At 35.0% G+C, this 71,371-nt stretch overlaps 9 protein-coding genes across 12 annotated transcripts in view; 4 read left to right on the forward strand and 5 right to left on the reverse strand.

The window, feature by feature from the left end:
* Nucleotides 1-383, reverse strand: part of LOC125213949 — a 3,485-nt gene extending 3,102 nt beyond the window's left edge. The window contains exon 1 of the mRNA XM_048114763.1: nt 235-383. The gene's annotated coding sequence lies outside the window, so the exon portion shown is untranslated. The remainder of the gene's footprint in view (nt 1-234) is intronic.
* A 13,220-nt stretch (nt 384-13,603) lies between these two features.
* Nucleotides 13,604-19,754, reverse strand: LOC125216620 (ABC transporter C family member 10). Of its 2 annotated transcripts, XM_048118374.1 has the most exons (13): nt 19,602-19,738; nt 19,309-19,473; nt 16,986-19,061; nt 16,589-16,909; nt 16,427-16,513; nt 15,759-16,346; nt 15,514-15,678; nt 15,126-15,420; nt 14,829-15,043; nt 14,451-14,756; nt 14,307-14,370; nt 13,987-14,226; nt 13,604-13,911 (listed from the first exon to the last, which is right to left on the reverse strand). In XM_048118374.1, exons 3-13 carry the CDS (start codon nt 19,047-19,049, stop codon nt 13,796-13,798), a joined length of 4,461 nt encoding a protein of 1,486 aa, XP_047974331.1. In that variant the 5' UTR covers nt 19,050-19,061; nt 19,309-19,473; nt 19,602-19,738; the 3' UTR covers nt 13,604-13,795. The 2 variants fall into 2 exon arrangements, with proteins under 2 accessions (XP_047974331.1, XP_047974329.1); XM_048118372.1 differs by lacking the exon at nt 19,309-19,473 and having other exon boundaries at nt 19,602-19,754.
* Nucleotides 19,755-28,676: 8,922 nt separating this feature from the next.
* LOC125213793 lies at nt 28,677-30,421 on the forward strand. The gene is made up of 5 exons (XM_048114532.1): nt 28,677-29,024; nt 29,108-29,160; nt 29,264-29,428; nt 29,884-29,985; nt 30,134-30,421. The coding sequence occupies exons 1-5, from the start codon at nt 28,799-28,801 to the stop codon at nt 30,266-30,268; spliced, it is 681 nt and encodes a 226-aa protein (XP_047970489.1). The 5' UTR covers nt 28,677-28,798; the 3' UTR covers nt 30,269-30,421.
* A 1,711-nt stretch (nt 30,422-32,132) lies between these two features.
* On the forward strand, nt 32,133-35,488 carry LOC125213792 (probable inactive receptor kinase At4g23740). Of its 3 annotated transcripts, none has more exons than XM_048114529.1 (4): nt 32,133-32,406; nt 32,518-32,571; nt 32,919-34,190; nt 34,443-35,488. In XM_048114529.1, exons 3-4 carry the CDS (start codon nt 32,984-32,986, stop codon nt 35,129-35,131), a joined length of 1,896 nt encoding a protein of 631 aa, XP_047970486.1. In that variant the 5' UTR covers nt 32,133-32,406; nt 32,518-32,571; nt 32,919-32,983; the 3' UTR covers nt 35,132-35,488. The 3 variants fall into 3 exon arrangements, with proteins under 3 accessions (XP_047970486.1, XP_047970487.1, XP_047970488.1); XM_048114530.1 differs by having other exon boundaries at nt 32,133-32,400; XM_048114531.1 differs by lacking the exons at nt 32,133-32,406; nt 32,518-32,571 and adding an exon at nt 32,636-32,734.
* Nucleotides 35,489-36,316: 828 nt separating this feature from the next.
* LOC125214230 (ABC transporter F family member 4-like) lies at nt 36,317-39,236 on the forward strand. Its single transcript, XM_048115165.1, has 2 exons — nt 36,317-36,489; nt 36,885-39,236. The coding sequence occupies exon 2, from the start codon at nt 36,896-36,898 to the stop codon at nt 39,050-39,052; it is 2,157 nt and encodes a 718-aa protein (XP_047971122.1). The 5' UTR covers nt 36,317-36,489; nt 36,885-36,895; the 3' UTR covers nt 39,053-39,236.
* A 5,076-nt stretch (nt 39,237-44,312) lies between these two features.
* Nucleotides 44,313-46,459, forward strand: LOC125214231 (ubiquitin-conjugating enzyme E2-17 kDa-like). Its single transcript, XM_048115166.1, has 5 exons — nt 44,313-44,465; nt 44,563-44,641; nt 45,671-45,798; nt 45,941-46,045; nt 46,133-46,459. The coding sequence occupies exons 2-5, from the start codon at nt 44,572-44,574 to the stop codon at nt 46,274-46,276; spliced, it is 447 nt and encodes a 148-aa protein (XP_047971123.1). The 5' UTR covers nt 44,313-44,465; nt 44,563-44,571; the 3' UTR covers nt 46,277-46,459.
* Nucleotides 46,460-46,572: 113 nt separating this feature from the next.
* Nucleotides 46,573-50,274, reverse strand: LOC125210084 (potassium transporter 26-like). Its single transcript, XM_048109662.1, has 7 exons — nt 50,164-50,274; nt 49,652-50,093; nt 49,169-49,219; nt 47,967-48,227; nt 47,838-47,890; nt 46,817-47,766; nt 46,573-46,777 (listed from the first exon to the last, which is right to left on the reverse strand). The coding sequence occupies exons 1-7, from the start codon at nt 50,272-50,274 to the stop codon at nt 46,573-46,575; spliced, it is 2,073 nt and encodes a 690-aa protein (XP_047965619.1).
* Nucleotides 50,275-53,253: 2,979 nt separating this feature from the next.
* LOC125210085 (potassium transporter 26-like) lies at nt 53,254-58,274 on the reverse strand. The gene is made up of 6 exons (XM_048109663.1): nt 58,152-58,274; nt 57,379-57,820; nt 55,254-55,304; nt 54,891-55,151; nt 54,738-54,790; nt 53,254-54,444 (listed from the first exon to the last, which is right to left on the reverse strand). The coding sequence occupies exons 1-6, from the start codon at nt 58,272-58,274 to the stop codon at nt 53,254-53,256; spliced, it is 2,121 nt and encodes a 706-aa protein (XP_047965620.1).
* Nucleotides 58,275-69,550: 11,276 nt separating this feature from the next.
* On the reverse strand, nt 69,551-70,889 carry LOC125212203 (ethylene-responsive transcription factor CRF4-like). The gene has a single exon (XM_048112297.1). The coding sequence runs from the start codon at nt 70,772-70,774 to the stop codon at nt 69,749-69,751; it is 1,026 nt and encodes a 341-aa protein (XP_047968254.1). The 5' UTR covers nt 70,775-70,889; the 3' UTR covers nt 69,551-69,748.
* Nucleotides 70,890-71,371: the final 482 nt, after the last annotated feature.

Raw genomic sequence — 71,371 nt, forward strand, 5'->3', positions numbered from 1 at the left:
AAAAAACCACCACTTCTTATATAAGCATCATTTCCTTTCCAATCCAGATAGGAAAAGGAACAGCATATCAAATAATCGGTTTCAAAAGGTCTTTCTCCCCTATCATTCAATAATTCCAGAATAAATTTCTCCTATAAACAGCGACAACAACACTCGAATCAGTGACCGAGTAACAGAAAATCGAAATCAAATTTAATCAACGGTGTAAAATTCACAACAGAAATGAGAAATTACCCAAGGAAATTAGGCAGAATTGGAGCGGCGATTTGCAGGGGCGCAGGAGAGTAGGGTTTATGGAGATGCCAGCGAAATCTGAGAGCAATTGAGAAGAGACAAAAACGATAGAAGCAAATTAGTAGTGAAGGAGCTGGAAAATTAATAGTGGAACAGGGTGCGCATGTTAAGAGATAAGCGCACGTTAGGTGGGGCATCTTCGATCCTCCGCGGGCATCCTCACGTTAAATCCAATGTTCCGCCGGGAAAAACGATGATGTCAATCACTCATGAAATCATATGTAAATAAATTAAATTATAACTTACTAATTACTTACATTCAAAAAGAGTCAAAACACATAGTAGTTACCATAATTTGCCTACCACAAATACTAAGTACTAATAATTATCATTTAAGGTATTGACACACACCATGTGGCATGAGTTATTAGAGGAAAGATAGAATACTCTCTTCGGCCCCCAAAATATAATTATTAGAGACGAGAATTAAAGCATAATTGATAAAGTAAGAAAGATAGAAGAAAAATTAATTATAGTATTATTACTGGAGAATGATGCGCACGAGAAAATATTAAGTGGTCTAGACACACCATGTGGCATGACTTATTAGAGGAAAAGAAGTTACCAAAAATGAAAGAAGATATTTTTAGGGGACTTCTCAAAATAAAAAATATTCTTAATTTTATGTGATGGATCGAGTATTTTGTTAATAATTATCATTTAAGGTCTTTGAATTTATGATAATTTAAACATATAATCACTACTTACCACCCTGCGTTGTTAAATCACAATTGATCATGATAGTTCAATCGAAAGCACTCCATCCGTCCACGAAAATAGACCACATTTGCCATTTTTGGTTCTCCACAAAAAATAGACCAAGTTTGAAAAATGACCTCATATTTGCTACCTAACACAATTAAACACTACTAATAATATGGACCCCAGATTCCACTAACACTACTTCTCTCTTACTTTTTTCCCTTCTCTCTTATTTTACCAATTCTACATTAAAACCGGTGTCATTCACAATGTGGTCTATTTTTCGTGGATGGAGGGAATATTTGTTTGTTCAAATATAAGTCAAATGGTATGCACTTACTTGAATAATTTTCGTTTAAAATGTATTACTAATACCCTATTAAGATAGCTGTACCCAATTATAGATGAATCTAACTGTATAGTTTTTTGTGAACGTTTTGCTAATTGGATAGTTTTGGTGAAAAGTTAAAAAAGTTGTTTGTTCAAATATAAGTCAAATGGTATGCACTTGCTTGAATAAAAATGTACCAATGTAATCAAATTAATTAACATTGAGTAATTTTAGTTTAAAATTCATTAATACCCTATTAAGATAGCGCGCTGTACACAATTATAGACGAATCTAATTTTATATTTTTATGTGAACGTTTGCTAATTGTATAGTTTTGGTGAAAAGTTAAAAGTTGTTAGATAAAGATGAGTTAGTATAATGCTCCCTCCTTCTTAAAACCCGTGCCGCCCATGGATGGGACTTCTAATGGCAGAAAGAGGGAGTAATTTGTAATCATTTGATTCGGTATGAATTTTAAGAAATGTATTACATTCGTTCCACAATAAGAGTTACATTTTGTCATTTCGGTTTGTCTCACAATAATAGTCACACTTATATCATAATTGGTAAGTAGGTCCCACATTCCACTAACTCACTTCAATCACATTCTATTATAAAACCAATATAAAAAAGTGGACTCATATTCCACTAACTTTTCTCAACTCGTTATTCTTTATATTTTTTAAAACTCGTACCCACATCAAATGTGACTCCATATTGTGGGACAGGGGGTAACAAGAAGTATCATCAAAAAGTTAGTGGCATGTGGATCCTACTTTAAAATATGAGTGAGAATGAATTAGCGAAATATGAGGTTCATTGGTAAAAATGAAAGGTGGCAAATTTGTAGAGATAACGTAAATGGAAATATGTGACAATTTTTCAGGGATAAAGGGAGTATAATTTATCGAAATGGTCAAATGACTCGTAACAAGTACTTTATTAAAGATTGTCAATATGAGTAAATATCACTTTGTCAAATTATCAAATTTTATGATATACTGGATTTCAGTACGACACCGAAACACTGTTATATCAAAATCTTGTTTCATACTACAGAAAAGTCAATGGGACTGCTAAAGTGGGATGGAGGGAGTACTATTATATATATTCAGAATAGTACAAAAATTCATTATATACCAACTGTATACTGATCTCATGGTATGCCAAAAAGTATGACTTACGAGATTTTTGGTAGACAATAATATACACAACTATATACTATTGTCATTATCTAATACTCCCACCGTCATAGTTGAGTCAATTTTCCATTTCAGAAAGTTTCTTCATAGTTGAGTCATTTCTATATGGTACTCCCTCCGTTCCCTCATAGTTGAGGCGGAAGTTTTCGGCACGAAGTTTAAGAAATGAATGTTGGGTGTGTTAAATAAATAGATAAAAAAAGTAAGAAAGAGAAAAAAGGTAGAGAGAATAAAGTAAAAGGTGAATAAAGTAGAGAGAATAAAGTATGAGAGAGTAAAGTAAGAAAGAGGAAAAATTTACTATATATGGAAATAACTCAACTATGAGGAAACTTCCCGAAATAGAAAAATGACTCAACTATGAAGGAACGGAGGGAGTAACTTTTTTTAGCTTTCTTACTTTATTCTCTCTTACTTTATTCTCTCTACTTTATTCACTTTATACTTTCTTCTCTCTACCTTTTCTTCTCTCTTACTTTTTTATCTATTTATTTAACACACTCAATATTCATTTCTAAAACTCCGTGCCGAAAAGTTTCGCTTCAACTATGGCGAAACGAAGGGAGTACTTCAACAGTTAAATTAAAAATGAAACGTTTCTTAAAATGAAAATGCATTATTTTTACTTTTTTTCCTCTATTTTACTTTATTCACTTTTTGTTAACTTACAAAATAACACTATATAAAATCTCATATAAAGAAAATAAATATTCCATATTTAATAAGAGGAGAGAAGGGATGTTATATCATTTCATATCGAAAATCACTGTGTTATCGTTACTTATGTGTACTCAAGCGAGAGAAAAAAGCTTAGGCGGCGGTTTGGTAATTGCACGTGTAGTTTGAAGTAGCACGTGGTAGAACTGATTGAATGAATGTTTGCACACGTGCAAACACAGACAAATAAATATGACCTGTAAATGACGCAATTGGTGACGTAATATAGTGTGTCACGAATACGTATAACTAAATTCTAAATACAGAACAACAGTGAATTGTTCATACGTGTAATATAGATACTACTTCTATTTCTATTTCTATTTTATTGTACGCTATCGATCTAATTAATTTAATAGAGTCTGAATTTAATCTATTGAAAATACATTTGATTTGCAAACACTGTCTTTTGACAAGAGGCATTGCAATTTGTGTATATAAAAGTTCGAAATTATCAAATGTGCTATGTATTCATCTACAGAAAAGTGCAAATTATTGGTATTTCATAATAGCATAATAATTACTAGTAAATAATGAGACTGCCTATATACGTGTGAATTGTCAATTGTGATACATCATCATCGTGTATCAATAATTTATAAAAATATAAAGATGCGAAAACCGACACAGTACTGACCACAGCGATAGTGGAATCCTACAATTAGTTGGACCCAATCAAAATATTTTAGTTATAGGTTGACAAATATTTCCCACTTATTAAGTTGCATTATTGGGATTAGACACAGCGGTTGCCTATTAAATACCACCTAATTACCAGCTAATAAAAAATTAGAGACAAAATCTCAAAACAATATATTCATTGCACTGCATGCGTGCCTTAACAATTCAATTTTTTAAAAACCGGACCGGTTAACAAACCGGAAAAGCTACTGGTTCACGGTTCAGTCAATCCAACCTTTATACTATTTCAAATACATATAATTAAATATAAAATATAGAAAATATATTAAATTTACATATAATTAATTGTATATCAAAAACAATAACCTTATATATAATTAGTTGTAAGTAAAAATATTAAAATTTCATAAATAATAAAATTTCATAATATTTTTGTAGATAAATAAATGATTAGTTACACAATATTAAAAACTATTAAACTCCTATATTGTAAAGTATTAGTGATTGTAAAAGCATAATTAAAATATAAAAAATATAAAATAAAAATGAATTATTAGTTTGGTAGAAAAAAATATGCAGATTTAATGTATAACAATAATTAATGTTTCAAAATGACCATGTGGTGGCATGGTAAAGGAGTTGGTGTTTAGAGATGAGGTCATGTGTTCAAGCCCAAGCAATAATAAATTTTGAAAAAATATTTTGAAAAGTGAAAAAAATTCAAAAACCAGTTTCCGTTCACAGTTGGATCGGTCTTACCGGCCTGTTCCACCGGTTCACGGCGGTTCAACATGCTAGTGGTTTTTAGGGGTGAATCGGACTGGAGTGCCTACCGATTCGTGGTGAACCGGTCGAACGGGCCGGTCCGGTCCGGTTTTCAAAACACTGCTTAACATCCACATAAATTAATTCCTAATTACATAACCATAATTTTGTTTTGGTCCATAAATTGTCTAGCTAGTATACGTATAATGAATTATATAGGATTTATTATTGTGGATCTTCTTTTTATTCGTGAGTCCGCGAATCTCATTTTTATTATTATAGAAGTATGATTTATATTATAATTAAATTTACTGAATTTCCTGTATAATTTATTTAAATCAAACTTGAATGTACAGTGAAGTCATGAGAAGTATCAAAAGTTCACTTTTCCCTTAAAATCAGTTCATGAGAGAGAACCGTTGATTTAATTTGTTGGCAAATAAAGAGGGAATATTACAAGTAATATTCTCCTCCACATTCCTATATATATTCTAACTTACTTATAATTAAATTATTCTTTTTGTCACCTTCTCTACACTTTATTGCGTGGTGGAGTTTATGTGGCAAAAATTAGTTGCTTCTTCGGCTAATGAATCTAAAGGTTTGAACTGTTTTGTTTGACACTGAGACTCAAAATTATTCTAATGACCACTAATTAAATTATTGACCAAGGAATACATTGAAGTTGATGTTTCTTTGTTTTGTGCTTCCATTATGTGTGAATTTGTAATTGTGCATAAGTGTCATGACATATCGAGGAAACAGAATCCGTGGGGTCAGATATAGTGAAGGTCGTTGCTTATTTGTTGCCATCTTAATTAATCAAGTAGAAGTAAGTTATAAAAGGTCGTCATTGACTCGTCGGCATGCTTGTGCCATCTGGCCTAGGTTTGGCAATTGGATTTTTTTTTCTTTTCACTTGTGTTTTTCATCAATTGAGAGATTTCAGAGTCGCACATGTTAAAATGGAGTAGAAAATAAAACTTGTTTTATGAGTAGCGCGTTAAATCAACAATAACTCGTATTATGTGAAAATGACTAATATAACCAAAACTTGTCATTTCTCTTCTTTGTGCGCAAGAATTTAATTTCTTTCAAGTGTAGATACAAACTTTTTATATATTGTAGCTATTGATATTTTTCTACTGTTTTTATAAAGAAAGCATGTAGGTATGAGAGGAAATGAGGAAGTTTGATGTATAGAATTAGCTCAATATTTACTCTCTTTTTCTTATCCAAGAAAATAAAAAGAATAGAATTCAGTATATTTTATTTTTAAAATTTCGATATAATTATGTTAGGGTTCATACATACAGCAAAAATTAATTTGATTAAGAGTACAAACATAAGGAACAGTTGATCTTACCGTGGAGTATATAAATATGGATGTTGGGTGAAATCTTGAAATATCAATTATTAGTAGTAAAAGATAACGAGATATTCAAATGAACCATTCCATATTTCCAATTTACGTTATATATTCTGTGACAAATGAACCATTCCATTCCAAATAACATGCACAAGATTTGTTGGATTGTCAAAAAGGATATATTGGATGTGACGGTGACAAAAACATAGATGACCATCCAATATGTACATAATTGATATGCGAGATCGAACTCATATTTAATTCCGTCAGGAAAGAAAAAATGGGTAAAGAGTTATGTTTCAAGATCAAAACAATAAATGAAGATATTTTGTATGTAGTTGAAATCATATGTCAACTAGTGAAGATTTTAATTAAAAAAATACAGCATAAGCAAGACAATTTGTAGGTCTTGTTGTTACATCTCATGACCATTAATATCTTTGAACACCCCAACTAAATATACTAATGAGTCAACCTAATTTCATTTTAGTAATTTTTCTATAAAAAATTTTAGAATTATGATTGCTTTATATACGAGCATCCACACAGGTGCTTTGAATATTTTTGAGACCTCTTGTAATTTTACTTTTTCAACATTTCCACATCGAGCCATATTCAACATCTGAACTAAGGCTAAATATCAAATCGTGAGATTAATATATACTAGAATGGGTATAGAATTTAATATCACATCATCACAGTCGAAATTGATTAATTCTAACCGTCAACCCCAATCATGTTAATCAATGGAGTACAACAATTAGTTATGATAATCTCGTTATTCTCGCAAGATTTGGCATATAACAATGTTCTACGTTATTAAAAAAACAATTTTATTGTTATAATTAAGGATGTAGCTGCAACCTGCAATATTTGTTATGAAGTAGTAGTATATTCAAATTTATATATAATGTTGTATGTTTTTAAAATTTGTAACAAAAGTGGGGTATATTATTATTTTATTAGTAATGAAGAGATTACAATATTTATGTGTTCAGGAAGTTTCATAGGTCAAGATTTCAGAAAAAAACTTACAAAATCTGGGATTGCAATGCACAGATTTGTCTTCTCAAGAACTCATTTTGAATGGGTATAAATTATCGCGATAGGTTGAATTTGGGCATGTATGTAAACACCAATACTCTTAACACTTTGAAAGAATTTGCCAATTCTCAGAAGAAATGGGCCAATTCTTGTGTTCACTTTCCACTAATTAATTGTTGGGGGCCTTACAATTGAGGTGAGGTCCGCACTGTTCATGCTAATTGAAGAAGAATTGAATCTTACAAAATTGGTAAGATTTGTATAAGCATTGAAAAGTGCACCGAGAAATGAACTTGATTTTACACATTTGTCCCACCTTTTCACTTTTTCACCTTTCCATATTTCCACTTGGAGGGATAAATTTGTTAATCTATAATTCTATTAAGTCAAAGTTTTTATTTTATACTCCATCCGTCCCAATAAATATGCAACATTTGGTTTTCGACATAAGATTTTATGCAGTGTTGTTTTGTGAGTTAATGAAGAGAGAATAAAGTAAGAGAGAAGAAAAAGTAGAGATGGTGTTGTTTCCATTTTAGGAAACGTTTCATTTTTTATTGGGACATTCCAAAAAGGAAAATGTTTCAATTCTAACGGGACAGAAGGAGTATAATATTTGGATCAATTCTTGGGCCAATTCTAGTATACTCCCTCCGTCCCACAAAAGATGTCACACTTTTCTTTTTAGTTTGTCCCACAAAAGATGTCACATTTCCCTTTTTAGAAAAAGTTCTCTCTCACATGAATATTAAAATTATACTTTCTCTCTCCATTTAACACACAAAACAAAACCTCCTAAAATCTCGTGTTGTCCCACAAGTGTGACATCTTTTGTGAGACGGAGGGATTACTAAACAAGAGGGAATATATGAGATATGTGGCCAATTATGCCTCAAATCTTGACGGCCCCAAATTAGTAGAAATGAAATATGAGAAAGTGAAGCCCCCTTGTAGGAGTATATAAATAAGGGTCATTTTCAAGCTATTGTATACTAGTATTATCCAATTAGTTTTTACTGTAGTATTTTTAAGTTGAACATGCTATTCATAAAAGCTTAATGTGAAGTGAATAGCTGTGATCATAGTCACAAGAGATTTTCGTAAGTAGAGGTAATTATTCTAAAATATAACTAAATATATGTAATAAACCTATATGTATTAGATAAAATGAGCTATGTGAATACAATATAGAATCAATATAACCATTTTCAATCATACTTATAGATGAAGAATTAAGACTGTGGTACAACAATAAATATAAAGTCAAAGAAGACATTAAAAAAAAGTAGACAGTATTAATAGAAAGGAAGATCAAGAGATCAATATGTCATGTTTCATTAGTAGTTAAAGTTGTGATACTTAGAGAATTCACCCGGGTCATATCATATCGTATGAGCTGCACGAGGTGCCGCAAACCCACCGTTTCTAATTCATAGTCTGTCAACGAACCGCGACTATTTCTGCGAGATTAGCCCGGCCTACGTGACTAAGTGGGACAGCGTGACCCGCTCCCACAAACGCGCACTGGGCGCATATAATTTGGGTCTCGAGGCCTCTTTTCGCCAAGACCACCCACAAGCGGTGGTGGGAGCATAGATCATGTTGCCTGCTAATGGGCCGAATAAGGCTAAGATCATATTTGCTAATTAATCATCACTGCTAGTATTGATACTCCATCCATCTTATTAGAAATTTGCGCGTGTTTTGATAAATTAATATTTCCTCCGTCCCAACTAAGTTGATACAAAACTTTTAGATACGAAGATTAAGAAATTGTGTTGAAAAGTAGGAGGGAGATAGAGTAAAGTAGGTGATGTAATAAAGTAAGAGTGATTGAATGTTTTATTTTTTGTCAAAAAAAAAAATGACCCAACTTAGTTGTGACATCTCAAAAAGGAATACGACCCAACTTAGTTCGGACGGAAGGAACAATTAATAGTTAAATAGAAAACATGTAAAGTAAGAGAGAAAATAATGTAGTAGGAAACTCTCTCTGCTGCATTAGAAATTTGCACGTGCAAATTTCTAATATTTCATTGTTAAAACTATTAAATCTTGTCCCACATCTTGCCTACCTACGTGATGGAAGTCCGATATATCATACTCCACCAATTTCCCTGTTTTATCATTTAAAGAAGACAATTATTTTGCTCTTCTTTCTACTTGTTGCTCAATGTATTTGAGATGTACGATGTGGACAAGGGCCTTTAATTTCTTCTAATAATCCTTTTTTATTTTCTAATTCTTGTCTTACATGAATTTCGTGGGTGGGTGACTGAACAAATTAAAAGCCGCATGCTTTGTATGTTTTTTAATCTTACACTTGAGAATTCTAATTTTATTAGTAGTTTTTTTACCAACAATGTCTCACATACATGTTTCCATTTTAAGTATTACTTTATATTGTGACAGCCATTAATCTCAATGTGTTGCTTGTTGTCTTGTATAAGAATCTACAGCTTCAATTACTCCTTCAATAATTATAGACGATTAATTATCTAACTACAAACTTGAATTCTCATGAAATTTCGATATTAATTACTCCTATTTTTTTTTTTATAAATACGATTATATAGGAAAAGAAAAATGTACTATATTTCTAGTATGTAAGTTTTGTGTTTTTGTATTCTTTATACGAAAAAATACATGAGACCAGTATACTGTATTTTTATGTGATCAATTTTTAAAAATGGTACTGAAATTACAATATGGATCATGGATGGTGATTTATTGACATTTTTGTGGAAAAAACTACTAAATCAAATAAAAGAGTCCACACTCTCTACATGTGTGTGTGTGTGAATATCGTCACCCAGCTATAACAAAAATAATTAAAAGTAAGAGTAGTTAAAATGGTACCACGCCTTATTCAATTTTAGAGTCACATGGAGTACTAAAATAGAATATAACACTTGTTTTATAGCACATTAAATCAACAATTCGTATTAAGTATTAACATAACAAAAACCTTTCATTTCTCTTCTTTGTGCGCATGATTAATATTCAACTAGAAGGAATTTAAATTATTTGTGTGTGGATACAAATCTTTTATACTCCGTATATTGTATCTATTGATATTTTCTAGTGTTTTTATAAGGAAAGCATGTAGATATAAGAGGAAATGAGGATGTTTAATGTATAGATACTCTCTTTTTTATCCGAAAAAAAAGAATAGAATTCAGTATCTTTTATTTTTATAATTTTGACATAATTACGTTAGGTTCATATATACAACAAAAATTAATTTTATTAAGAGTACAAATTAACATAACTAGTTGATGTTACCATGTATGTAAATATAGATATGTTGGGTAAAATCTTGAAATATCAATTATTAGTAAAAATAACGAGATAATAATAAGTTGAAACATTATAATCTTAACTTGAATGTGAAATAAACGAAAAAACAACTTAATATAAGTGTAACATAAAAATACAAAGAACTTAACAACGTCTAAATTAATGACTTAACTTAACATTGTAAATTCCCATGGTTTTGAGCGAAAGAAAGCTTGGGATATAGACTTCGAAATTGGGCAAATTACACTAGTGTATACGTGGAAAAGAACCATATGCCGTCACGTTTTTGGAACAGATAAACAATTGTTTTGCAACATAGACCACCAAATCACCATTTGAAACTTTGACAGGGAAAACTAGATCATAGTATATTTCTTCAGCTGAAATAGGATTTTCTGGTATTGGCAAATAGTAAGTATATTCCATTAGCCAAGACTTTGAATCCCCATAGCTCTTCATACTCCAAATTACATGCTCAAGATTTGTTGGATTGTTATAAGGATATTCTGGACGGTGACAAAAACATAGATGACCATCCAATATACATAGTTGATATGCGAGATCAAACCCATATTTAATTACACCATGAAGGGAAAATTGGGTAAAAAGCTCTGTTTCAAGATCAAAACAACAAATGGAGATATTTTTTATGTAGATGAAATCAGATGTCAACCAGTGAAGGTTTCCATTAAAAAAAAACAGCGTAATCAAGACAAAATTTGTAGGTCCTGTTGTTTCATCCCATGAATACTCTCTTAAGTTAGGCAGTGAAGTTGCGGGTTGGAATACTTCTCCACAACCCTTCTCCTCTACCACTTAGAGTGTATACATGACAAGTCATTGATAAATTGCCACAAAAATTTTTATATTCACCACTTATTTTGCTTACTCCAAACCCAAATACGCTCCTACATTTAGGCCGAGAGGGAAGCTCAATATATTCACGAGTAATTGGATTGAGTACGAAAAGATTAATACCATGATTGTAAATCCATTCCACACCAAAATTAAAACATTAACTGTATCAATTACAGCACGAGGATGAGCAAAACTTGGATATTGATTGTGCGGGGGAGGCAAGCTGAATCGGAACAGTGTCTGAAAGGCCTCATCGTAGACTGCATACCCCGTGCCTTGATCCTGAACAAAAGCTAGGCCTAGTTTTGGAGTATACGATAACGTAAATTCACCCCATTTCCCTTGTATCAGATCGTACCATGATTTACATACGCATTGGTATCTTATGATGCTAATGACCGGGAGTCTTCTTAGGATCTCTCTCCATAGCTCTAGGGGTAGATACAAATTTTCCTTCATATTCATTCCTCGTTGGCAAATTAAGTCACCAACTAACAAATTCAACAAAAACGGTGTTTAGTAGGAAAAGTAGGAATTATAGATTAAGAATTAGAGTTACAAAGTTAAAACTATCTTTAGCTCATAGACAGGAACATAATTATACCACTAAGATTTGTGTTAGAATGATAATACCCACCATAAATATTGAGATATCCCAAATTCCCAACAAAATCGACCAGATTTCGTGATTTGATGAATAGTCACCAAAGACTTCATGGACCATGATTGACATTTTTTAATAATTATTGATACACGTCTGAAATCAATTAGCATAATTTGTAAGTAACTTATATTCTAGTCAAGAAACAAAATCACTTCAAAAGAAAGTAAATGAACAGAACATGTATATTTTTATATATGTGCATACGTCAAAACACACAAACAGGCCATAGGCATACGACTCTGCACACAAACAAAAATTGTAGAAAAATCTTAATTGCAATTTAAGAATTAGACAAAAGTTGGATGAACTGCATTTCAAAAGTGAAAGTGTGGAGTATAGAACAGAACCGTGAATAAATAGAGAATAGAAGAGAGAAAATTTTTGCGTATATTTTTTTTCCATATGTTTTATAATCCTCAGATTTGGAAAAAGAAAAACTTTCCTCTCTAATTAATTTCCTTGTTTTATTAAAATTCAAACAAACATTACTTTCCATGTCAAAATCCTGCCAAACAAACATGGTATAAGATTTGTGTTAAGAGTGATAATATCCACCATAAATAATGAGATATTCCAACAAAATCGACCATATTTTGTGATTTAAATAGTCACTTAAACCCACCATAAATAATGAGATATTCCGAAATTGACCATACTACGTGATTTTGAATTGGAAATTATTATGAACCATTAAAATAAAATATTCACCATATCCACCATATAATGAAATACTATATCCCGAAATCAAGCATATTACATGATTTGAAATTGGACATTAAATTCAATAATTTGCAAATGCAAAATTTAACTATTATTGAGCTAGAAAAAGATAATTCAGTTGATGAAAAGGGAATTTTGACATCTCGAAATAAACTTTAACTTTGGCCTTTTTTCTGTCCGAAAGTTTATTACTCTCTCTGTCGCACAATAGAAGTCACGTTTAGTGTGGGTAAGAGTTTTAATAAATGTAAAGAATAGTGAGTTAGATAAGTTAGTAGAATATGAGGTCCACTTTTTTATCTCGATTTTATAAATGTGAGTGAAATGAGTTAGTGGAATGTGAGACATATTTACGGAGGGGGTTAGCCGGAACACCAAATCCTCTATACAAATTGAAATACTAGTCATATAATATCTTAGTATTATTTTATATATGAAACATAACACCAAGTATAGTTTAATGCTAAAATCTATCAAGAATACTAAGATCTTCGGCAACGTGTCCCGAGAGCCGAGTACCTTGGATCTTGGCGATTGTTCTTCGGTGGTACTTGGGCATAGTCCGGGACTCTAGGAGCCATATGGCATAGAAAAACAGATAAAAATGCCCACAGTTTCTGCCTTCAAATTTTCAAACATCTCACATCCACCAGTCTTTATAATTGACGACAAAACACTCCAGGAACGTTGCACAATATAAGATAGAAACTGGAAAAATAATCTTCTTCTTTGAGGTAGACTCTCGAAGAACCATAGGCAATAACGTAAAATGAGTCCTTACGACACAACGAGCAATGAGCTACCCGAACTTCAAAACAACTCATATTTTCTTCAAATTTTTACCATATTGCATGCAGATCTTCTCCAATGCACCATTCTTAACCTCAAAGTTTATAAATAAATCCATGCAATGTATCTTAGAAATTGTTTGCTCGAGCTTTTTGTGATCGGTCCAACAAGCACTTTGATTAACTATTCAAACATTGAACCATGGCTACATCAAAACATGGTGCAATCATTCTAGCCATCAAGGTTATGGACATATTCATGTTTTACAAATATGTTGCATTTGAGAATAATGAATATTGAGCCCCCAGATTCATATTCTACTACTTGATAACATGTCAGGACTAGAGTTGTTTCACAATCATGGATCAAATTAATCATCTCAACTTGTGCAGTTGGATTTACTGTGATTGTACAGCCTGATTATTATGTGACCAATACTCCTTCACTAGCTGACCAAACAATGAACCTTCTCTCTTCATCAGCTTCATTGGTTCATCATACTCCACCAATTTCCCTGTTTATCAAATCAAAAAAATCAGTCATTTACAGATCCATGTCACACACTATGTCTTAGACACGAGACACTCACCATCGCTGATGGCGAGAACCATCGTTGAGTCCATCACCGTGGGGATTCTGTGAGCCACGGTGATCACCGTGCAATCTGCAAACTCAGTCCTTATAGTCTTCTGCAAGATTGTGTCGGTTGCATTGTCAATCGAAGCAGTTGCTTCGTCTAGTACCAGAACCTTGCTCCGTCTCAACAGCGCGCGTCCCAAACAGAACAGCTGACGCTGCCCCATACTCCAATTCGATCCATCTTCCACAACTGTGATCACATTTTTTTTTATCAACTACAACTCAATCCATTCATATATATTCAAGAAATGTTATTGAAGAATCAATTACCAGGTGCATTTAGCCCCTCTTCTTTTTCTTGAACAACCTCTTTGAGCTGACACTTCCCTAAAACCTTTAGTTTCAACCACTCATTAATAACACTACACTCAAATGTTCATAGATAATAAAAGACTAATTTCTTGAAATATTTACCTCCCATATTTCCATGTCACTATGCTGGCCTAATGGATCCAAATTGTATCTAACAGTGCCAGTGAAGAGAGTAGGGTCTTGAGGTATGATCCCAAAGTGAGACCTCAAGTCGTGAAGGCCGATTGTCGAGATATCAATTCCATCCACCACGATCCTCCCTCCCGCTGGCTCCACCAGACGGAAGAGGGCGCTGATGAGAGTAGTTTTCCCACTGCCAGTTCTACCAACAATGCCAATCTTATCTCCTCCCTCGAACGTGCAGCTGATCCCGCGTAAAACAAGTGGTGCATCTGCTCTATATCTGATCTGTTTAATCAAAACGCGGTTTAGAATCACACTGAGAGCTCAGAACTGAGGAAGAGGAAAAGGAAAGGTTACCTTTAGGTCATGAATCTCTACTCTACCCTCACTCGGCCAATTGGTCGGGGGTCGGCTCTCTTCTACCACCTCCTGTGCCTCACTAGGTATGTGCATATACTGGTCGAGCCGCTCCACAGAAATGATGTAGTTCGACAACATACACTGGTTGTTAATGGAGAACACGAGGGACATATTTAGTGAGAGACCATATGACAAAGCCATTCCAATGAATCCTGCAACGACAAATGAAGGTCATGTAAGAAAAAGAAACGAAAGATGAAACGAAAACCACGATGTATTAGTACTATCACACACCGGAGCTGAAAGTTCCGGTAGGTAGTAAAACCATACAAAGCCCTGCAAAGGAGAGAACTGTTGCACTAAGGATTTCCAGCCTCTGAATCAGCCACTCGTTCGCGGAAAAGTAGTTGAAGTAAGGACTGCCATTTGTGTCGATCAGTTCAAGATTCTTTGCAAAGAACCGGTCTTCCTCGTTGAAAGCTCGTATAGTGGTGACCCCAGCTACAGATTCAGCAAGATGGTTAGCTACAAGAGATTTTGTCGTCCCGTTGATCCTCATCAGCTCTTTAGCCGAGCAGTAGTAGTAGCTCTGTAGATATAGAAATCCGTATCAGACTAATCGTGTAAACGTTGGCAACACCTATAAAATCAGCATTCATGGCGAATAAAACGGAAAAGATACCTGTAGTCGAATAGCAAGAATGATCATTGGTATGGAAACAAACAAAACTTGCCATGTTATAATGGCTAAAACAGCAAGGTTAGCATAACAATTCGTAGTCGATCCAACCGTGAATATGAAGTTGAAGGGGAGATCAAGATCAACTATACTCATATCAGCAGAGACCTGTGCCAAAACAATCATGTACACATATTTAGTTTAACAGATATCATGTGAAAAGATTGAGATTCAGCTTTGAAATTTACCCGGCTCAGTATTCGTCCCAAAGGCGTAGAGTCATAAAACGCCATTGGTGCACGGAACAAAGATATCAGCAGTTGTGAAAACAATGCTTGTGACGACTGCAGACCCATGACAACGGTAGCTAGAGTTCTACCAAGGAGAATCACTGTTGAGACGAATCCGATCAGCAAGTATACGAGGATCAATCTCAAGCTGTCAAAATTTGGATCATCAACATTTGCTGCCATCCATGAGTTTTGCAGTATTTGACCAACGACAAACGATAAATGACAGAGAGCAGCCACGCCAAACGTCAAGAATCCCTTGTTCTGCTTTAGATACAGGAGATACGGCTTGAATCCAGTATCTCCGACCTCCCTCTCTTCTTTCTTTATCAACTGATCAACCCCAGCCGCTGGCGCCTTCTGCTCAGTGTAACTCCTACGAATCTCTCTTGAGGAAGCATCACTCGTTCGCCTCTCAGTCAGCTCGGAGAGCCCTTCAGCACCAGCAGTTTCTCTGTGAGCATGGATAAGATCCTGAAACTCTTTGCTCGATTCCAGCAGCTGAGAATACGGAGCAGCACACAAAATCTCCCCATCCGACATCAACTGTCAAAGAAAGTGAAAACTTCATGAAAACCGAACTCTCAAAATCTCTGCCCAAAATGAATCTCTTTGCCAAAACTCACCAAAACAGAATCAAATGCTGGAAGAAAATCGACTTGATGAGTCACGAGTAAAACTGTCTTCCCCGAGAGGGCGCCCACGATGTATTCCTGTCCATTCGAAATCAGCGTGTTACTACTTAACAGTCGCGAAAGTTACAACATGAAATAAGTAGATACACTCACGTTAAACAGGCTCGTGGCAGTGTGTGCATCAACAGCGCTGAAGGGGTCGTCCAGGAGATAAACATCGGCATTCTTGTAGAGAGCACGAGCAAGCTGGATCCTCTGTTTCTGCCCACCACTGAGGTTAATACCTCTCTCCCCTATCTCAGTGAGATCACCATAAGGCAGCAGCTCAAGATCCTTCACGAGCGAACATCTCTCCAACGTATCTTGATATCTCTTGCTGTCCATGGCTGACCCGAAAAGAATGTTCTCTCGGATACTCCCCGTCTGTATCCATGCTGATTGTGAGACATAGGCAATGGATCCTTGTACTTGAACCTGAAAACATGAGAGCAATGTGTGTTAAAACAGAATTAGTCAAGCCGAAAACAAGCATTCGTGTCTAGTAACTTACCGTTCCTCGGGTTATTGGAACCTCGCGAAGAACTGCAGCGAGAAGGGTGGACTTGCCGGAGCCCACTTCTCCACATATAGCAATCTTTTCACCTTGTTTAACTTCCAAGTTGATGTTACGAAGCGTTGGCTTCAAAGGATCCTCATCCCACGACAGATCAGCCGATTTGAAACAAACACTGGAAACCTCACCATTAGCTCGAGACTTAGCCCGGACATTCGCAGCTTCCAGCTCAGGTGCCTCTAGAAACTTCACTAGCCTGGCAAATGCGACGTTAGCTTGGATGAACACCGCAAGAACATCAGGGATCGTTCTGATGGGATCCTGAACGAGGCGCAGCGTTGCCACAAATGTGAAGACATTGCTAGAAGACAACGGGACGCCAAGGACATAGCATGCACCAAAGGTAGCTGCAGAGACTAAAACAGGAGAAGACCAGAAAAGGTAGGAATTGTATGCTTTACGCAGCTGAACAGCTGTCAGGCATTTTTCTTCGATCTTTCTCAGATTCTCTACGACGTGCCTGAAATGAGTCTCCCACGCGTATAGCTTCAGCACCTTCATATTCACTAGAGCCTCGCTCATGGCCTTCAACCTCCCGTCCTGCGCCACCATCATCCTCGACTGGAACTTATGCTGCAATTTTGCAAGAGGCATGTTGCACAGAACAGATAGAAGGATGACAACTATAGACGCGAATGTTGCTAGTCCAACAGCATCGAAGAGGATGATGACTGCGAGGCAGAGCTGGAGAGACGTGGTCCATATCTGATGGAACCAGAAAGGGAACTCTCCAATTCTGTAAGCATCAACCGTTACATAGCTCATTATCTCACCGCTGGAATGAGTCAGCCGAGCAGCGTTGGATAGTTTTAATTGTTTCTGATAGACAGCTGCAGTGAGTAACGATCTCAGCTTAAGACCGACTAGCCTGGATTTAAAGTACCACTGTCGTTGCGCTAAAGTTTCAGTCGTCTTAGTTAAGAAAAGTGCTGCAACCAGCACGTATTTCTCGTACTCGGATTTAGCATTGCCTTCTGCAACGTTGATGAAGGCTTTGAGGAGCACAGGACCAAGAGAGAGCGCGACCACCTTCAAGCACGCATACAACCCCGACACAATGATCTCTTTCCAATGGCACAGCAGAATGATCTTCAAGATGGAGGGAGGGGCGGAGCGACTAGACTCTTTCTGCTTGTTGTATATCTCCGAAAAAAGCAAGTAGCACGACTCTGCCCGGTCATCCTCACGAAGCTTGGGCATATCTTCATCCTCGAGCGTCTTCTCCTTCCCTCTCTTCATCAATGGATTCAGCCACCAAAAGGTAAGCTTGTTCAAGAAACTAGCTTCTGCAAAGGGCGTCACGTCTCCACGAGATGATGTTTTACCGCTGCCATTGGCAACAACACCGAGCAACGGATCACTAACACCATTCTCGCCATCATCATCATCCTCTTGATAGCGGTAACCTTTGTACACGCACAAGATCAACATACTCGATCCAACAAATGATAAAATGTCTAAAATGATCTTAACTGACATCTCTTTACGAAGAATGGCAGTGAAAACCGATATTCCACATGTGATTGCAGCGAAGAGGAAAGCAAGACCGGATAACAGCCTCAACGGAGTTCTTGAAAAACGATGCCCCCTGAGGCTAATGGCTAACCCCAGCAGCAGCCATACTAATCCATGGAACAAGTATAGCACCCACCAATGCAGGGGTAAAACAGAATCCGATTTTCGCAACTTCTCTTCCAAAATCCAGACTCCAAAACACAGATAGGCCAATCCTAGAAAACCATTATAAACTGCTGATGCTAGCTGCAAATTTGACCGAAAAGATGCAGCCACACGCGAGGATTTGATCGGTCTCTTGAAAAACACGGTGAAGCAGAACATCACCAGGAGCAAAACATCAAAACAGATTATCAAGACATGGTTGCTGCAGGAAGAAGGTTGTGTCACAAAACTCAAATCTGCACTACAAGATACTCCGGTTTGGTCTCCTCCTCTGCCTGCACAGTCGTTTTCGCCACAAAACACTCTCCACAGACTCCCCATCTCTCCCCCTTCCTATTCACACCAAATGGCTAATGCACATCAGCAAAATTGCTAATTTTCACTTGATCACCAACTAAGGTTAACACTATACACTAAACATCAACTATTACAATCTCAGACAAGGCAAGAAAAGATGAATTGAGTGAGGATCTCCTTACAAACATACAGCTGTATCATTAATTAAAGCAAGGGAGAGAGATTTAATGCTCACAACAAACACAAATGAACAAAGGAGAGGGGAAAGTAAATAAACAAAGACCTTAAAGAAGTGTAAATCATCCAATGCTTGTCAATGAACAGTCTCAAATGAAGACATGCATATTAATTAATAGTACATATACATCATAAATGTGTGAATCATGACCGTTTCCATGTTTCAACGCATATGCTTAAAAAGGGAAAGGGCAGCCGCTGACAAAGGAATCTGTAACAAACAAGTGATGAATGTGTGTATAGCATTAAATATTAGTATTATAGTATATCAAAAAACAGAAGAAAGGGAATAAAAAAAGATGAATAAAGAGGCAGAGATAATGGGATGCAGAGACTAACCAGACAGATCCCAGCGGCTTCGGAGGTGTATAGCAACTCCTCCCGAGAAGGGAGGAATATTTATATATTTATATATATGAATGAATGTTGGTTTCACATAAGAAAGCAATAAAATTTCAAGATTCTGCTAATTCAAAATCAGGGGGAGTGGTATTGAGTGGAGTATGTTATATATATGTGTGTGTGATTAAGAAGGGCGTCATTGCTCACGTCTCTCACCGCTCGACAAGTGTTGCCTGCCTTTTTGATTTTGATGATAATAAACAAGATAAATTTCGAATATACTAATGCAAAAAAACGAAATTTCCTTGGATTGTTTCATTTTCAGCAGTTTCCGTAATATATGCAAACTCTGTTGAGAGTATAGCAAAAAAATGAATCTTTGCCGAGTGAAGAGAAAACGTGTTATCATTAGATATTTAATAGTAGTAATGACTAAGAGAAGACGTACTACTATGTTACGATTTCTGTGTAATTTCGGAGAAAATACAGTATTGATAAAATTCGGAAAATCACCAGATATTGAATATTTTTTTCGTGGCAAATAACAACAAAAAAGAGGAGAAAATGCAAAATTTGCTCTCTAACTATAGTTGTCGCAATACTGTTTAATTTGGGGTTCGTTTTAAATTTTAATTGCTAATTGCCTTAACTTCGTTATCTAAATCGACCTCGTCTGCATATGTATTAATGTATCTGAATTCCTTATAAATCTATATTCGGGAAAATAGTACAAAAGTATAGAGTCGAAAAATAATGTGTTCAGAAATAATAATTTTAAAATTGTTTTGGAAAATAGGACAATGCATGCTTCAATTTCAACGGATCCCACAATTAATAATTAATTATTTAATTTTATTCTTATTTAATAATTCTATATATGAATGAAGTAAGATCGGCGGTCACAAACTATAGTAGTATTATTTTATTTATATTTAATCCAAATGTAAGATCGGTGAAACTGTATACCCCTCGTCCGTGATATAATATGCATTATGTTTATCATTTCAATAACTAAAAATCTGAAAAAACCCACTTTTAAATAAATGGGCCCACTCTAATCTATAGATTTGTAATGGCGTCATTGCTCACGTCTCTCACTCTTCATTGAGTTATGAATAGTGTCTTGTCGATCTCGAGTTTAATTAGAGATTCATCTCGGGAGTGCTGTTATTCCATTTTAGTCCGTCCGCAAATAAAAGTCTCGATTCATTTTTATTATAAATGATAATAGGGTCTCATCTTCATGTAACTCATTTCACTTATATTTTATTTAAAAATAATATATACAAGTGAAATCATTATTCCACTAATGTTTTTCATCCACTTTTCTTAACATTTCTTAAAACTCGTACCATCAAGGAATGAGATTCCTAACGGCGGATGGAGTGAGTACGTATAAAACTGTAATTATTTATTTATAGCGTAATCTCTAACAACACTAAATGATGAGTAGCAGACTTAATCACCTACGATTTCAGCTAACATTATTTCAATCTTTTTTCCTCTCTCTTCTAGTTTTATCAATTCTACTTTAAAATATATAGATCTATTAATAAAACTATTAATAGTGATACGTGGTAGTTTAATTTCCAATAGAGAAATTGATATCACCTGATTTAGTTAAGAATTAAAGTACTAGTAATAAATTTCATCCAAACAAAGACAAACATGCTCGCCAACACATGCACGGTTGTTGATACTTGCTACTATAAAATATTGAAATAAATGTGTTCTAAAATTGGAGGAGTAGTATGAAAGTAGTGATAGGAACTTCATTTTTTTGTGAAAATTAGAGTCCAAGTTCACAGATCCGAGTCGATGTATTAAAGTAAGAGAGAGTAAAGTAAAAGAGAGTGAATAAAGTAGAGATAAAAGTGTTTTCATTTTAAGTAATGGGTCATCTTAGTTGGGACAAACTAAAAAGAAAAGTGGGTCATCTTCAATGGGACGAAGGGAGTACTGAGAAATCAATTGCTATCCAAGAATCTATTTTCGAATGTCTCAATTATCATACAATTAATTTCTTTCCTTTTCTTGCTCTCCTAATCTCACGACGTTATTTCTTTTCTAAAAGTGAGGTAGGCACTATTTGACTATTTCTTTCAAACAATAATGAAATCATTCAAATACTCATCACTGTAGCTCTGGTGCCATATAATCCAATTACAAAGGACAAGTAATTTGATCTCTCATTCATTGTACGTTTCAATTTCATGATTAATGGTAAAAGATAGACTAATTATTGCTTCAACTATCTTTTCTTTGTGAATGGTGTCAAACTCTCCTTTACTTTAAAATGTTTCTGCTTTGTTTGATTGTTACTCGTTGATCTTGGTTTGTTTGTGCACATTTGTATGATGAGTTGTAGGTGACTTGCTATTTTAAGCCGTGATTTTAGTTAAATTTATTTTTATTCTGACAGTTTTTTAAATATATATTTTTTTAAATTCCAAAATAGTTTTACTACTACTATTTATATAACAATTTTCAATTAAATGAGTGTAAGATACCAGGGAACACTTAAATAGTGGAGTAAATATTTTTTCTTAATAGGATTACGCAAGCACATTTTAGTTTGACCAAAATAATTTCAGTCAACTGATAAAAGACCCCTTATCTTCTTTAGAATTGGTTAAAATCTAAAAAGATTGGTGTTGTTTTAAGGGAAGACTCTTTTTGTTTTAGTTATTAATTAGTAGGATCTTTCGTAAACAATTAAAACTAAACATCAAAGTTCAAATTGGTTACTCCAAATTTATGTTTCAAAAATCTGAAAAACAATCTGAATGAACTTCTTCTATGTATGTCATTAATTTTGTGGAAACAATATAGTGCAATGAGTCAGTGGTGATATTGAATGGTAATAATAGCGACAGATTAAAACGTACGTTTTTAACGTTATTCGTAAAGTTAGATTCCTCATCAAAGCATACCCACAAAGTTTTTAAGAGATGATAATTGTATATTTAATTTAATCCAAGCTTTTGTTTATGACTCATCGTTTCCATGTGTTGTGATTGTGAATTTCTCTTCCCCAACTTTTTGCACTGAAATTTAGATATACATCGATGGATGAAACTCCCAAGAAGCTACCGACAAGTGCTTAGTACTTCCTCCGTTTATTCAAGATGACTACTTTTTCTTTTTTTATTTATTCCAATCAAGATGATCATTTTCCTATTTTGGAAATAGCATCCTCTCTCCTCTCTTATTATTAAAATATTCAACTATCTTTTCTCTCTCTACTTTATTCCACCTAACAACTCTTCCTAAAATCTTGTGCACTCAAAAATGTGGTCATCTTGAGTGGGACGGAGAAAGTATAACAAATTTAAATTCTCGATATTTACATACTACTTCATTCATCCGTCATTCGGAGTCTCATTTTTTAGCGGCACGGATTTTTAAGAAATGTTAAGAAAAGTGTGGAAAAAAATTTGTGGAATTGGGATCCCACATGCATATATTAGTTTGAGATGAAATGTGAGTGGAATGAGTTAATGAAGGTAGGACCTTATTACCATCTATGGTAAAAGTTAACCGGAACTCCTATTCTCGGACGAACTAAAATGGAAAAACGAGACTTCTATTCGCGGACGGAGGAAGTAGTACTTTAGAGTGTTCAACAATAGGTGGCACCGCCACACCCAAAAAAAAATTGTCCAGCCACTTCACAGCTACGCTTCACATTTTTTTAATTGTTTGTATATTTTAATTGGACTATAACAAAATTAATTGGAAAAATAAATTGAATGGAATGGAATGAAAAAAATAAATTGAAAATAGATATTTTATAGATAAAAATAAAAAATAATAAAAAATACGGCGGTTGCGTGGCTCGTAGTAGACTGTTGCGGCATCGCCGCCTGCCACCCGCCTCCACCAGATACCCGACTGTTCCACCTCTGCTGCGGTGCAGTTGTACTACACGGCAGCCGCTGCGCCACAACGGCTGTATTGTGGATATTCTTATAACGAGTTTTGTGTTTGTTTGTGAAACTATTATTTTGTGATTTTATAGATGGTCAAGTATGGAATATGTGCTGCTTTAAAATTTTGGATTGAATGAATGTTTTTTCATATATATGGTTTTTTCTAAACTACTTTTATACCGCTACTATATATGCTAGCTTGTGAATTCATTAGCTTGTCAATTCGTGACTATAAATGTAACTCAGTAATATTAAAAAAGTCGTTTATCAAAACTCAAAATTGAGTAGGGGCACGGGTCAGATTGTAATTTTGTGTTGTCAATTTCATCGTTACATATCCTATTAATAGTTATGTTTCATCAAGTAGAATCTAGCTACATCATACATTCCAAACGACTAATGCAAAACCTAAACGTATCTTTTATATTTTTACACATGAGAGATTAATCGCATAGGTGTGCAACATTGGCACCCCACTTGCAAAGCAACACTATTTTAAAACTGAAAAAAAGTGTCTTTACACAATAGAGTAGCATAGGGTGATTTCATGAGAACAATATAATAGGTTCATATTTAGATCTATCTTCGTAATGTAATTAATTATTGTATTAACACCTACAATAATACTAACATAAATCTTTGTTTCACGTGTCGGTATGGTGTATCGAGATGATACTGTAGTGAATAATCATATTCATACATAATTTTTTACACTTCAGAAATTTTACTTACAGAGAGTTAATAATGACTCTTCATTAATATCTTCATGGATGTGGTACTACACACAACATAACTTTGGATAGAATTGCAGGACAAAATTCATAATCTTATATTTAAATTAATGTTTTATAGTAGTACAGTTTTATCCTTTACTTTTCCAAAAGAATTCAAGCTCTTCAATAATGTTTTGTAAAAACTAACAGCATTTTAATAAATTAGTAAGTACTGCGTTTATCCTATGTACAGAAACTATCATTTCAGTTTTCAACCAGCTATTTTCTTTTTTTCTACGATTTAATCTTCACTTATCTCATATTGTCAAAGCAACCGAACCACACCTAATTGGATAAGAAATCTCTTACCAAATACTTTGTCCAATAATATGGGTCTCATTTTATTTTTCTGGTCCATCCATCAAATGTTACTATAAATGGCAGACTGGCATCATTCCATTAACCTTTACAATTCACATTTCTTCACATCTTTTTAATTCATGCCGACCACATGTAGAATCACTGGTGGATCTATTGGGACGTAAAATTATCATATCTGTCCCCTACGTTTCCCTCCAATGTCACCCTGAACACTCAAGAACACTCATACACTCATACACTCAAAAGTTTTGGTGCACATTTTTCGTCTATGTACACCGATATCACTACTCACTCTATATGCAGGAAGGACCGCAAGAGCACCTTGAACGTTTCAAACATTTTGGGATCAGAAATATTCTCAACTTTTTTCATATCAAACACTTGCACATCAATTTGTCACAAATTGTAAATATGGCCGGGGACCCTAAATCCACAGTTTGTATCCACTTACATTTGTCTCGCGTTTGATGAATGCATATGCATGTAAAATATTAAATATTAATAAATCTGACATATAATTCACCAAAGTAGATTTACTTTTATAAAGTTTTAAGTGCATTATTTTGCACAAAAGCGAAAAATTTGATCACTTTTCAAATAATTCAGCTTTCTAGTCTTCCTTTATTCTGTTTGTGGTTGAAAACAAATTTTATCTTCTCTTATTATCAAAAGAACATAACTTCATTACTAGATATAGATTTGAAACCTAATTCAGCACCAAACTAGTACTAACTCAGAATTATGTGATACTCTGATAAGGATTTTATTTGGGGAAAGATTGAGAAACTTTTGTGGCCTGTGATAAGGTGAGAGATAAGAGAGAATTAATGTTAGAAAAAATACATATCTATGCTAGTATTATTTAAAGCTACAATAAGATATCCAAAAAAATAAATAAATCAAATCCTAACATGGAAACAAATCATAAAAATAAGGTTAAATTAGTATTTAGATTTTCTGCTCACTTCTTAAACAAAATAAATAAATGAGCTGTCGATGAAAGTACCAATAATAGTTTTAGATCGGAATGGTCATTAATCGGCCGTTAACCCCAGAAACTCAATGGCCGGTCGTTAAAATCCGTCGTTAGTCAAGATGTTTTCGACAAGTCATGAGCTAACAAATATAAATGATAATAGTACATTGATTAATTAAAAAGATGCACATTTTCTTCAATAAAAACATTTTTTTCAAAAATAACATTTTTCAAAGATGAAATTATGTGATAATTGGAAACGCTTAGCTCATTGCATTGCATCATTGCATGTTCCACGCCAAAGAATATTTTTGGAATGCATAATTCATAATTGTACAATAGTAGTAGCATTGGATGTGAAAAATGTGGTAATGATATTAAATACATGTCTCAGTTCACCAACTTTGGCAGTTGCATCTTTTAGCTAGGTGGAATAAATTTATTAACACATTGAGTATTATTTTATATACCTTTTGATTAATAATTGAGGAATATGAAAAATGTACTGATATGGCTAAAGCCTAAAGGCCAAGAGCGTCGGTTTGGTGGGATTAGATTCTCAATTTATTTGCTTTAATCTAAACATGTTTTAAAAACCTAGATTATGGACTCTCTTAATCATGTGGTCGGCACTAAATCAGATTAGATTGGTGTTTTAAACTGTTTTGGAGATAAATAGCGTATGTTTAATTGAGATCGTTAATAAAATAAAGATGTACAAATCGATCTGTAAATACGGGAACATTTTTATATATGTATAAAAAATATGGAAGTGCCAGCCTAAAGATTTACAAAACTTTTTAAGTTCCATTTCACGTAATCATTTTCATGACCTGTTTTATTTAATTCCTATTTTGTAAGCCGCAATTAAATGTTATACTTCATTTGTCCTATAATAAGAGTTCATTTTAATCTCCATATAATAAGAGTTCACTTTTATTTTTATTATAAATAGTAAATAGACGTCATGTTATATTAACTACTCATTCCATATACATTTCATGTACTATAATCTATTTATGAAAAATAATCCTATTTGTGGACGATAAAAGTTTTAGTAAGAAATTAGTAAAGGCATACAGATGGAAGAAAAGGTAAGTAAAGTAAGAAAGATGAGAGAAAAGATAAATAACGAAGGAGAAAGAAAGATAAAAAGTTAAAGAGATGAAAAAAGAAAAAGAAAAGAGGAAAAGTGGGCGTAAAGTATATGAGAAAAATTTTATTTTTGAAAGGTAACTATTTTTCATGGACACACAAAATAAATAATACTACTATTTTCGTGGACGAGTGAAGCATACACCATATAAAAATAACTCATATTTCACCCACATTTTTAACCTATTTTCTTTTATATTTTTAAAACTAGTGTTAACTCAATATACTATTAAATTAAGTTTAAAAACTGCCCCCGACAGAGTCCCAGTGAAGTGGCTATTAGTTGATTGGTGAATAGTACTACTTTACATTATACTTCTAGATTCTGAATTATCTACTACATGCTATATAGTAATCCCTTCCTCTCATAATACTAAATAGCACACTTAAATAATGACACAAGATTTTAAAGGATGTTGTCTAATATATTAGTGGAGATAAAAAAATAATATATTTTTATTAATATAAGAGAAAAGAAATATGATATCTTTTATAGAATAAACTAAAAAGAAAAGTGTGACATCTATTATGAGATCGTGGAATAATTAATTTTTTTTATTTTGATCGACACACTTTACAAATTTCTAGACATAATTAAATAATCATATCAAACCCTCCGAATTTCTTTGTATAAAAGTGTACTTAAACTTTTATGGTTGGAACATGTGATGATTATTTCCCAATAAATGACCTATAACGAGTTTGGGTCACAGTTCTGGTTGTCACATGATTGTGGCCAAATGTTGACGATGTGATCCCAATAAAAGACAATGGTCATCAATGGGTGAAAGTTGAATATCATTAAAATGTTATAAATAAATTGTAGTACTATCATTTGGGGCCAGGTATTTTGACTATGATTTGCCATCTATATCAATCTAACGAGAGTGACAACTATAATTGTCCTTATCCAATAGATGAAAAGTACAAATGAAATTGTTTCTTGGACATAGTTTCATTTTATTCGGATTTACAAAATGTAGTGATAAATGTACATAATCGTACGAAATTGAACTTTTTATTAACATTTTCTATTGAAATTGTTTTATAAACATTAATTGATTTAATACTAATCATTTGCAACACTTCAAATTTTTTTAAAATTTTTACTTAAATATTTGCATATTTAAGAGAAATAAATATTTTCTTACTAAATATTGTATAATTAATTCAAATCAAGCTCGAAATCATGTTATAATTCGACATAAAATTTCTATATTACTTCTTTCTTATTGCTACATATAATTAAGTAAATAACAAAACTAACTTTTAATTAAATTTGAAAAATTAAGGATATCATGTACATAGTACAATTTTCTTCTTATTGCTACATATAATTAAGTAAATAACAAAACTAACTTTTAATTAAATTTGAAAAATTAAGGATATCATGTACATAGTACAATTTTTTGTACATTTATCTTTTCTATTACAAATATTGATGGCCTACAATTCCTATATATACTCTACACTTTTATCACTATACTGCTGTATTTATGAAATCACACCCGTTTTCACGAATTTTTTGCACAAATCTTCAATTTTGATTGAATTATAACTTTTATTTTGTCACAAATTTTCAATTTTTGTAATTTTTATTTTTTTTTCTTCGATATTTTTATTATCTAGCTAAATTGCTTAATTGTATGCATTTATAAACTTGACAATATGGATACTGTCAATTGGGCTACTCATTTGGTTTTGGGCCATTTAGCCCAGAAAGGAGAATTTAGTTTTGAGCTATTTTGATAAGAAAAGTGGATAATTGTATTCAAATTCATTTCAGAATTCAGATTTGCAATTTTCACGTATTTACCACTACTAGTATTTGCCACGTATTTTACTATTACTAGTATTTATTTAAAATATTTTAGTGGAATAAAATTAAGCAATAACTGAAATCATTTACGAAATTGCCTCCAAAATTCCTCCCCTTATTTTAATTTCTTCATTTCTCATCTCCTTTACTCAACCAAGAAGAAAAAGTCTCGTTGATTTTCGATGAAATCAAACAGTTCAGCTTGATTTCCACCAAAAATGGAGTACGATTTCAGAAAACAAACCGCGCCGGCGCCACACTATGATTTCAACACGCCGCCTTACGGCAGGGCTCCCTCCTCCTCCTCCTCCTCCGCCGCTTCTCACCCGGCCTACGCTCAACAGTCTTCACTATACCCTAAGATCGGCAGCGCCGCCCCTCACTCAGCCGCCGCGCATTTCCGCAATCCCCCGTCGCACCACGCGCCGCCTCCCCCTTCTAATCGTAAGTCGCCGCTTCCTTTCCGTTATTTTTCATGTGATTGAATTTAATTGTTGGTTGTATTCTGAATTGGGGATGATTTGCAGCTGGGATCGGGATTAGGGTTTCTATCAAGCCTGAATATCGAATTACTCCACCGGTATAAAATCTCATTATTACTGGTTAATTGTTAATTTTAGCTTAGGATCTTCTCTTGTGATTTATTTGCCGGATTTGAAAGTTGATTAATTTGTGCGATGTAGCCCCCATTGCTGCCACATTTGGGGGAAATTCCGCGCAGCAATTTCCACTTTGATTTCGATTTCGAGAGGAATGTGCTGAAGGAAGCAGTTAAGGAGAGCCCTAACTGGGCTAGGCTTGGAATCGATAATGCTCCACCAAAGGCAACTCAGCCAACACCATCTTATGTATGTGCTCTTTCTGTAGATTGGATTTGTAGCATTCTAATTTCAATGTGTGTTCTTGAGCCTGCTTAGTCCTTAGCTTATGGCCGGTTTTGTATCATCTTTGTGCTAATGCATACACTCGTGTACATCCGAATGAACAGTGCATCCACTCCATTAGGGTTTATTTGTCCACCATTTAATCACAATTAGGATTAATTAAGGCAGATGCACAGTGCACCCCAGTGTGCCTCTTGTGCTAGTGTGTGGTTATGCATTTGATGAACACTCTTATCTTGAATCTAGCTGGTGATGTTAATCTCTAGTTTGAGTATAATAATCACAATTAGGATTAAATAGGACAGATGGACCGTGCATCTGAGTGTGCATCTAGTGCTAAAATGCAGTTCTGTATTTGATGTGCTCTCTCTTCTTGAATCTAGCTGTTGATATTGACATGAATCTGCTGTTGAGTTCAGGGACCGGCTGCTGATCCCGTGGCAAGCAGATACATAGCAGCAGGCCTCAGCAGGGAGGCTGTGCCGCTTGCAGTTGCAAATTATGGAGACAATCCTAGTAAGGTAATGTGAATATCCATCTTTCTTCTTTTCAGAGTCTTTTTTAGCTTGAATTTAGTATATGTTTGATCATTCTATCAATTCGTCTGGAAATAATGGAATAGGCCTTCTTTCTTACCACCATCTTATAATATCATTCAACATTTTGCAGGTTAAGGAATTCGCCAATGGATTTACCCTTCTCCGGGAAATGGGATTCTCATCGAACAACGTGGCGGATGCCTTAATCATGTACGACAATGACACAGACAAGGCGTTGGCTCAGCTTATCAATGCTCCATCCTGAATATCAGTGCGTTGTAGTGTTATTTGATACGAAATCAGGTGCAGTAGCTTCACAAATTTGCTTGCCACTGTAAAAAAGAGAAATTCTATGATTGTATTGTATAGAGATTTGGTATGCCTCTTTTGAGTGAGAGCCATTTTCTTTCCTCTTTCATCTTACCTGTACTCGGTTCCAACTTCCAACATCGGTTTAGGGCATTATATTCATGATGAATAGAATCTTAGATGTTTGGTTTTCCAAAACAGCTTCCTCATTTGAAAATAAAGAACAGAACACAAAGAATGAAACAAGGAAGAAGATGAAAGAAAGCCGCTACTAGCACTCTTCAGCAGTTGCCCGGTGACTGTTCCGGCTTTGAGGCTCCAAGCGTCCGAGAGTCGGCTTCTCGCACCCTTTCCGATGCTCGTGAATCAGATTGCTTCCTTTGCGTGGCACTGAGCTGTAGATCTGGGACATTTTGTTAAAAAAAATTGAATATACATATATGCTAAATTAATATAAATGCAAATACGCAATAATATTGCATGACATTATATTTTCTTAAGAAAACAATGCCTGTTCACATCGTGGTGATGCAATAGGATTTAAAAATTGTGCTGTAGCTAAGCATGAATGTAGATTATAGATAAAAAAAAATCATTAGCTTTTTTTGTTAATAATTTTTGGGGTCGGAATAGTCGGTTGAAATTGTCGTGATTAAACATTGTTATGCGATGTGATGTCACTTTCTTCATGCATAGTCAATCGTATATCATCTTGAATATTATACGAACACGATCCCTACAAAATAAGCAGGGTTTACCAACTCCTTTTCATTAGTAAACTCTGAAAAATACGTTGATAATCAAGATCTCTAATAGAAAAATTCTAAATTAATTAAATCATCGTTGTTTGGTTGTGGTGTAAGACGATAAATCCAGCAAAGCTTTAATCATTATGAATCTCTAGGCACGTGAATAGTTATAATACAACCTTTACTCTTCATAAAAATTATGAACCTAATTTTATATATAAACATTATGTTTTTAATGACTGTATTTATGTATCGTCATTCTTAGATTTATTACAAGACCCTAAACTATTAGTATAAGCTTGCAGTGACCCATATATATTTATGGTGTTTTTAACGGAAAAAATAAAACTATCATAAATTTATATACAGGTAATAAATCATAAATTTCTACCGACTGAAATCTGAATTTTTGTAACGGTATAAGTTAAACACTTCAGCATATTAATTATTCATACTCATAAAGTGATAACCACCACCGTCCACTTTCAATAACCAACAAAAAAGACTATTCACATTATTATAATGGGAAAAAATTTCATTTATATAAAATCATGAGGAATTTAAACTGCATATATTTGATATTTCTGTTAGTGCTGGGAAAATCGTGCAAAAGAGGTGCCATTTACATGACTTAACTCCCTAATCCACCTCTAAACCATCACTCCAATAATTATATATATTCCTTTTTGGGAAATTATATTACCATTTAAATAATAAAAATATTAACTCCTATTATTACTTTATTGCCTTACGGGGTCTAAATAAGAACACTGAACTAATTAAATAGTCAAGTCAAAATTAATATTTTAATTTAAGGCATCTTTCCAAAATAAATTTTATAGAAGGCAGCATTTTCCTAATTTCTACAAAATTTAATTTGGGAAGATGCCTTAAATTAAAATATTAATTTAAAATTCCATAAACACGTTCAAAATTTTCCTACAATTAAGTAAATATCACACCTAATTCCTTTCCTATTGTATAATATTCAAAAAATAATTACGTGAACTATTAAAAAGTGAATAAAAGAAGAAAGTGAATATAATCATCAAAATGTGATTTTTCATTCAATTCTTGAGAGTAGACATTCATCACTTCCTCTTTCTCAAAAATTTCAACATGATTCAATCAAATTTAGTTGTTTAATCTGCAGCTGCAGCCATCTTTACGCTACAGCACGTGCAGATCCCACTCTTCCCGCGCCATGGAAATTCAGTAAAGAAGAAAAAGAAACCAACTTTTCCCATCATTAATTCTTGTGTTCCCTTCACATTTCCGTTGCCTCAAGCAAGAAATCTCCTTTTTCCCATTCATCACACTGCCACCAACCGCTGCCTCAGTTTGTGTTTGGATTCTTCCCACTTGTTTTCATTAAATATTGCATTTTTTTGTCTCTGCTCTTTCTTTTTTCCATTTGGGATTTATGTAACAGAAGCTCTGACTCTGTTTCCTGCAGAATTCTTGGTTGTTGGGTAGCTGAGATTGGAAGTTTCTTATCTCTTTTTCAGAGGCAAGACTATATTTTTCAGCTCAATTCATTTTTTATTAGATGAGATGTCATTGGTTGATGCATGATTCTTTGAAACGGTGAAGAATTAGGAAAACCCTATTGAAATTAGTGTTGTTTGTAATTTGAAAATGCAGAGGTGAGTGATTGATCAGAGTCAATGAAGGTGGGAGGAAAAGGGCTTCTATAAAAATTGTTTCTTTGTGTTTTAAAAGTATTCGATTTGGTTGTTTACCTAACATTGTTTACCATGTTCAAACAAATGTCACCAATCATTGATAAGTAGTATCTTAAATATGATTTCTGTTTCATCTTAAACTCAAGCTTGTTTTGTTTTTTCATGATCTCAGGGATGGGGGAGATTATGCATTAGTGTTTGAGGGTTTTAAGGTTCTTGATTGGAGAGAAACAAGAGATGGGAATCAAGCTGATCCTTTCAGTAGTGCTAGTGTGTGGTGCTCTCTTCTCATTAGCTAGTGCAGAACCGGTTGAGGATAAGTTTGCTTTGCTCGATTTCATTAGATACGTGAACCATTCCCGGAGTTTGAATTGGGATGAGAGGACTTCTGTTTGCCATAGCTGGACTGGAGTCACTTGCAATCATGATGGTTCAAGAGTTATAGCTGTTAGACTTCCTGCTGTTGGATTGAAAGGCGGAGTTCCTACTAACACTCTTGGCCGTTTATCCGCCCTTCAGATCTTGAGTTTGAGATCTAATGGTATGATTGGTCCTTTCCCTTCTGATATTTTGAAGCTTGGGAATTTGTCTAGTTTGTATCTTGAGTTTAATCATTTTGAGGGTCCATTGCCATTGGACTTATCTGTCTGGGAAAATCTCTCGGTGTTGAACTTGTCGAATAATAGGTTTAATGGGAGGATCCCATCTTCAATCTCAAATCTGACTCATTTAGTAGCTTTGGATCTTGCTAATAACTCTCTCTTCGGTGATGTTCCTGATCTCGATATCGAAACTCTGCAAGTGTTGGATTTGTCCAACAACAATCTCACCGGAGATGTGTCTCGATATCTAGGAAGATTTCCTAGCTCAGCCTTTTGGGGCAACAATTTTTCGTTCCAGCCATCTTCTGCTACTTCACCTGAAGCTACACGAAAGAAGCATTCGCCTAAACTTAGCCACCATACCATTCTTGCAATTGTCATTGGCAGTTCTGTGGCGGCCTTTGTGGCAATCGCCTTGCTGCTGTTTGTCACCAGCAGAAGGAAGAAAGGCGGGGAGAGTGGGCCGCTTCAGAAGGCGGAGAAGTCAACAAGGCGGATGGGGTCGCAGCACGTGCAGGAAGGGGATGCGGGGATGATATTTTTTGAGGGGTGTAATCTTGCTTTCGACCTTGAGGATTTGTTGAGGGCCTCTGCTGAGGTGCTCGGGAAGGGGACGTTTGGGGCTACGTATAAGGCGGCTCTAGAGGATGCGACTACAGTTGCGGTTAAGAGATTGAAGGAAGTCATTGTTGGGAGGAAGGATTTTGAGCAGCAGATGGAGGTTGTTGGGAATATTAGGCACGCGAACGTTGCTCCTTTGAGGGCTTATTACTACTCCAAGGACGAGAAGCTAATGGTGTACGATTTCTATAGTCAGGGAAGCGTCTCAATGCTGCTCCACGGTATGTTACTACTTATACATACATCACTATTTCTGTGTCGTTTTTGTTGTTTGTGATCTGCGAATCGGCCTTTCTTGATTTTAGTAGTAGTGTCATTCTGTATTGTGTATGTCCACTCTTCTGTATAGCGTTGTTAGTGAACTGTGTTTTATTAGTACACAAACTTTATCTTGATCATGAAAAAAGGTTGAGTTATTGTATTGCTAGTTGCTTTTGGCCTCTAAATTGATGACTTTTGCCACATTTGTGCAGCAAGAAGAGGCGAAAACCTGTGTCGTCTCGACTGGGAAACACGGTTAAAGATCGCGATTGGCGCAGCGTTAGGCCTTGCTCACATCCACACACAATGTGGGGGGAAGCTCGTTCACGGAAACATAAAATCTTCGAATATTTTCCTCAACGCCCAACAGTACGGCTGCGTGAGTGATCTCGGGCTAGCAACGCTGATGAGTCCCGCCTCGGCGCCCGTTGTGCGCTCGGGGTATCGTGCCCCGGAGGTGATGGACTCGAGGAAGGCGCTGCAGGCATCCGATGTGTACAGCTACGGGGTCTTCCTGCTTGAGCTTCTCACTGGGAAGTCCCCTGTCCACGCCTCGGGAGGGGAGGAGGTCATCCACCTCGTGAGGTGGGTGAACTCCGTGGTCCGGGAGGAGTGGACGGGTGAGGTGTTCGACTTGGAGCTCCTGAGGTACCCACACGTGGAGGAGGAGATGGTGTCGATGTTGCAAATAGGGTTGAGTTGCGTGGCGCGGATGCCCGAGCAAAGGCCGAAAATGGAGCAGGTGGTGAAGATGGTGGAGGAGATTAGGGTCGTGGTCCCGGCCCCGGCCCCGACCACGGCCACAGCCACGAGGAATAGCTCTCGTGGTGGGACAAGGTCTTCGAGTCCGAATATTAGACCACATGTGAGTGAGATTGGATCCTCTTCAACTACAAACTAGATTCTTGGTAATTTGGTTTAGGTCCAAGAATTTTAATTTTTTTTAATATAATTTTCATTGAATATGGTTTTGTTTGCTATGAATTATTGTTTGTCCCATTTGCCAAAGTAATGGTGCCAAATGAATTTGTGATTGGATTAGGTTGATGTTGTTAGTTTAAGTTTGGGAGTGGAGAGAGAGGGGCGGTTAGGATGTTGTTAAGCTACCAATGTTCACCCAAAGTCAAAAGTCTAGTTTGTTTTAAGGATTAAATACAAGAAAAGCTAGTGAAAAGTCAACTGATACATTTGGTCATATTAGTTTTGATTACTTGCTACTGCTATTTTGTAATCTTAAATGAACTTACTTTTGCGTTGAGATAGATAATTTTTTTAAGTCCAATTATTTTATAGGGTTACTCATTTTTAGAAAATATTTGCAATGCATGTTTATATAAGGTTAGTAGCCATTAAATTATGAAATTTTGTCTAATTATGATTAATCTCGTAATATTTGAAATCAGAATACTAAAGTGAATTTTTTTTTTCTCAATTGTATATACAAAATGACATTTTTGGTGACATTAAGAACAACACGGAATAAGAATAGGAAAAAGAAAACAGACGATATTTTGTTGATACAGTGACAACCCACCAAGAAGGCACACCAAAGCACCAACATTTCCCAGCAAATATCAAATAAAAAAAATACTTATTTTATTAAAACACATCATTTTGAAGATCATCAAACAACGACATTTTGTATTTGGATTTGGCAATTAAGAAAAACTGAAATTTTAAAATTTAATATTTCGATTTTACTAAACTTTATAAATAAAATGACTAATAAACAATCTTAAAGTTTCTAGTAGAATAAAATATAATTAACGTAATTTTATGTAAAATATTTAATAAAATCTTAGAATGGGCCTGATGTCAGCCCAAAGTTATCCATTCAAATCTGATAATCGTGTTTACAAAAAATTTCAGTTTACAAATAATAAAGTTGAAGCATCTTTTTAACTCGTGTTTACAAAAAATTTATAACACAAAATTTACAAAACCATTTTATTAGTGTAAATCTTCAAACATTAATATCAATTGGTTAAAATATTTAACAATAAATTTTCGTGCCATTTTATTAGTGTAAATCTTCAAACATTAATATATAAATTTAAGGCTTCAGTCACAAATATTGATAAAATATCAATTGCTTTAGCTATTTTGCAAAATAGAAATAATCCTCTCTACAGAGGCAGTCTAGGGATCTTTAGCTATCGCTGCCGTTTTTTCTCAGCTTGAGCTACCGATTTATCGGAATCTCCTTTCTAGATCCGAATATCGCCGCCGATCTAGGCTCCAGCTACTGGATTGCAAACTGTAAGAATTTCTCGTAAATCTGTTTTTGTATTTTATTTGAATTTGAATAATTCTTCGTTGGATTTGACGGTATTTTTGTTGGCGCTTCTTAATTTTGTTGTGAAGTTGTCGTTTTGATGCGAATTCGATGTTAACTTAGCCCTAATTTGAACTGAATTGGATCTGAAGAATTGGTGTTTTCCCCCGGAGATTTATCCCCTGGTTGATTGCCTGATTGGTGCTTTAATTTGGTAAATTAGCTGTTTGAGAACTAATATTTAGTTTGAAATGTGAGGCGTTAATTTGGTAAATTTAGTCAAGTTGATTGTACGAACAATATATCATGCTTCTAATTGTATGATTAGTTCCTTGCTGATTAAACTTCGTTGGTTGTTTTTTTAACTTTGGTTGATTAGGTATTGTCGAAATGGGTAAAAAGAAATCAGATGAAGCTGGTGCTGGTACAAAGTCGAAGCAGGGTGGGAAGGAGAAGTTCTCGGTGACTGAATTACTCGCGAGCATGGATGCAAAACCTGAAAAGCCGAAGAAAGCAAGCGCCTCCACTAGTAAACCCAAGCCAAAACCTGCTCCTAAAGCCTCTTCTTATATTGACGGTATAGATCTTCCTTCATCTGATGAAGAGGAAGAGGAATTGGGCTCAGAGGAGGAGGCACATCTGATTGAGGTAAACAGCCGCAGAAATATTACAAAGCCTATTGACACAGGTCTCACCGACAAAGAGTTGAAGAAGCGTGGAAAGAAGGATGTGCTTGTGGCTCAGGCTGCAGAGGTAGCTAAAAAGGAGGCACTCAGGGATGATCGTGATGCGTTTACTGTTGTAATTGGTAGCCGGGCTTCTGTACTTGATGGTGAAAACGATGCTGATGCTAATGTAAAAGATATAACAGTTGAAAACTTCTCTGTTGCTGCTCGAGGGAAAGAACTGTTGAAGAATACTTCGGTGAAAATCTCTCATGGGAAGAGATATGGATTGGTTGGGCCCAATGGAATGGGTAAATCTACCCTGTTAAAGCTTCTTGCTTGGAGAAAGATACCCGTGCCCAAAAATATTGATGTACTTTTGGTTGAACAAGAGGTCGTTGGTGATGATAGAACAGCTCTTGAAGCAGTTGTTTCAGCCAACGAAGAACTTGTCAAACTTCGAGAAGAAGTTGCTGCTTTGCAGGATGCATCGAATATGTCCACTGGTGACGGCGAAGATGATGATGAAGGGAATGACGTGGGAGAGAAGCTGAGTGAATTGTATGAGAAGTTGCAGTTGATGGGATCAGATGCTGCTGAGGCTCAAGCTTCTAAAATTCTTGCTGGGTTGGGTTTTACTAAAGATATGCAGGGTCGAGCAACACGGTCCTTTAGTGGTGGTTGGAGAATGAGAATTTCATTGGCCAGAGCACTTTTTGTTCAGCCTACTTTGTTGCTGTTGGATGAGCCTACAAATCATCTTGACCTCAGGGCTGTTCTCTGGTTGGAAGAATACTTATGCCGGTGGAAGAAAACTCTTATTGTTGTCTCACATGACAGAGATTTTCTAAATACCGTTTGCAACGAGATTATCCATCTCCATGATTTGAAGCTTCACCTTTATCGTGGAAATTTTGATGATTTCGAAGGTGGATATGAGCAGCGCCGCAAAGAGGCAAATAAGAAGAGTGAGGCTTATGAAAAGCAGCTGAGAAATGCTAAGAGATCTGGCAGTCGAACTCAGCAGGAGAAGGTCAAGGATCGAGCCAAATTTAATGCTGCCAAGGAAGCCTCGAAGAGCAAGAGTAAGGGTAAGGTTGATGAGGATGAGCCTGTAGCAGAGGCACCACGGAAATGGAAAGATTACACAGTGGAGTTCCATTTCCCTGAGCCTACTGAGCTAACACCACCACTCATGCAACTACTCGAAGTTAGCTTTAGCTACCCAAATCGCGAGGACTTCAGGCTGTCTAATGTCGATGTGGGCATTGATATGGGGACTCGTGTAGCAATTGTCGGACCCAATGGAGCTGGAAAATCAACCTTGCTCAACCTTCTTGCAGGTGATTTAGTTCCAACAGAGGGTGAGGTGAGGAGAAGTCAGAAACTGAGGATAGGCAGATACTCGCAGCACTTTGTGGATCTCCTGATAATGGATGAAACGCCCGTTCAGTATCTACTTCGATTACATCCGGAACAAGAAGGGCTCAGCAAGCAAGAGGCCGTCCGGGCAAAGCTGGGCAAGTTTGGACTTCCCAGCCACAACCATCTGACTCCTATTGCAAAACTATCCGGAGGGCAGAAGGCGCGCGTGGTTTTCACATCCATATCCATGTCTAAGCCGCACATTCTACTTCTGGATGAGCCGACCAATCATTTAGATATGCAGAGTATCGATGCATTGGCAGACGCGCTGGATGAGTTCACAGGAGGAGTCGTTCTCGTCAGCCATGACTCTAGGCTTATATCCCGCGTGTGCCAAGATGAAGAAAAGAGCCAGATATGGGTGGTGGAAAACGGAACCGTTGAGGCTTTCCCTGATTCATTCGAAGACTACAAGGATGAGCTTGTCAAGGAAATCAGAGCCGAGGTTGACGATTGATTGGTCCCTTCGCATGAGGTTCGAGTTATTATTAAGAAATAAAAAGACCATATTTTTCATCTCAAGATTTGGTGTTTATTTGGTGAAAACTAGTGATAGTGAGTGTATTTTTCCAAAAACTTTTTCTTGTAACTTTTACTATATTTTGAAAATTTTGGAGCATAATATTTCTTCGACTGTGTCATTTCGTAACTGTATTTTGTCGGTGAAGCTTTTATTGACGTTGAAATTGCATCGAAATTTCAATGGAAATAAAGAGGCAACTACCATCTACTCTGCTTTGTGTATATAAATATAGAGTGAGGAAGAATTATAGTGTGAATGTGTGAAAAAGGATGACTAAAGTTTATGAAGATTGGGAGAGGCTGGTGAGAGCTGCTGTGAGGAAACAAGAGCTATGGGAACTCTTTCACGACCACTCGAGGACTCCGAGCGGGGGCTCCACCACCACCACCTCCGGCAGCCCTGCTTCGGCTTCTCCCAGGATTCTGATCAGCCGCCACCCTGAGCCGCTTCCGAGTAGTTCCAGCGCACGAGTTTTGCCGGCGGAGAAGAAGATGAAGACAAGGAAGTCGAGGTTGAGGCTGGATCGATGGGTTTTCACTCGATGGATTTCCAACACTTTTCACTCGACTTCGCCATTGATCAATAGGAATCCATAAAGATCTGGGATTCGAGTTGGTCTTTAAATTTATTATTCATGTTCATTTATGAATAAGTTAATAAAAGAATAATATGCTCTCTTTTTTCAGCATATTTTAAATTTTTAATGGCTTTGTAATAAACATAGAATTATTCTTGTGAAATAGGAAATGAATGCGATGTAAAATGATATTTTACCCGATTTTTTATGAAGAGAATATAACTAAATAGTTAAAGTATATTGTTACTCCCTCCGCAAATAGGAGTCTCACTTTTTTGGCATGGGTTTTAAGAAATGTTAAAAAAAGAGGGTGAAAGAAAGTTAGCGGAGTATGAGTCTCACTTGTGTATAATAGTTTTAAATGACTCCCTCCGACAGCGAATAGGAGTCTTGTTTTTCCATTTTAGTTCGTCCGCGAATAGGAGTCCCGATTCACTTTACCATAAATGGTAATATGGTCTCACCTTCCACTAACTCATTTCACTCACATTTCATTTAAAACTAATACATACAAGTGGTCCCCCTATTCTACTAAATTTTTTCCACCCACTTTTCTTAACATTTCTTAAAACTTATGTCGCCAAGAAATGAGACTCATAATGACGGATGGATGGAGTTATATATATGAATCGAATGAGTTAATGAAATGTGGATGCCGCTTTATCATTTATAATAGAGTAGGAATCATGAATCGGAATTCCTATTCGCGAAGGGACCAAAATAAAAAATAAAAAATAAAAAACAGGACTTCTATTCGCGGAGTAATAGAAGTCCCGTTTTTTCATTTTAGTTCGTCCGCAAATAGGAGTCTCGGTTCACTTTTACCATAAATGGTAATAGGGTCCCACCATCCACTAACTCATTTCACTCACATTTTATATAGGACTCCAATTCCACTAACTTTTTTTTCACTCACTTTTCTAAACATTTCTTAAAATTTGTGCCGCTAAGAAATTGGACTACGGACGGAGGGAGTAGTTACTAGCTAAAGTATTTGAAAGCGTTGAAAATAATAAAGATGTTATAGAGCATCTCCGGTGGCGCCCTTCCCACTAGGACTTCCCACAAAAACTTCCTGCCACGTCATCACTAGGACTTTCCATTCTACTGCCATATCACTAGGACTTCCTGCCGCAATAAAATTAAATTCACAATTATTCAATTTACGGAATTAAAATTTCGACACGAATACGAAAGGGGAAATGCGAATATTTCATTATAAAAAAAACATACATTATTCGAAAAAAAGAAATTACATAGTCAATAAAAAAAGCAACCACATCAACGTCCACCCCTCCGCGTCCAAACCTCTTCGATGATATCCTCCTGAAGTCGAATATGAGCATCTCTTTGCCGCATGTAGGCAAATGCGCGCAATTGCTCAACCTCTCCATGAGGTACCCCCATGTTCACATTCGCGCTGGCCACGCCGTGGCTTGGACCGGCACCCGTATCATCTTCGTTGGTCCACTGAGTCAGTTCGTCACCTTCACTTTCGACAATCATGTTGTGCAAAATGATACATGCGTACATGATGTCGCCGATGTTGGGAATATACCACATCCGTGAAGGACCCTTCACCATCGCCCATCGACTCTGGAGCACACCAAATGCCCGCTCAACATCCTTGTGCGCTGCCTCCTGATGGCTCGCAAAGTAGGACTTCTTGGTCCGATCGCATGCTTGATCGTCTTCACAAAGACGGGCCAGTTTGGGTATATCTCATCCGCCAAATAGTATCTCATATTGTGCTGGTTGCCGTTGGCGACGAAACCGATGGCGGGACCAACGCCATTGCACTGATCGTTGAACAGGGGCGACGACTGGAGGACGTTGAGGTCGTTGTTCGACCCGGCGACTCCAAAATAAGCATGCCATATCCACAGCCGGTAGTCAGCTACAGCTTCAAGGATCATCGTGGGATGCTTGGCTTTGAAGCCGGAAGTGTGGATCCCTTTCCAGGCGGCGGGGCAGTTCTTCCACTCCCAATGCATACAATCTATGCTGCCCAACATCTCAGGGAACCCGTGCACCGACCCGTGCATATTTATCAGCCAGCTGGCAATCTGCGGGGCTCGGACTCCGAAGATAGCGATCCTCGAATATCGCTCTAACGTCCGCGCAAAAATTTTGTAGACACTCGACGGCTCACGACTCGCCAATGTGGAGGTACTCGTCGAACATGTCGGCCGGGCCTCCATACGCCAGTTGCTTGATTGCGGCAGTGCACTTCTGTAAGGGCGTGTGACCGGGTTTGCCAGCCACATCCTCCCTGATCATGAAATACTCATATCTTCTCTCTAAAGCACCCACGATATGCATAAACAACGGACGATGCATCCTAAAACGTCGCCGAAATAAGACATCCCCAAAACGCGGCTGCGGAGCGAAGTAGTCCGATACAACTGAAGATGTGCAGCAATGTGGTCCCGGGGTACATGACGTCGGCGATGGATCGGCCGAGGTACCGCCGCCTGCTGCCGCCGCTGCTGCCTCTGCCGTAGCAATCGATCAATCGCCCCTTCTACAACGAGATCCAATTCACTATCCTATCACTATCACTATCACTATCACTATCACTATCACTAGCGCTCCCGCTACTACCACCCGCACGACTACTAGCCATTCTAGATATATTTGAAAATAGAGTTTAGAGAGAGAAACTTGTCAACACAAGTGGTGTGAATGAAATGAAGTTCAACGAGCCGTATTTATAGAGTTTTTTTTTTTTTTAAAAATCAAACATAATCGAACGTCCGACCCACGCCACAGAAGCGGACGTCCGGTCGGACGTCGGGCGGATGTCCGAGCCCATCCGACGGGCAAATGGGACGAGCGTGTCCTACCATTTCGTTCACAGCGGCGGACGTCCGGTCGGACTTCCGCAACGTCCTACCGCGACGTCTGCCGTTGGAGATGCTAAGAGATCGATCAGTATTCTCATTTATATAAAAATAAAATAAAATTAAACAAAATGAAGCAGAATTAGAGCATCCGCAATGGTACTTAGGCCAGCCATTCTCTCCCCTGCCACGTCAGCAACACTAAAAAATCCACCTGCCACATCGGATTTAGGCCAGCCATAGACCAGCCGCAATAAAAATAATTCAAAATATACTACATTTACGGAATTAAAATTACGATTAAATTACGGAATTAAATTTACGACACATATACGGGAAAATTCATTAATTGCATTTAAAAAAGTTACATAGATAAAAAAAATTACATGCATAATAAAAAGAAAAAAAACTATCGCCGTGCAATCCTCCGTGCCCACAACTCTTCAATTATATCCTTTTGTAGTTGAATATGAGCATCCACTTGGCGCATGTTGGCAAATTCCTGAAGGCGGCCGGCTTCATCGAGAGGTACCCCACGTCGTACACTAGGGGTGGCCGTTCCGTGGCTTGGACCGGCTTCATCGTCATTGGCCCAACTAGTCAGTTGTACGCCTTCGTCTTCGACGATCATGTTGTGAAGGATAATGCAGGCGTACATTATTTGGGAAACGCATCCGACATCCCACAAACGCGTTGGGATGCTCTTAAGAAGGTTGTAATTGAAGAAATATTTGATAGATCATTTGAAAAGTAACGCAACGCAGTCTAAGTCGAATACAATTTCAATGCACTTGACCCCTTTGAATATATTACTGACATGCTCAAATAATTGCACATTGACTTACAAATTGTCTTTTTAATTAACTTTACAGCACCCGTTTTATATCCCGAATGAAATTTTCAATATTCAAAAGTTATATTCGAATTCAAACATAAAATATATATATTATTATCGCCAGTTAAAAGAATTCCAGTAAATGAAACCCAACAACCCAATTTGAATACTTGTATTATCATATCATCATAGATTCATAGATACTGTCACTATCTTTATCAAGTAATTTGATTCAAATCCAGCAAGATTCCAGCAAGAAACCAGTACATACCCCACTCGACCCCATTGTATTAAAATAAAATCTAATAAAATTTTAATATTATTGAGAAATAATAGAGTAATTATAGACTCTCTTTTTTCGATGGTTAAGAGTAATAAATAAACTATTAAAACTTGCATTTTACTCAAAAACTAAGAATTAGCCGCCCTTGTTGATCAATCCGAACCCATAATCAACTTGGTTATCCCACCTTCTATCCACATCTATATTTTTTAACCTTTAGCATTATTATAATGAAAAGATGAAAGATTTGGCTTATTTTCAACAATAAAGTTTAGCTTTGGATAACCCCTTTCCACAAGTGGGATTTAACAATTACTAAGACCAATAATTTTCTCACATATACGTTTCCCATCATATGTTCATACATGATTTGTTAAATAAAATGGTAACAATCTCTGTTGAAAAAATTTGAATAATTAAAAATTACCTCACTATTCCTGAAATTTTTCTCCTTTTATTTATTCTAGAAAATAAAACAGAACACATAGAATCTATACTTAATTTATCAAATTTCTTAACACCCAAAAAAGTAAGGAAAAGGAGCCACTTGACAAATGGAGTCATCCCTATGTCAACATTATGAAATTCAGTGATGACAAAAAAGCCTAGAAAAAAAAAACAAATATGAATAATAATAATTGATTAATTATTCATTTATGAGTTTCTTTCTTTTCTTCCTATAAAACTCATATCCTCACTCAACAAATATCTCCTCTGCAATTTCATTTTCGTCGTCCACTTTTCTGTGAAAAAGTAATAAAACTTTCCCCTCGAATTACGCAGGCAGGAGGATCCAATCTTTCTCTCAGGTACAATTCCAACCCATTTCTGTCTAATTCTTTCCATTACTTTCGAGAAATTCCGCTACAAAATTTAGATCTGCCTTGTTTTTTTGGGGGATCACAGGAATCGCTTATGGCTTCAAAGCGGATCTTGAAGGAGCTCAAGGATCTCCAAAAGGATCCTCCTACCTCTTGCAGTGCTGGTAATTGTAACTAAATTTCGTGAATTTTTACATTTTAAACCCGTTTACATCAAAAAGATTCGATTTTTACATGAATGTGTTTTTCAATTTTGTTTTTGATTTTGATATCTACCCAGTTTTGGGGTTCTAGTATTGTTTGATAGGAGTATTTTTTTTCTTCTGTGGCCTTATATAATCAATTAATCATTGAGGTGTTTTGTTTCATTTTCTTATTGTGGGATTTTAGTGGTTCTTTTTTAGGCAATTTTGGTGGTTGACTGGTTCTTCTTTGTGCATATGTTTTTCAGTTTGAGGTTGGTTAAAAATCCATTGTGTTGAAGTAAAAGCATGAATTTGTAAATTATCTTTTGCTGATATGATTTCTTGTTCTGTTTTGATTGTGAAAAAATTACCCAAGTTTAGGAGTTTTTTTAGCCTTGAGGGATGGTTGAGGCCTCTCTCTAAATAGAGGTTTCTTGTGGTTAAGCTTTAAGAAGCTGCATGGAGATGAAAATGTATGTGGATGGCCCATTATGTCTTCTGTTTGCACTGGATTGTTTGCATATGGTGAATGACATGTCTAATTCACACAAAAGTTTATGTGTAAAACAATACGTTAACTGATTTGTGTGGTTGGCCATCTGTGCCATGCCACATACAAAATATTGAGTTCTTAACAAGTTTTGATTTGGTGAATGAACACTTTCCTGATCATGATGCAATAGCCGGCACCATTTGCTGTTGGTATCCTTTAGTTCAGCATCCATTTGATTTGGATCCTTTCCTTATGCAAAATCTGTTTTTTGTATAGTCGTAGACTTATTTTCCATTGCTATTAATCCAAATCTGTCCAAGTAAAGAAGGTGGACTGGCATTGGAAATGCCCTTTTGTTCCTCAGCCTTTGAACCACCTCCGTTGTCGCATTCTCTCCAACCTCCATTATAGTTTTGCTAATGTTTCACTTGTTAGCTTCACACTCGAAACTTCAAATTCAACCTCAAGATTTCTAAATGTGTGGTTCGATTTTTTCCATTCTTTGTAATTGGCAGGTCCTGTCGCTGAGGACATGTTTCATTGGCAAGCTACAATCATGGGTCCTCCGGATAGTCCTTACGCAGGAGGGGTTTTCTTAGTTACCATCCATTTCCCTCCAGACTACCCTTTCAAGCCTCCTAAGGTATTGTTTACATCCACATTTCTTAGGTTCATCGATTATTTCCCAAGTGTCATATCTCACTTGATACTCGATGCTCCCTGTGGTGCATCTTCCTCAGTTATGATTTGCATGTCTGACATATTCCGCTCGATGAATTCTGCAGGTTGCTTTCAGGACAAAAGTTTTCCACCCAAACATAAACAGCAACGGAAGCATATGTCTCGACATACTGAAGGAGCAGTGGAGCCCAGCCCTAACCATCTCTAAGGTTAGTATGTTTATATATCTAATTTAACACAATCTCTTGCTCATAAATCCAAATTGCTGAAAGAGTTGGTGTTTGTTTGTGCTTCAGGTGTTGCTTTCCATATGCTCCTTGCTGACAGACCCGAATCCCGATGATCCATTGGTTCCTGAGATTGCCCATATGTATAAAACTGACAGGACCAAGTACGAGACCACTGCAAGGAGCTGGACTCAGAAATACGCCATGGGCTAACTTTGCGTGGACGAGTGGTTGGCCCGTTTACCTTTGAACATTTTGCTTTCTACATTTTATTATGTATCAAATGGTCTAATCTATCTTTCAAGTCCTAAATTTGGACTAAAAATGACCAGACACATTGCTTTTAAACTGTTTGTATGTGTAGTTAATCTATCAAATGCGTTTCTATGATTGAAATCTTGTGCTTGTTATCTCAATTCCTCTCATTATTGTTATTTGATTTGTTTTGCTGCAAATTTATTCTGGAATTTAAAAGATAGAGAGCTTCTATTTCATGGAGCTAGTAACCTTTAGAATTCATACAGCATTCCGACTTGCATCGTTGCTTGGGACGGGGTTTGGAGCATGGGAAATGCGGACCTGCTGTTCTTCTGCAGAAACCTATACAGATAATCAATGGTGAACCGTGCAAGCATCCCACTCTTCTTGTTCGCCTTGAGAATAGTCCTTCTGGTGACAAACACGATCCCTCTCTTCACCGCACTCTGAATCTTCTGCACCTCGTTGGGGTCATCGATCAGCTCAACGAGCTTCGCCACTATTGAATCAGCATATTCCGCTCCATTCATGTCCTCCGCATCCTTATACCCGAACTGAATCAAACATTGGTACACCCCGTAGCGCCCTAGCTTCTGGACATAGAGACGCTCGGTGGGTGTGATGGTTTTGATTGGCAAAGTCCTGATGGTGACGAGGACCATGATCTCACGCACCGAGTTCGTTTGCTGGATGTAGTGGCGGATGATGGGCGGGATGCCGTAAACGAGATCCGTAAAGAAAAAGCAAACACCTGGAGTCCGGCAAAAGCCGTTGCTGCCGGACAAAGCATCGTCTAGCTCCGTCACGCTCATTTTGTTATGGGCTTCGTACGTCGTCTTCTTGCTCCTTCCGTACTTCCACGACATCATCACGACCATGAAGAGTGCCGATATGGCGAACGGCACCCACCCCCCTTGCGGGATCTTCTGGAGCAACGACGTCATGAATGCCCCCTCCATTACGACGTAAGGAACAAAAAACCCTAGCACGACAACCGCGTTCATTTTCCAAATGGTCAGCATCACCAGACTCATGAGAAACGTGGTTATGATCATAACCCATATCACCACGACACCGTACGCATTGGCGAGCTCGACTCCGCCTTTGAATCCGACAACAAGTCCAACGGTGAGTATCATGAGAATGTAGTTGATCTCAGGGGAGTACACTTGGCCTTGGTGCTTGGAGGATGTGTGGATTATGCTAACCCTAGGGAAGCAGTCAAGCTCGAGCGACTGCTTCACGATGGAGAAGCATGCGGAGATCATGGATTGGCTTGAAACAACCGCGGCTAGTGTGGAGATAACGAACATCGGCCAGTATACAGGATTCGGAACAGAACTGTAGTAGGCATCAACGATGTTTTCAGGGTGCTTCATTAGATAAGCCGTTTGGCCAGCATACGTCACTATCAACGACGGATAAACCACGAAAGAGAAGCCGAACTACAAGTAGAAACCATTGATTAGATGATTGAAATCTAAGCATAGATATGATATATATGGTTGTTACCAACCTGGATACCCCTTTTGTTGAAGTGCCCCAAATCTGCAAACATTGCCTCAGCTCCTAATAAGATAATAATTGTCCAGTTAGTATGAAAGATAAATAAACAGAACATGATAAGAACACATATTTTACGCACCTGTGATGCTCAAGAAAACGGTTCCGAGGAGATCATAGGCGGTCTTGGTGTTGGCCATCAAGAATTTGACAATGTAGTGTGGTGAGATAGCTTTGAGAATGGATGGATTATAGTTGATGATGTTGTAAACTCCAATTGAAACATTGGTAGCAAACCAAATTAGCATTATTGGAGAGAATAAGAAGCTTACTTTGCTAGTCCCATAACTTTGGAAGAGAAATAAGATTACCAAAAGAATTACTGATATCCACACTACATGTTCTGAAAAACAAACAAACAAAATCTTCATTAAAAACACATATATATACATCGTGTTTCGCTCCTAATTGAATCACATTGAATATGATTATCCATCATAATTTTTAAAATCAAAATGAATATCCACACATTGTCAACAAATGTCAGTGTAGTATTCAGACAATATCATCGTTTCAGATCGAAGTTTACATCGCATATCACCCTTTTTGGTTAGTTAATTTCATTCCAAATGAATATTATCACAAGGTTAAATATATGTCAACGTAGTAATCAGACAATATCATTGTACCAATTCAAAATAATCAATATATATACATTATCATTCGATCACATTGCAAAATTCTTCATATGAACATATACAATTATGATTTTGTTAGGATACTTGCAAAAATTTTCTTTAATTGATACTACTCCCTCCGTTTCTAAAAAAAATGTGAATTTTTAAAATGATACGAATTTTAATGTAGAATTAGTAAAATACTAAGAGAGAGGAAGAGAAAAAATGGGTAAATTAAGAGATATGAAGGGAAAAAATGTAGTAAAATTAGTGTTAGTGATTGGATGGTCCATTTCCTAAAATGAAAAGGTTGGAACAAAAAGGAAAGAGTTTCTATTTTTGAGAAACGGAGGGATTATATGTTTTGTGAAAAATGAAAAAAGTTATATAGAATTGAAAGATTTAAGATATTTTTAGAAAAGAGCTGTATTCATTATCTTAAAACATTGTATAATGGGTGTGATGATATATGCAATATTAGCCGCACTAGGCTCTCTATTTTCTGATCTAATGACTTATATATAGGTGTATTCAAATACATATGTATACTTATTTTAATGTAGAACAAAACTAAATATCAATCTTTGGCTTTGGAACTCAGATGGTCCTAATATATACATAAATTAAAAAATAATGTTACTCTAGATAGAAAAACTAGGCCACAAACCTTGTGTGATCTTGGAAGAGCGCGACTGAATTCCTTGAAGGGCTGAAAGAACTGCAAATTCTCATACACAATTGCAAACATATATAAGAATTACATATCAAATATCAATACTACATAGTTTGGGTGAATATCACTATATATAGTTTCTCAAAATATATCGAACTATTGATATAGCAATGAAATGCTCGAAAAAGTCACAAAAAAACATCCTAGAATTTTCAACAACATAAAGGGAAGATGAGATCACTTAGTTTTTTTACATGTAATTTTTATGCTCATGCTTCTCCACTTATCGAAAAAAACGAAATCATTTTTGTCACATCATTTTAAAGGTAACGAGTCAAACCCATGTAATTTTATTGTGTCCTATAAATCGAGGGTTTGGACATTTTTGTCCCATTCGAATAGTTAATGATTTGAATTGTAGTTTGGTCTCTTAATTAAAAGCAAATTATGCAATGAATGATTTTGAAAATGAGTTACCACAAGTTGCAGGAGTAAGAGCTCCATCTCCAATAACCATGCAAGTTCCCAATAGCACAATAATAGTGAGAAAATTTTGAGCACAAGTGCTCCTCTCAATAAAACCCTTAACCCTAGTCGAAGAAGGGGTTCTCGAATCCACTCTGGCGTTGCGAATGGTGAAATTGGTCGTAAAATTAATATGACGCCGAATATATGAGTAGAGAGCAAAGGTTCCACCCTCTCCATGATCGTTTGCATGCATCACGATGAACACATATTTGATCAACACCAACAAGGTCAGAGTCCATATGATAAGGCTCAAGGTTCCCAGAAGGTCGTCTTCACGGAGATTAGTGAAGCTTGTCGCGGAGAATACATTCACCGGAGAAGTTCCCAAGTCTCCATACACTACTCCAAGTGATTGGTAGGCTAATACAATGTTCTCCCAATTTGAATATACCTAACCACAAAAAAAAGTTCATTATAACTAGTTTAAGTAAGTAATTATACTATTATAGATGAGTTGTAGCGAAACTCATGATATTATCCGTATTAGAGATCTGCGTGCCGGAGAGGTCCCCACCACCACCAATTTCAGGATCAGAGCTTATGGAGCAGTTGTTTGGTGAATTATCATCCATTTTCCTAATTAATGCCAATCAACTTGAGGTGTGACACAATTAAGTAACATAGCCTCTTTATATTGTTTAATGAAGTACAATCCATTTTAATTTTAATTATTAAGTCTTTGCTTGACTACAAAGATATTCAAATTATACATTAATTGATGTTTTGTCATAAGGTTATAGTACAGAGAACTTACGGCCGCACACTGAGATCAATTATACAAAGCGCTGTCAAATAATAGCATTATTGGCATGTATAATTAATATTAATTGTGTCCAATTAATGGTTGCATTATTAGTTTTCAAGAAAGAATTACAAACACTTGGATATTAAAAGATTATGATACTGTAAATCAAGAAGATGTCTGTCTAATTGAAGGTGTAGTATGTTTTTTATGGTGATATATGTGCATGTATAGTTAGTTATCATAAAAACGTATACCCTCTATCCCAAGGTAGTTGGGTCGTTTCTTTTCTTTTACCCATTTTGCAAAATTAATACTCCATCCGTTTCTCCATAGTTGAGTCATTTTACTATTTCGGAAAGTTTCTTCATAGTTGAGTCATTTCCATATTTGGTAACTTTTTTCTCTTTCTTACTTTACTTTCTCTTACTTTATCCTCTCTGCTTTATTCACTTTATACTTTATTCTCTCTACTTTTTCCTCTCTCTTATTTTTTTATCTATTTATTTAACACACCCAACATTCATTTCTAAAACTCCGTGCTCAAAAGTTCTGCCTCAACTATAGTGAAACAGAGGGAGTACTTATAAAATAATTAAAGTGAAGAGAAAGTAAAGTAAGAGAGAATAATATAAAGAAGAAGACTTCTTTACATTATTCTCTTTTACTTTATTCTCTCCCCACTCACTATAACTATATTTATACTATCATTTTTGTAAAATGAGTGCAGAAAAGAAACGACTCAACTACCTTGGAACGGGAGGAGTATCTTTTAAGGACACAAAAATTGAGATGCAATTACTAGCGTTTGAAATTTTTTAAAAATATTCATAATTTAGGATGCATAAGAAAACGTCCCTAAATTAATGATAAATTATCTTAATCTTTTCTTTTATAGAACACTTCTATCTGTGTCTCATAATTTAAATTGGGACACCAACAAACAATAAAACACTTTATTTGAAAAGATTACAAATTGCCGTCCTAATATCATTAAAAAATATTCTTAGCCGTTCTTTTTGTTGCAGGGACTCCATGTTCACTTTTATATTTTATGGAAATGGTCCTGAAATATATCAAACCACACATGAGATATGATCATAGTCAACTATACATTTTTATATGCTAAACCTTAAGCAAAGGGATGATGTCAATTATACATATGTTTAAAGAGCTGTTCTCACTTCCACTTAATGAGTGACACGACATCTAATTAGCACTTAATTACCTAATTAACACTTTATTTCATAAATTGCTATCGTAATTAGTGCTAGCGAATTGTGACATGCGATCGTAATTGTGACATGAGTTTCCCTATATTATAGGAATTGTGACATGCGATCTTATTAATTATATATTAATTCAGATATTTTTTCGATAAATTATGAAAAAGGGATTTTGAAACAAAACTTAAATGGACGCAACCGCACGCATAGAAAAAATTTAGTTCACTGTTATTTTTGGTTTTATTTATTTAGTAGTACCTTTAAAGAAAAGAACAACTTGCGCCATAATACTGTATAGGATAAATTTGGTTATTCAAAATTAAATTGATCGAAGATTATTTGAGAATATGTTCAAAGTTATTGGAGACTCATGAATCAAGATGCGCAAGTCAATGCTCAACTATAATATTGTCATGACATTTGTTAAGTAGAGATTGTAAATCAATACTAATAATTATAATATGATTGAATATTAAAATTTGCAATTGAAATTTAGACTGCGAATCAAAACCCACAGATATTAGAGTAACTTCAAAAATCAAACTAGTTTGGTTGAAGTCTTAATCATATTTATTTAATACTGTTCAAGATATTTAATGATCTTTGGAATGAAACTATTTCTGCCTATTACTTAATACTGAAAAAAACAATTAAATAGATAATTGTGCTGTCTAATTCCTTTTAATTTTATTTATTATTCTCTACGTTATATAACTAAATTATGTATTGATGTATCGTCAAAAGAGTTAATTTTCGGCCACACAATTAATTCAATTATACACTGCATAATAATAATGTCTTTATTGATATACTATATCCTTCGACACCGATTTCGACTGATAGTCTGATATTTCAATTTTTCGACCAACAAATTTTTAGGGAATGTGACTATACATCAAGAAGATGGACGTTTAATTTATCATGACTCATGAGTGTACATATATAGATTAGTTGAGGAAATTAACGTTTAAAGGTTAAATTGGAAAGAGACTATAAAGCACGAGAGAATAAATTTTTTTGCCAAAAGAAAACGACTCAACTTCCTATCCGAAAGCGAATACAAGTCACCTACTAGTGAGAAACCCTAAACTGCACTGATAATTTAACATTATTGACTTATATTTTGAAGAAAAAAATATACTTATATGTGATTCATCATGTAATATAAGCATTACGTCTTAACTTTATTGATAGTGGGACGAAAAATATATATTTGCTTGGGCTGCTTTGGTTATATTAAAATCAAGCAAATAAACGGATCCAGTTATAAAAATGTTGATCCAAATGATTAGGTCCGGCCCATCTTCTTTATCGTTATCAGCCCACTTTTCTTTTGAGGTATCGACCCACTAAAAAAATCAAAATTGACACTACAATTAAGCTAAGAGTAAAAAATATTGAAAATTAGTCATTCCTTTTGCTGAAAATTTATTTCTGAATTAAAAAAATATAAAAAAATAAAAATTCTTCCTTCAATCCACAATAAAAGTCACACTTTGCCATTTTAGTACATCACACAATAAGAGTCATACTTCATTTTTATCATAAATGGTAAGTACACTTTTTGGTCCACAAGTCTGGCTTCAGATTTCATAAACCATTCCGACTTGCACAGTCGCTTGGGACGGGTTTTGAAGCGTGGAAAACGCGGGCCTACTGTTCTTCTGTAGAAACATGTACAGGTAATCTATGGTGAACCGTGCAAGCATCCCGCTCTTCTCATTCGCCTTGAGAATAGTCCTTCCGGTCACAAACACGACCCCTCTCTTCACCGCGCTCTCAATCCTCTCCACCTCGTTGGGGTCATCGATCACCTCAACGAGCTTCGCCACGATCGAGTCAGCATATTCCGCCCCATCCATATCCTCCGCATCCTTATACCCGACCCGAATCAAACACCGGTACACCCCTTGCCCCCCTAGCCTCCCCACATGGAGACGCTCCGCGGGCCCCACGGTTATGACCGGCACAGTCATGATGGTGACAAACACAACGATCTCACGTGCCGAATTCGCGTGAAGGATGTATTGTCGGATTATTGGAGGGACACCGTACACGAAATCCGTATAGAAAAAGCAAACACCTGGAGTCCGACAGAAGCCAGTCTCGGAAATAATCTCGTCCATCTCTGCTACGCTCATACCGTTTTCGGCCTCGTACATGGCCTTCTTGCTCCTTCCGTACGTCCACGACACCATCACAGCCATGAAGAGGGCTGAGATGGCGAACGGGACCCAGCCCCCTTCCGGAATCTTCTGAAGCAACGACGCCATCATCGCCCCCTCGATTAAAGCGTACGGAACAAAGAACAAAAGCACGAAGGCCGAGTGCATTTTCCAGATCACCAGCATCACGAGGCTCGTGAGGGACGTGGTTATGATCATCACCCATATCACCACGACACCATAAGCATTAGCTAGCTCGACTCCGCCTTTGAATCCGACAACGAGCCCAACGGTGAGGATCATGAGAATGTAGTTGATCTCAGGGGAGTAGACCTGGCCCTGGTGCTTGGATGATGTGTGGACTATGGTGACCCTCGGGAAGCAGTCGAGCTCGAGCGACTGCTTCACGATGGAGAAACATGCGGAGATCATAGATTGGCTCGAGACAACCGCGGCTAGTGTGGAGATAACGAACATCGTCCAGTAAACAGGATTGGGAATAGAGCTGTAGTAGGCGTCCACGATGTTTTCAGGGTGCTTTGTTAGGTAAGCCGTTTGGCCCGCGTATGTCACTATCAACGACGGAAAAACCACGAAAGAGAAGCCCAACTACAGGGAGAAACCATTCATTAGATGATTGGTAACTAAGCATGGATATGATATACTCCCTCCATCCCTTAAATATTGTCACAGTTTGACTAGGCACGAGTTTTAAGAAATGTAATGAAAAGTGGGTTGAAAAAGTTGGTAGGATGTGGGTTATACTTTTAAAGTATTAGTTTTATAATAAAATGTGACAGAGAAATGTCAGTGGAATGTGGGGTCCACTACTAAAAATGATAAAAAAGTGAAATGTGACAAATTTTAGGGACGGAGGGAGTACGTATATGGTTGTTACTAACCTGGATACCCCTTTTGTTGAAGTGCCCCAAATCTGCATACATGGCCTCAGCTCCTATTAAAATAAATAACAAAATATGATAAGAACACATATTTTAGATTACATAGCTCCAAAATAGATGAGTTATCAGCTCTACTAAACTGGCCCTACGCACCTGTGATGCCCAAGAAAACGGCTCCGAGGAGATCCCAAGCGGTCTTGGTGTTGGCCATGAAGAATTGGACAATGTAGTGTGGTGAGATAGCTTTGAGGATGAATGGATTATACTTGATGATGTTGTAAACTCCAATTGAGACATTGGTAGCAAACCAAATTAACATTATTGGAGAGAATAGGACGCTGACTTTGTTGGTCCCATAACCTTGGAACAGAAACAGGGCTACTAAAAGAACTATAGATATCCACACTACATGTTCTAAAAGCCAACAAAAAAAAATTCATCAAGAACATATGTATGCAATTTCAAAAAATGTTATGAAGATAAAGTTTAGTTGGAAAAAAAATGCTTTCCACAAACCTTGTGTGATCTTAGAAGAGCGCGATTGAATTCCTTGGAGGGCTGAAAGAACTGCAGTTTGTGATAAATAATTGCAAACATGAGAATCAAACCTAAACTAAAAACAATTTAATTCAATTTAATTTTTATGTTAATTTGGGTAAATACTATAGATCCCATACTAATTACATTTTTACAACCTTCTAAATTTAGAGTGTTATTTTGTTGAAAATTTATAATCCAATAAATTATAACCCAATTAGCCACAATCTGAGTAGGGCTGACACGAAACCCGATGGACTGACGCGATGAGTTGGACCTAGGTGCAACTATTATATATTGTTCTATGTGTTTGACACCTAATTTGTCACATAACAGAAATAACTAAACAAAAAAATAACCTTCAATTTACATACTTATACTATATTATATTTTTATTAATATAATAATAGATAATAAATAAATTTGAAAATTCAAATTCTGAAATATTATAATTCTAAAACATGTTTTAAAATTTTTGAAAATATATTTATGTTTTACTTTATTTATGCTACTCTTAAATTAGTTTACTCATGTTTGAGTTTAAGCGTACATTGCAAAATTATCTTAATCTCTTAGTAATATGACTAATTTTCATCATTATATATCGAATGATCACATGTTAAGTTTGTCAATAGCAATCCAATTAACCTAATTGGCTAGTTCGAAACTCGAACATTTACTTTTATGGCCCAATATAGTTATAACTCGATAAAAATCACAAATCAATTAGGTCGCACCCGATTAGTCTGCAACTGCCCTAAACTCACTGGATTGATGTGATTAACACATCCCTACGAATGACTTGAACAAGTGTAACAAAAATATCATTTCCTTCAATTATCAGCGACATAAAGATGAAAAAAAAAAAGACAAATCCTTTTGGTCTCTTCACTTTGAAAGTCACGAGTTAATCCCATATAATTTTGTGGTGTCCACTCTCATCTAGAGAAATCGAGGGATATGACATTTTGTCACACTCAAAATAGTGAATGGCTTTGATATTGTTAGTAGTGGAGGACATATTTAAGAAAAAAACAAATAGTTAAAGCATTTGATATTATTAGTAGTGAGGACATATTTGAGGAAAGAACAAATAGTTAAAGCTTTGATATTACACATTTAAGAAAAAAAACAAATAGTTAAAGCCTTTGATATTATCACTAGGTTAGGTCACAACCGTGACATATTTGTGAAAAAAACAAATAATTAAGGATTTGAAGTATAGGGATGTAATTAAATGATAACTAGCCTAATGTGATAACTTTGATAACTCGCCAACCCAGTACATAAAAAATGTCAAAATGTATAATGATATGAGGGGTCATGTTAAGATGAAAACCAGCTTAATGTGATTAACTGTGATAGCTCAATATCTTGATATATTAAAAATGTCAACACAACGACTGAGTATGCCAACTAAGTCTTTATGTTGATATTTTGTGTTGACATTTAAATATAAATATACAAATGTAAACACAAAGACATAGTTGACATATCCATGTCATTGATGACATTTTTTATATATTAATTGACGAGTTATCCAAACTATCACATTAAGCTAGTTATTACTCCATCCATCTCACAATAGAAGTCACATTTGGTGTGGTCACGGGTTTTAAGATATGTAACGAATAGTGGGTTGGAAAATTAGTGAAATATTGGGTCTACTTTATTATATTGGTTTTGTAATAGATGTGTGTGAATTGAGTTAGTGGAATGTAAGACGTACTTACCATTTAAGGTAAAAGTGAAATGTGTCTTTTATTGTGGGATGGACTGAAATGACAAAATGTAACTTTTATTGTGGGACTGAGGGAGTATTTGATTACATCCCATGACATGAATATGTCAACTATGTCTTTGTGTTGACCATTGTATATTTATATTTAAATAAATGTCAAAACACAAATGCACAATTGACACACTCATGTCATTGGCATTTTTAATATACTGAGTTGACGAGTTATCACGTTTATCACATTAAACTAGTTATCATCCTAACACGACCCTGTATAGTTTAAACCGCTAATTTCTCATATTATATTTTCAATTTAAGGCTTTATACTAAAGTGAAATGCAACGGATGAATATGATAATGAGTTACCACAAGTGGCCGGAGTAAGAGCTCCATCTCCAATAACCATGCAAGTTCCCAAGAGCACTATAATAGTGAGAAAATTCTGAGCACGAGTGCTCCTCTCAAGAAAGCCCTTAGCCCTAGTCGAAGAAGGGGTTCTCGAATCCACTCTGGCGTTGCGAATGGTGAAGTTGGTCGTAAAATTAATATGACGCCGAATATATGAGTAGAGAGCAAAGGTTCCACCCTCTCCATGATCGTTTGCATGCATCACGATGAACACGTATTTGATCAACACTAACAAGGTCAGAGTCCATATAATAAGGCTCAGGGTTCCCAAAAGGTCGTCTTCACATAGACTAGTGAATTTTGTCGCGGAGAATACATTCACCGGAGAAGTTCCCAAGTCTCCATACACTACTCCAAGTGATTGGTAAGCTAATACAATGTTCTCCCACTTTGAATATACCTAACCACAAAAAAAGAGAACTTTATTATAACACTCCTTTCGTCCCACATAAGATGACACATTTTTTGTTTTAGTTTGTCCCAAATAAGATTACACATTTCCTTTTTTAGAAACTTTCTCTTTCCAATTAATACATTCAACCACTTTTTCTTACTCTTATTAAAATATTCATCTTTCTTTCTCTCTCTATTTTAATACTTACACACACATTTTCTTTCTCCAATTAAACACATTAACAAATAACTTCTAAATCTCATGTCAGCTAAGAAATGTGTCATCTTAGTCGGGACGGAGGGAATAGTTTAAGAAAGTAAAAATTAATTAGAAATACCTTTTCTCTTTGAGGAGGCTGAGGAGTTGTAGTGAAGAGGTCTTCACCACCACCACCGTTGCTGCCGCCGCCGTTTTCGAGGTCAGATTTCATGATGCAGTTGTTTGGTGCATTATCTACCATCTTCTTCTTGAGGTGACACAAATGTCAGATGATCCTCTAAATTTCTTGATCCCTTTACTTTCATTTATTTAGTGTCAAAAGGGTAAATTTTTGTCCACACACTTCACTCAATTATAGAGTGATGACATTATTGGCATATACCCCAACTGTGACTGACCCAATTAATTGTTGTATTATACTTTTTCAAAAAGAATTTCGAAACCGATTTTGAATGATAGTCTGATGTCTCAATTTATCCGACCAACAAATTTATGTATGGGGAATGAGACTGTACATCAACAAAGCAGACGTCGAATATATGAGTGTATGTAGTAGTAGCATAATCAATTTAGCCTATAAGAGTATACGATTTTGGTCGGACACGGATTTTAATAGTACACAATTGGTAAAGTCCAAAGAGATAGAAAGAAAAAAAATTAAAATATTATTAGAGGAGAATGAATCACACCTCATTAAAGATAAAAAGAAAAAGTAATTGAAGTATACTCTTGTGAGATAGATGGAGTATTTTGTAAAAATGGCGTGACGATATACGAGAAACCCCAAACTGCACTAGTATGATTTATATTATTTTAATAATTTAACATTATTGACTTATATTCTGAAAAAAAAGTACTTTATTGTTATTCATCATGTATAATATATTTCGTCTTAATTTTGTTGATTGTGGCACTATAAGTATTTATTTGCTTGGGCTATTCTTGGTTATACTCAAAAACATATACTCATACAAACAAACGGATCAAGTTATAAAAATGTTGCTCTAAATAAATTAGACGTGGCCCATCTTCTTTATTTTTATCAGCCCACTTCCTTTTGATGTATCGACCCACTAAAAAAATCAAAATTTGACACCACAAATAGAAAATATTGAAAATCTAAATCATCAACAACAATTAACCAATTTTGTTTTTGTTTTTTTTTAAGTCCATTCTTGAGATCTCTTCTCTAACAAAAAAGAGTTGTTTCGACTTTTAACGTGATTATAATTACTTAAAATTAACTTTTTATTTATTCATTTTTATTTTTTTTGCCATTCAGGGATAAAAGTACGAAGCAGACATGCTAAAAAGGGCTTCATATTTTAAGCCACAATTTACGTACGTCGACAAACTAAAGTTTCTACTTTAATTTGTCGAACCATTTATTGGACTAGATTTATTATTTTAAACATTTTATTGATTATGAGATTATAACGGTGAGAAGTTGACAAAAACTTGAGCGATTTCAGCAAAAAGAATGTTGCAAAAGCTAAAGTCGTATATTTCCACAGCTTTTGACTTCACTAAATCACAAAGCACACCATGTTGAGACACACACTGTTGGAATTGTTAGCTGTGTACACATAGGATATGAACTTAATTATTTAATTAATAATATTGAATTAGTAAATTATTAATAATAAAGTTCATGCACTTATAAAGGCATATATGGTCATGAAATGTATTAGCTAACTAGCTAGGCTATCCGAGTTTTACAAAACAACAGTTTCAGGCTAGAAATTATCGACCGTAATCCTCAATTTTTTCGGTATACGTTAACCACTTAACCTATAGGGCCAGTTGAGTTCTGAAACATTACATACTTTTTTCACTAGTTTATTCATTTTCTTAATAATTCTATATTTATAACAAACACATGCCTTATCAATCAATTCATGCATTTCTACTAATTTAATTAATGGAATAATTTTTATTTTTTCATCTAAATGTGCTATATTAAATTGAGAAAAAAAATTAAAACTTTATGATTTAGTATTTCAATTTTATAGGTTAATTGTCATATCACAACTTGACCAAATTTCGTTATTATATCTTGTCTGAATAGTAATGAAAAAATTCCTAATAATTATGATAATATACTTTTGTTAATGGTCCACATAAAGCATAACCAATCAAGATGGAAAGCCCATTAATAATACTACTTTTACAAAAATATTTAACGCAATCAAAACATTCCTATATTGGCGGCTGCCTATTTTGTCTTCTAAGCTATGCCTTTTTCGACAATACTTTTTTACATTCTGCTCAATTTTATCAATTATAATAAACATTTTCATTTAACAATAGCAGTGCCTTATTTTTATGTATAAAATATTATCCAGTGCTCCTATCTACAACTAAATCTTTGACTTATATTTCACGGAAAATATCAAAGTTACAAGTTGAAAGGAAAAGTAATTTTGGCCTGAAAAAGATGGTTTCAGTTGGTATAATTGTGGTCAAATAAATTTTATGTTTGCCACCGACTGGCAGATGTCCACGTATTACTTTTCTTGACGATCATATAAGATACTAGTATAATTGTACCAAAACCTAAATACTTGCGAACAAATTCAGATTTCATAAATTTTTAATTAATTCTGAATGTTGCACATACGATTTTTTTCGATGATCATATAAGATAGTATAATTGTACCAAAACGTTTTGACTTGGATAATTGAGAACAAATCAAGACTTCATGATTTTTCAACTAATTTCAAAAGTTGCACATATTATTTTTTTCGACAATCTTATAAGATAGTACGATTGTACCAAAACTTTCTACAGTAGATAATCGCGAACAAAACCAGACTTTATGCTTTTTCCATTAATTTTTAAAGTTGCACGACAGACCATAATTTCACAAACAATTCATGATTTTTTTCAGCAATTTCCCCTTATAATAAATTATGATTATCGTGGGAGTTTGAGATGTTGGCAATAAAAGTTATAATCATACTTTGTAAATTCAGTTGTTGCTTAGCCAAATTAACTAAGTCGGACATATATATATGAAGTTAAATAATGTGTAGATGAGACAAATTATTTCTCAAATTATATTTCCCACACAAGAGTAGATTACCAATCAATCAATTACACATAAATATTTGATGAGATAAAATAAAAATATAGAGCGTGAGCAACGCAAATGGGGAGACATGGTCGAGCCCACTCAAAATATATGGTGATATAAAACCATGTGACAAACTATGATTTGTACTGATTTTTAATATTATGATTAGCAATAAATATGAAACAGCCATTCTCACACGCTTCACGTTCCGGCTTCAGTCAATCGATTATGCACTTTCAAAAAGCGCTCTTCGCTTTCCACGTGTTTTTTTTTGTTTTTGTTTCGTAAAAAGCGTGTTTGTTTGGAGATAATTATGAAATTGGCGTCAATTTTAAATGTGGTGACTAATCACATAAAGTTTTTCCATTCATGTGTTCTATTTGGAACTTTGCACGATGTTTAATTATATCTATTAGTACTTTTTTGCAATTGGGAGTTTTACAATGAATGTATCATAATATTTTATGTGTAGAGGAGTAAAAGAGTTATATAGTTTGATTTCATTTACAGTGTTGAATATGTGACTAGATCGGTCTATTTATTAAAGTGTATTTTTCTCACGTCACTACTTGAAATCATGTCAATTTAGATTAGGCTACTCATTAATTTCTAATTAATGATGACATCACGCAATAAATCAAACTCTGAAGAAAATATTTTCAATTATTAAGACTCAAAAATAAAAATAAATATAATGCTTTCATATTTGAAATAGCTATTGTTTACTTTTTTTTGTTTTCATATACAACATGTCAAAAAAATAGCTTCCTTTCATCAAAATAGTGTAGCAAGTGATCCACATATTTTTCATAGTCATAGTCCAAATCTAAGAATTATATCGACTAGATTCACCTAATCTAATATGATGAAAAAGGACGACCTCCACATGTGACATAATCTAAATCATGTTCATATATGAAGACTTCAGTAAATAAGTTTAGTGTACTCTAATCCATGTAGGTGCTTTAGAAATTAATCCGCAAAGTTTGACTTCTTATAACATAGACTAATTGTTATAGACGAATAATAATTTTGTAATTGTATATCTTATAACCTACATGTCACCATTTTATTCAGTATTTTAAAGTCACATTTCTTATACTCTCTTCGTCCACGAAAAATAGTCTTATTTTACTATTTTTGAGTGTCCATTAAAAACAGTCTCATTTCAAAAATAGAAACTTTCTTTCGGACTTTATCCATTTTTTTCTCCTATCCTTTTAACTTTATCAATTTTCATCTCCTACTTTATCTACTTTATGATATTTTTTTTCCTTCTCTCTTACTTTACTAATTTCTTTTTAAAGCTTGTGTCATACACGAATGAGACTATATTTCATAGATGGAGGAAGTATAACATCAAGGAAATTCAAGGCATGAAGGAAATCAACAGTCTGAAAGTAACTTCATTTGAAATAGTATTTCAAATGGTCCACGAGATGACGTAAAACATGAAAGTCATAGCTTCTTGTCAAACTTCTAAAAAGGAATTCCCAATTCATTGAGAAAGCATATCTTCAGGTAAACGGAAAACCATTATTAATCTTTCGAAATAGAATGGCTGACCCCGTCCATTTGTTTGACCTTGTTTTTATGTCGGCTCGTTTCCTGGTCTTGAAAGTTTTCTTTTGGTGGTTTTAGCCCCCCGGTGTTGTGATGTCCTAATTATAAATTGCTTTAGGGGTCGGACGTTCATTAGTTGTTAATTTTGTTGTACATGTTGTTGCGTTTTCTGTTGGACTCGCCGCAGCTATAGGCTAGAGCATGTGTTTCTCTCATCAAAAAAATCTTTCAAAATAGAAGAAGACACACCATCCGGTCTCTTAACTGATTAAGGTGCGTTTGTTGTTGTTAAATCCTAATTATATTTAATAAAATTCGAACTAGAGAATAATAAACTCTAATTTAAGAATGGTGAATCCTGATTTAAAAGATATTTAAGCACATTTATAATACATTAAAACGTGGCCATTAATATGTGTGGGCGCAATACTGATTTTTCTTCAAAAATCGACAGTACATTAGTTACAAGCTAGCTTCATGAAATTAACACAAACCACGAAATTGTGAAAAACCCTAATTGCTTTGGGTCTAAATTAAAGTCTTGAAGTATTTGGACATATTATGTCTGAAAATAAAGTATGCTCTTTCTAAATTCATTAGTACGTGCCAAAAGTTTTTTTCTATGTGAACTGAATTAGGACACTAACTCAAATATATTATTTTTATAGTATATCACATTACTCTTAATTTGAAAATTACCCTATTATGAATGACCATATTAGTATTGCTATTATTATATTCATCATATAGCTTTTCCCAAGTTAGATATGAGCATATGAAAAGGGCAATTTGATAATTTTTGATGAGCACAAGGAAGTGTGTGCCTTGAGTTGGGATTTCGAGAGCAAAGTTATAGAAATACGTAAGTAGGGGAGTGTTATATTGCTAACTCAATGCTTAGTTGCTAACTACAATTTAATAATAGCTATTAAATATTCAAATTAAAGGCCTAGATTATCAACTACGAAATGTCAATACGATCAACAAAAAACGTCAATAAGACTATAGGATTAATTCTAATAAAAATCAATAGGGGTATTAATGTCAAGTTAGTTATAACTAACTTTTAAAAGAAATCCTAAAACTTTAAATTCATATAACATATATCAAATTAAAGATAATTTTATAAGAATTCCAACGATATACTACATGCATATGTTCCGACGTCAAAATTTGAAAAAAAATTGAATTTTTTTTTTGAATTTTCGTATTTTTGACGAACAGATTTATGTCAATACACCTTACATAATATGTCAATATTATGCTTGTAAAGTGTCAATATGAAATTGTGTTGACATTATTATGTCTTTGTGTTGATATATTTCATACACTGCTACAGTATTTATGCTTCGTCTGCCTGCTATTAATAATAGACGACACGAGTTTTAATACAAAATTAATATATTTTTTATTAAAATAATATTAATGAGAAAGGTAGTTCACCTCATTAGCTAAAAACATTATCAAAGATAAAACATGCTAATATTTGTGGACAGAGAAATATATATTTCTACTAGTTTCTCTTTATAGATGACCTAACAACAACCGAGTATTCTATATCAAGTATCTCAACTTCAAATCTCATTAAAATATTATAGTTCGTGTCGGCCAATAGAGAGAGAAAATTAAAAGAGAAAAGGTATCATAAATCTATTGGTTTCTAAGGTGGTTAAAATTTCGATGTTTATATAGGACCCAAGTTGGGTCGGTGTCGTGACACATGTACAAGTGGACATCTATGTGTTCTACGAGTATTATATAATTAAACACCATCAATTTGAAACTTAATATTCGAAGACATGATTCAAATAAAATACTAAAAGGTAATTTGCACACAAATTAAGGTCAAACAATTTGAAAAAAAAGCCCATTTCTTAATATATTTTTAACACAAGTAATTTGTAAATTGTAATCTATTTCTTAGAAATATTTCTAGAGAAAAAAAAAAGTTATTGCTCTTATTATAGCCTAAGCTAGATAGGCATGCCCCCAATAATTAATTTTTTTTTCAATGTGCCAAATGAACCTTTAATATTATTTTTTGTAAATGTTCCAAATGTAGATTTATAATCGTGTATGAAGAGAATATATTTTTCTAATATTATTATTTAACAAATGAATCTCTCCCATATTAGAGCTTTAACCTTATATAACTAATTCATAGTATCTCTTTTCTTTCTATTTTATTTGTTTTAAGATTAACATAAAAAAATATGATGAAATAATAAGACTTGAAAATCCCACAATATTATCATGAATGGACCAAAATATATTTGTATGATTGAATTGCACAATATCTTTATCCAAAAGGAGGTAACATATCACGTGATGAAGAACATCATGACCGAACCACATTAAATTAAAATTGACATTAGTCGAATTATTTACACTCGGTAGTAGAAAGTACACTCAAATAATAAAACTTACAATAACTACTTAGAGCAAATGATTGCAGCATGATTTTACCCAATCTTGTTGTCGACATCTTCACTGTGCTTCGACATAAATCAACGCACCATATTTTGACAGATGTAATAATTTCTTAAGCCCAGTGCACACTTTCTGAGTTTCTGTTGCCTGTGGAAACCGTTTTTATTTTTCATTAAATTTATAATAATTTTATTTTTCATTATTTAACGAATATTCAGTGGTTACTCTTTCTATATGGAGTAATCATTTATAGTCCATTATTAATTGGTTCGAATTGACTTGACTCAAATTTTTTTAAAAAATTCAATAAAAAATAAATTAAATAAGTTAGTGAAATTTGAATCATACTTTATATATATACTATTTACGTACTAATAAAAGGTGAATATGACGAATTAGTAATTGTCAATTAGTCATGGACGGACCAATTAAACGGTGAAAAAGGGAATAGATAAAATAAAATATGATGTGTAAACCAATATCTGAAATACAAGTCTGAAAACAAGATACTACACTAGATAATGTTTTTTGTTTTGTTTGATAAATAGCCTAGTATGTTTTGTGTTGTTTTTTTCTTAAGGTAACCTCCTAATCATTCATGATATTGCAAGGCCTTTCGTGTATCTTTATCTATCCTATAAATAAATGAGTTTGAAAGATGAGAAAAACACATAAACATCAAAGCATTATTTTTTCTGTAGCTCACTACATATCCGTGTATGCATTTTAGGAATATTGTATTGCTCGATTCTCAACTCGATGTCAAATTCTATCAAATTCATTGGGCGCCTACGAGTTTGAGGTGTTAATTTCTACTGAATATAATAAGGAAAGTCGTTTCACCTTTATAGACGTAACCGATTCGTTTCTCATCTTATAGAATGAGGAATACCTCAATTCCATATAAAGAAGACAATAGTTTAGTTTGGTGCAATATTTATTACTTTTATTATTGTTACTATCTCCGTCCCTGAAAATTTGTCCCATTTTTTAATTTCCGTCTGTCCCCCAAAATTTGGATCTCATATTCCACTAACGCATTCCTACTCACATTTTATTATAAAACTAATATATAAAAGTAGGACCCACAATCTACTAATTTTAAAATCCGTGTCGGGTTAAAGTGAGATAAATTTTGGGGGACGGAGGTAGTATTATTTAGTTTTAATTTGGAATAGTGATAGAGTGATAGTACTTGGCCAGTATAGAGCCACGGCAGCGCCGCCGTTACAGTGTAATGCATCGAAATGTGGCAGGAAGATTGATAAATACTACACCAAACTTTGTACAAAATATAATGATTTATAAATTTGTCTTTTCTTATACTATATCTTCTTGCAGAAACAAAAAACCAAAAATGAAAATGAAAGAGCTTTCTTTCTGGATAATAGTTTTCGGGTAAAACTTTCACCAATATTATTGCAATATTTATTCCTTCATATTGTCCCCATTGAATTTCGAAATATGAACCCAGAATATCTCTGTGGTCCTAGAACTTCGGAATACTGATATGTATCCTACTTTAAATTTCCTTCATTTTTGGGCAAATTCATATATACTATTTCATTAATTATGGATCAGGTAGAATTTATATCTCGGTTTTAATAGGATTTAATTAAACAATGTGAGTATTTTATATTTTATACTCCATTAAATTAAAAATTATACTAAAATTTGATTTTCAAAATTTGAAAAATAAATCTAATTAGTCTAGATTTTTAAAATTTATACTGGAGTAGTTTTAAAAAATATATTCACATGTATTAACAATTTGTGAGCATTATTCTTATTTAATCCATGTTTAATAACATTTATTTTATTTTATATAGTATTTAGTTTCATTCTAATATTATTAAACATTCAAATCTTGAACTATAATTTTATTCAATTATTAATGTTATACCAAAAATGAATTTATTGTTTTTAATTAATTTGTAGATTTAATGACACAAATAGTAAATTTGAGGAATTAGAATAGAAATAAATGTATGAAACAAACTAAGCATCGCCAGAGTAGCATAAACGAGAACAATGCTCACATAAAATCTGCGCAATATCATTTTTATATTTATCTCATAAATTCATAATTGCATTCATCTTGCTTTTCCTTTAGAATATGTTGATGCAAATTTAGATAAACATTAACTTTTCACTCTTTTCTTTTATATGTAAAATAGATTGTATGCTAATCATGTGAGTGACACTTGCTGCCAATCCACTAGACAAATTTCTTCCTTAACTCCCCACAATTCACATCAATTTAATTCAATATAAACATCATAAAATAGTGTACGTCATTTTCAATATTATCCATTATCCGATTATATCTTGTGTATATTCTTCAATGTGACTGCTGCCTATCAAACATATGTATATATATACTGTTACATCATCCAATATTATACTAGTAGTATTTGTTAGCAATTACATTAAGACACTAGTAACACACTGATACTATCACATATTCTTTCACATTAGTTGTAGTAAGTAGATTTAGCAGAGCATAGACTAAAGTATCAAGTATACAATCAACAAAATTCAAACTATAAATATTGACTATCTATAGAGAAATTAGCTCCATGATTAATTGAATGTAGCTTTTACCCAAAATGTGAATTAAATTTGTGGTGAAGAATCTAGAGGCCTCCATCACCTCTTTACAACTCACGACTCATGTCATATTCCACTCAAAACATCATAAAAATTGACCATATGCTAATTTTCTTCCTCTGTTTCTGGGACAAGATCCGATACATCGACCCCACCTCCCCAAAAAATGAAAAAATTAGATCAATATAGAAAATATCACTTCTCTGTATAGCTATTTTAGAAAAAAAATAAACATGCGTTACAAAATGGTTTCGATTGCAATCGGCTTATAAAAAGACTTACCTAAACCCCAATGAATTATGTAACAACATTAGTTAGATAGTCCATAAGTGAAAAAAAATTCCTTGATTGGAGTATTAATTTAGGGACCCAAAATCTTTAACTATGATTGGACTCGAGTATACATTCATACTCACAATTTACACAAGATATTGGTATTGCATGCCTAGATTAAAATATTTGATGCCCACTTCATACTGCTAATAATGTTTGTAGTACACAATATTAATTTTAATATAAAAGCAAAATTGTTATAATATTGTTATTATCAAATAAGACACACTTTATTAGAAAGAAAAACTTATAACAATACTCCTTAGTTGATTACTAACTTTTGATACTCGACAGACGAAATAGTACTTTCTGGGTTAATTGTCTATAAAATTATGAAGTATAATCAAATTCTAGTTTGTCCTTCATCTTTCAAAATTTGAATGACAAATGACAAAGTTTCAAAATTCGTCAATACTCCCCTGATAATTTTTTTTCCCAGAGAAATGTAATGCTAAGTTGTTGCACATGTATAAAATTTTTGATAATGTTTATGAATAATGAGTGTGTAAAAATGTTACAACGTGGATGACAACACATCATTTTGAGCATACAAAACTAAATATATAAAAAAATAGTAAAATACAACAAATTTGACCAAATAAAATAATTAAATTTTTTTGAAACTTCATAATATGTCATTTAAATTTTTAAAAAAATGAATAAACCAGAACGTTACAAAAGTCATAATTTTATAGTCCAGTACCCTACTTTTTTTTTTTCTGATTGTATCAGTTTCAAAATTAATGTCATCTGAAATTGTTAGATACCTTTATTAATATCTAGAGTCGTGTTGCTATTTCGCTTCTATAATTAAATTAATTGACTTAAATTAAATTAAATGCATGCAGCAACCGATTTGAATTACGAAATCGTCAACGCCTTTTCAAATCATTCATACAGTTATGTAACGAACAGTTGCGAAAAAAAAGTGTCAAGACATAATCATTAGGGTAGTGGTGTTTGTACCTATCGAAATGCGACCTATTCTCACTGCGCGTGATACTTGTTTTCTCACTCTATTACACATACACAATTTAATTCCATTTAATTTGATTTACATAATTATCGTGCACTAACCATGATTACGACCTTTCCTTTTCGCCCTACATAAATTCTATTATTTGAGTGAAATCCAAGTTATTGATATATATGGTCCATCTTCATTATTTTTTTATGAGCCCACAATATCATCAAGCCCTACAAATAATTTAATTCACTTTTCGTTTATTATTATTTAATGTTATTTATGTTGTTAAACCCCTCATTTTTCCTTCGGGAAAGTGCAAAACAATCTGAACCGTTACAAATTTTAATTATATAATAAAATGTTTCTTATTACACCTCTAAAAGAAAATTGTATTATTCTAAACATTTATATATATTATTTGTACATCAAAAATGGAATAACATTAATGCAACCATATATAGTGATTAGTATCATCACAAAAGGAAACTACTAAAACTCTCCAAACACAAAATGAATGGAAAAAATTGCACGTGAATCTTGAGACAAATACTCCATTTTATTGCTTAAACTCACTCATTCCCCAATTTTAATATCAGTAAAACAAATAATTTAGCTACTAACTATAGTTACTATAAAATAAAATAAATAAAATACCAACATTAGCCGAAAAAAAACAAAATTTGCCCATGAATTGGCAATTTTCCGACTATGTTCACACATTTTTTTGAATGATCCTCACAAGTCTTGAAAATAATCTTCGACATCCAGCGAACCGAGTTCTTGAAACGAATCCTTAACGTCTCCGAGCTCCACCTTCTGCTTATAAGCCGCGTCGAGCGACGGAAACTCATCAATCCTCATCGTAAAATCGTCGCAAAAACCCGGGACGTCCCCGAACAACTGGTCCTCTAGAGGGCAAAAGTTGAAAAAATCATCGAGGAACGGAATGTCCATCGACAAATAGTCGAGTACATTACTCGTTTCTCCTTGACACTCCTCCACCTCCGAACCAAAACAAACCGGACCGGTCCGGCTTTGTTCATCAATCAACAAACACGGCGACGGTGACATCTCTTTCTTGACCACTTCATTGACCGGGTTGGACCGGTCCGGTTCGGTTAAGTCACTCGACTGACTACTCAAACCGGCCGGTTCAGTGTAGTCGCTCGAGTGGCTAAACCGGAAAACAGAGACTGGAGAGGTGAGATTGAGCGATTCATCACCGGAGTCATAGCCGGAAACCGACGCCGCCTCTTTAACCGGCGGAGGAGTGAAATTGGTGAGCGCGTCGGGGCCGCGGAGCTTCACGGCAGCGCTGTCGTAGACCATGGCGGCCTCCTCCGCCGTGTCGTAGGTTCCCAGCCAGAGCCTCACTTTCCGGCAAGGGTCTCTTATCTCGGCGGCCCATTTCCCCCACGGCCGCTGCCGCACGCCTCTGAACTTCCTCGCGCCGCCGCCCGCCGCCTGCTTCTGCGGCTTAATCGCCTTGGGAATCGGCTTGAGGCTGATTTCGGCGGTTGTTGCTGTCGTTTCCATTCTGATTTCCGTGATGTGTTTCTTGATTCTCTGGCGGCGGAAGACGCCGTCGTCGTCGGAGGAATCGGTGGCGTAGGGATCGGTGACGGAGATTCGGATAGTTTTCGCGGCGGAGCTGGAGCTCCGGTGGTGTTTTCTTGGGTTTTGCGGCGGCGGTTTGATGATTTTTGTGGTGGTTTTTCGGTGCTCTGTGAATTTCGGTGGGTATAAAATTGCTTCCTCCATTGAGAAATTAATCAATTATGCTTTGATTAACATACAAATGAAGAAATGGGAGTTTTTTTTTTAATAAAATGTGACAATAAAAAGGGAGAGATGTGAGAAGATATTTTTAGAGAGAAGAGATTGAAGAGAGTGAGGTTTTATTGAGTGTCAATGAATGGTACTTATAGGATATCTGAGTCTAACGCCAAACACTGCGAAGACCAATTTGTTAATTTTTCAAAATATGGAATTAAATAAAAATTTAATTTGATTCTAAAAAGAATCAATCGGAAAAGTCAGAGGTCGGAGGAGATAACGGTTCCGGCAGAAAAACCGGGTGGCCGCATCCGGCGAGGATGCCGTGCCGACACGTGGACGGGTGGGCCCCGGCCGCGGGTGTTTTTTAACCTCGAAGTACGTGTGGGCGGTCACGTGCCCCCACTTAAATGGTAAATTGCAATTAAAATTTTAACAACGGATGAAAAAGAAAATAGTAAGTGACATTTATTATAACAGAGGAATAGAAGCGGTAAGTTTTTTAAGCACTTGGTAATTAGCTGTTTAATAGTGGGACGGTGCGGTTATTCTTCGCTCTTGATTTTGTATTGTTATTTTTTT

The sequence above is a fragment of the Salvia hispanica genome, chromosome 3 (assembly GCF_023119035.1).
Source record: "Salvia hispanica cultivar TCC Black 2014 chromosome 3, UniMelb_Shisp_WGS_1.0, whole genome shotgun sequence".
In the NCBI taxonomy this organism is placed as follows: domain Eukaryota; kingdom Viridiplantae; phylum Streptophyta; class Magnoliopsida; order Lamiales; family Lamiaceae; genus Salvia; species Salvia hispanica.

Coding starts and splice junctions, on each gene's coding strand:
- LOC125212203 (XM_048112297.1), bottom strand. CDS start 70,774: ATGGAGGAAGCAATTTTATACCCACCGAAATTCACAGAGCACCGAAAA.
- LOC125216620 (XM_048118372.1), bottom strand. CDS start 19,049: ATGGGGAGTCTGTGGAGAGTGTTTTGTGGCGAAAACGACTGTGCAGGC. Junction 15,421..15,513: donor TTCTTGCTATTCGACTACAG/GTATCTTTTCCG, acceptor CTATATCTACAG/AGCTACTACTACTGCTCGGC. Junction 14,757..14,828: donor TAGAGATTCATGACCTAAAG/GTAACCTTTCCT, acceptor TTGATTAAACAG/ATCAGATATAGAGCAGATGC.
- LOC125214230 (XM_048115165.1), top strand. CDS start 36,896: ATGGGTAAAAAGAAATCAGATGAAGCTGGTGCTGGTACAAAGTCGAAG.
- LOC125214231 (XM_048115166.1), top strand. CDS start 44,572: ATGGCTTCAAAGCGGATCTTGAAGGAGCTCAAGGATCTCCAAAAGGAT. Junction 45,799..45,940: donor ACCCTTTCAAGCCTCCTAAG/GTATTGTTTACA, acceptor TGAATTCTGCAG/GTTGCTTTCAGGACAAAAGT. Junction 46,046..46,132: donor CAGCCCTAACCATCTCTAAG/GTTAGTATGTTT, acceptor TTTGTGCTTCAG/GTGTTGCTTTCCATATGCTC.
- LOC125213793 (XM_048114532.1), top strand. CDS start 28,799: ATGGAGTACGATTTCAGAAAACAAACCGCGCCGGCGCCACACTATGAT. Junction 29,025..29,107: donor GCCGCCTCCCCCTTCTAATC/GTAAGTCGCCGC, acceptor GATGATTTGCAG/CTGGGATCGGGATTAGGGTT. Junction 29,986..30,133: donor ATGGAGACAATCCTAGTAAG/GTAATGTGAATA, acceptor AACATTTTGCAG/GTTAAGGAATTCGCCAATGG.
- LOC125210085 (XM_048109663.1), bottom strand. CDS start 58,274: ATGGTAGATAATGCACCAAACAACTGCATCATGAAATCTGACCTCGAA. Junction 57,821..58,151: donor AGCCTCCTCAAAGAGAAAAG/GTATTTCTAATT, acceptor TTTTGTGGTTAG/GTATATTCAAAGTGGGAGAA. Junction 55,152..55,253: donor CTCTTCTAAGATCACACAAG/GTTTGTGGAAAG, acceptor GTTGGCTTTTAG/AACATGTAGTGTGGATATCT.
- LOC125210084 (XM_048109662.1), bottom strand. CDS start 50,274: ATGGATGATAATTCACCAAACAACTGCTCCATAAGCTCTGATCCTGAA. Junction 50,094..50,163: donor CGGATAATATCATGAGTTTC/GCTACAACTCAT, acceptor TTTTGTGGTTAG/GTATATTCAAATTGGGAGAA. Junction 47,767..47,837: donor TCAACAAAAGGGGTATCCAG/GTTGGTAACAAC, acceptor TTCTACTTGTAG/TTCGGCTTCTCTTTCGTGGT.
- LOC125213792 (XM_048114529.1), top strand. CDS start 32,984: ATGGGAATCAAGCTGATCCTTTCAGTAGTGCTAGTGTGTGGTGCTCTC. Junction 34,191..34,442: donor CGTCTCAATGCTGCTCCACG/GTATGTTACTAC, acceptor ACATTTGTGCAG/CAAGAAGAGGCGAAAACCTG.